This window comes from Schistocerca serialis, chromosome 3 (assembly GCF_023864345.2).
Source record: "Schistocerca serialis cubense isolate TAMUIC-IGC-003099 chromosome 3, iqSchSeri2.2, whole genome shotgun sequence".
Lineage (NCBI taxonomy): Eukaryota > Metazoa > Arthropoda > Insecta > Orthoptera > Acrididae > Schistocerca > Schistocerca serialis.
Window position 1 is genome coordinate 82357288 of NC_064640.1, and position 72089 is coordinate 82429376.

Here is a 72089-nt window from a genome sequence, read left to right on the forward strand (position 1 = left end):
CAGTGACTGACGAACACCGTTCTGGATGACCAGTTGAAACGTCCAAATTAGTTGAACAATGTTCTGTCATTCGTTTTTTACTTGCTGAGGGCTAGAATCCAGTTTATGGTGACGGTTGTACGAATCCTGCAAATTTTTACAAGTTGGTAGAGCAGTTCAAAAATGGTCGCGACTCAGTGACTGACGAACACCGTTCTGGATGACCAGTTGCAGTTTCAACTCCCTCACTTGAAAGTCTAATTGATGATATTATTCGTGAAGACCGTCGTGTGACTGTGGAAATGATAGTTTATAAGGTTCACGTTAGTATAGGTACAGTTCATAACATTATCTGCAACAAGGTGAGGTACAGCAAAACGTGTGCAAGATGGGTCCCAAAGGAGTTGACGCTGCTACAGAAGGAAACAAGGTTAGTGTGCACAGAGCTAAAGGAACGTTATGAAAGAGAAGGTGAGCACTTCCTCAACAAAATTTTAACTTGCGATGAAACTTGGGTTCACTATTATGAGCCAGAATCAAAAAGACAAAGCATGAAGTGGGAGCACAAGAAAAAATTCAAAACCCAAGTATCATCAGGAAAAGTCATGTTGACGGTGTTTTGGGATGCTGAAGCTCCAGTTATTTGTTCTTATCTCGAAGAGCAGTGTAAAATGAACAGTCAATACTAATCGGATTTGCTTTTGAAAAAGGTGAAGCCAACCATGAGAGAGAAGCGTCGTGGATCTCAGAGGTGAGGTCTGATTCTCCAGCAAGACAATGCACGTCCTCATATTGCTCAACTGACCCGTGAAACCATTGACAAAATGGGCTGGGAAGTACTGCCTCATCCTTCTTACAGTCCTGATTTAGCATTTAGTGATTTCCATTTGTTTGGTGCACTGAAGGAGGCATTACGCAGGAAGAGGTTCCAGGACAACGAGGACATGAAAAAGTTTGTGGGAAATTAGTTCAAACATCAAGATAAAGAGTTCTTTGCAGCTGGGATTAAAAAAGAAACTCGTAACCCGTTTGAGCAAGTGCATAAATGTTCAAGGGGTTTATGTTGAAAAGTAGAAAAAGTATTGTTTTGTAAGAAGAAATGCTTTTTTCTCCAGACCAATTTGTCTCTTTAATTATTGAATGACCCTCGTAATATTTGCTAAGAGCGTTTAACTGAGGCTAAACGCGGCCGAAATATCAGTGCAAGAAATTTTATTTGCGCTGCTGCATGCCCGAAATTTAATGGATTATAATGGTCAGTAGTTTAATAATAAAATAATATGTCTCTGTCAGGTATTATTTAAAGTCTGACGTATGCATTATTTCTAAAAGTCTCCCATCAATACATTGTTATTAGCGTATTCACAATTCAGCTACTAATTCTGATCTGTTTAAGATGTCAAATTTTACAGATACGATTTTGGTACTGACATTTATGATTTTGTTTTAGAAATTTAGGAAGATCTCATTGAAACCATAAAAAAGTATTTTTGGACATAGTAAATTTAATAATCACAATGTATGTTTATTATTCAAAAAAGTTTACTGTTTTGCAGATGTGAGTACGGCAGCGCTTTGTACATGGAAGAAATTTTGCACCAGGGATACTGTGACTGAGTTAAATTAGGACTTTAGATGGGGATGGGAGGAAGAGGTGGGGTTAATGGTCACCATTCCAAGACAGAAGATGGATGCTGGGTTGAGAGCAACTAATATAAAATATTGGGATGGTCAATACATAAGAAAAGAAAGAAAAGTATTATTTTACACAATAAACACAATGAAAGCATTTTTGGATACTGCTTGGAATATATTATTGATCTCTTAAATATGTACATGCAGGGTATCGAAATCATAAACATCTTTCATGTCACATACAGTTAGTGAGAAAGTATAAAGCATAGTTCTAATATTTGCTGGGAGCGTTTAACTGAGGCTAAACGCAGCATAATATTAGTATTTAGGAATATAATAAATAATGGCTAAAAACTACTGATAATAATTATAACTATTTCTCATACTTACTTCATCGATATACTCCTGTGAACGATCATTATACATATGACCATTGGTTTGAGAACCCATTAAAAACTGATCTTCAGCTCTGTACATCTTAGGTGGCAGAGAGTCTGAATACATTGCTTCATTTGGTACTCCGTAGATCATAGGTGGCATTATGTTCTGAGCGTTACCGTTACTTTCATAGCTACTGATACGATATTCGTCATTTGGATATTCTGAGTCCTCAGAGATGTAATAGTCAGAATCACTTCCCACTATCTGAGATCTGACAGGCATTTGTTGTTGTTGTTGTTGTTCTTGCAGCTGCTGCTGTTGCTGCTGCTGCTCTTGGGCTCTCTCTGCTCGTATGATGTTTTTTAATTCTTCAAAACTACTGTAACGTGGAGATGGCTGGTGAGCAGACGCATAAACTGGTGAGGGGCTCATGTAGGGTGATCGATGAAGAAGCCTAACTACTTCGTCATAGGGACTGTACTTTTGTCGAGCTTCAGAAGGCTGACGATGTTGTGGATAATGAACAACTGTGCCATAGACATAATCTCTTCCTGTGGTATCCAGAATATCATTTCCTAGAGACCTTGTATGTCCATATGGTTCCCAAACGTTATAAGCAAATGGATCTTTGTACATTGGTACCTCATTTGTGAGTTCTGTGATGCGTGACTGGCGTTTTGAGAAACGCCACATTTCTCTCAGTTCTTCACAAGTTGGTTCTCTTCCTGAGGGGCCGTCCCAAGGACTCATAGAGGACAAATGTGGATATTTGTAGGTAGCGAATTTATGCCAGAGTCTTTCCCTTCTTGGAATGGACATGCTAAAAACTGCACCAGAAACACACACAAGTATACCGATGATGGTGCAGGAATGCATTTTAGCCCTGCAACATTAAAATATCAGTATCAGATTTATTTGAAAAAGAAAAAGAGTCTACAACAAGAAAATAAATTATTGCCAGATATATGCAGCCTTTAAAAAAAAATTCATTACATATTGCACTTACAACTTACAGGTAGAAACAGAACAATTGTGAAACACAACAGTACAAAAATGAAATAAAATTTCCTTAACATTGGTTTTATAATATTCTAGTAGTATTTTTAATAAGTATACAGTTTTTAATTAAAATTAAAAATGCAATTGGTGCCGCATGTATGCTGCTTTACGAAAAAGGCTGACACAGAGTAAAACAGGAAAATGTTAAGAAATTGCAAGAACATGTATGAAACGGTGCAAGAAGTGCATTCCCATGCATGACATGAAGCACAACTGGACTTTTCTTTCTATTTCAACAATAACATAACAGTGACAGCTTTTAATAAAAAGATACAAAGTAATTTATTCCTACAGATAATAAGATTTCAGAAATAAATTTGGTGAAAAATGATAATCTTGTAATCCATCGCCATCTTGGAAAAAATGCAAAATTTTACGCCCTTTTTTTAGTTTTTGCCAAATAGCTTTCAAACTAAGCGTATGATATGAAACTTCATTCCAAATATTTTTGAAGTGCAGTGAGTACTTTTGAAGTAGATTAAATCTGATGAAAGGTGGGTTATATTTGATCTTTCTGTCTACAACAGCTTCGGCGACAGGACTACGAAAAATTTGAAGACAATATCAAAATACGATATAAGCTCGAATTTCTTGCTAGGCTTTATCTATTAACTTAAAAAATCGATCTTACAATCATAATTTATGAGATAGCTTTCAGATTCAAGTCATTCCGATTTGAGCATCAAGTTATTATTTCAGTACGTCAAATAGATCTTCAGATACAGCTTCTTGCGCTCATTCTTCAGTATGTGAAAGTTAAGTACATTTGTTTGTCCCGTATAACAAAATAACAGACAGTGCAAAAATGTTGTTAGTCAGCCTCTTTTTTGTATTGTGTGAACCACAATGTCGCCGGAGTTAAGGCTTTTGTATGACGTGGAGCGACGCAAGAGTGAGAGGAAACAGGTCGGTCTGAAGAGGACATCACGTTCTTTCGAACAAGTGTCCGGTCCTTCGTATCTAATGAAGTGTTAAATGTATGCTTCAAAACCATCAACGTTTATTGCAATGTTTAAATGAAATTACAATGCGCAATAGTTATAAAAGCTCAAATATGCAATAAATGTTCGAAATATATATTCATCGAAGTCCGCAGGTTAGATAAAAAAATTAACACGCCGTTTAGGTAATAAGAGTTTTAACTTTCCACAACAGGATTCCTAGAGAAGAAACTAGAAGTTATAGATTCGACCCGATAGTCACGTGAAGAATGACGTCATGATTCTGTGGAAAGAAATAACTTACTTTCTATGGAAAAAAGGGGGAAATGTCGATGTACATGACAGGAACGTTCAAGGTGATTGCATAATTGATATGAAAACGGTTAACACTGGTTTCCTTACCTAGAAATATCGAGATGAGGAAAACCTGAAAAAACTAAAGTTTATATGAAGAATGTGGGGTATAAGGTTATCTCGCAGTCACAATATGAATAGCGAAATTTAAAGCTTGAAGAAGAATGACTACGAATCATTGACATCGTGCCGGGGAAGGCCCTAATAATGATTTCCAGGAGAACTAAGAACTCTGTTGTACAGTCTCTTATTTCTTCAGCAGGTGATCGCTAATGTACAAAGGATAGACCTAAGCTCTGTGCATGGTAAAGCAAAGACGCTTCTAATCCTGAAGTTACACACATTGACTTCTTCTGAGAAAGGCTTTGGTTTGAGACATTTGGTAGGAACTTCTATTGGAGGTTGTTACGAATTGCGTGTAACTGGCAACTATCAGTAAGAGTCGTTCCTGATGGAAGACTACCTCAGTCTAGGAAGCTGCAGACATTCTGAAAAGAGCATTTGCCTCTCCAGATACAGCGTGAAAACCTTTTGTTACACGTCACAGATTGTCTGACCAAATGCTGCCCGCTAATCATATACACGAACGTATCTGCGTAAAAAGCTATCTACTACGTTTGCCTCAGAGTTGTAAGTAACCAATACCCAACGAATATATCCTGAGATGACTGTTGATGGAATAAGTACATTATCAACTCGTAACACACAGCGGCTACATTCCTGCAGTTACCACACGTCATGTTTTTACTGTTATCGATTAATCTGTGTTACGGGTCCTGATCTCTCCCATTGCGATTATCACACCTTCGGTCCCGTGAGAAAGGCCTTGAATGGACGACGAATCCTGTCGGACGAGGATATGAAGCAGGCAATTACGACCTTCCTCACGCGGCAAGACACAGTGTTTTAGCAAACGGGTATCTTCAACCTGGTGCTTCGGTAGTATGATTGCCTCAATGCTCACGGCGATTTTGCCTGATTGGTATACCGATTCTGGACTGTAGGGCCTTCGTACGAAAACGTCTTGTTCCCCTCTTATACATGACAGAGCTCCTTCTATGAATCAACATACCTTTCATATTGTATTTTTGGATTGTGATAGTCGCTAATTGTGGTGAGCACAGGTAGACAGCTGCCGATAGCACTGTAGAAGCATTCCCAAACAAGGGAGCCTGTAGCTCGAGCGTGTATGATATTCGACGTATTAATAGCTCTAAGCGGGTGTGGGATATCGTACAGCGTGAGAATCATAGACGACACAAGAGGTAATAGCAAGAGTAAGAGGTGTATTTCAAGCGTGAAAGATACAATGCTTCATTAATTATTTACATCATTAGACGTTAACTATTTATCTGATGGACCAAGGGGACAGTCGGCAGCATATCAACAATTGTTCTAATACTTTAAAAATGTAGTTAACATATTCATATACAAAACGGTTGAAGACGTTATCATCGCTCATATGGAGACGAATGACCACCAAAAGTAGCTCTGTTACAGGCTGAAGTTTGAATCCACCTCTAGGGGTGGTTGTAGTCGGTGGTTCTGTCAGCACAGAAAATAATATTGATGACACTCACTAATCATTAGGTGTTGTTTTTCTTCACAAATGTGCGAACAAGATTTTCTGGCGTCTCGACATTCAGTGGTTTCACAGAGGAAGCATCTAGACAGGTCGAGGGAGTAGTCATAACGTCTTGATTATCGCCTCGAAAAACCATGAAACATGCTGATGGTGTTAGTCCTTTTCTACATTTCAATGCGATGTAGTTTTTCCAACGATGTATGACTTGGCGGAGACCTTGGTTGTAGAATTCTGCATTTTGGTTGCCCAGGAAACCAATGTTATTTATAATCCACCTTGATCGCAAAAAAATGTTGATTCAGATGACCGGTTTCGGTTCCTCTAGAACCATCTTCAGATCTGTAACGATAATGATACTAATTTACTATTTCGCAAATGCAAAACTTTTTCATCGTATCCAATCTACATCAAATATACCAGAACGTACCTCCAATTTCGGTTACAGGAGTAACCCGTCCATACACAGCAAACTACACATGCTGTGTCACATAAAAGTGGTTGGCAGAATGCACGTCATTTATATAAATTATAAAACTATTACCGGCAGGTGGCGTCAGGTACATTTGTTATATTGCATATGCACATACTGTATTAAGTAGATTTTTATAATTTACTTTTATCTCTAAAAATACTTAATTAAAATCAGTAGATGTCAAGGTTAAAATCTGTGCTTGTCAATATTAAAATACACAGTAAAATTATCATTTTTATACGATCTACAAACAAAGGGCGATTTGTACATCCATGGCGCTGGTGCAGACTTGTTTTTCTCCATGGTGTGCTTTCGTGGTTTCCGCCATTTCGGTGTTGTGGTGCGATCCGCCCAATCGTCTGACGTCCATCGCCGTGGGCAAGAGGGCCGCGCAAGAGGACCCCGTCAACGACGCCAGGCGCTGCACGCATCTTCCAGCTTCCTCACCATGCACCATCACTCATCCCTCGGCCTGGACCTCCACACGCAACAGTTGTTATCTCAGTAAGTCGTCATAAATATTAAAACAAGCGTTGTGATTTAACTCACTTTGCTAGTTGAGGATTGATTATAGCAGGCTGGAGTGGCCGAGCGGTTCTAGGCGCTTCAGTCTGGAACCGCGCGACCGCTACGTCGCAGGTTCGAATCGTGCCTCGGGCATGGATGTGTGTGATGTCCTTAGGTTAGTTAGGTTTAAGTAGTTCTAAGTTCTAGGGGACTGATGACCTCAGAAGTTAAGTCCCATAGTGCTCAGAGCCAGCCGGCCGAAGTGGCCGTGCGGTTAAAGGCGCTGCAGTCTGGAACCGCAAGACCGCTACGGTCGAAGGTTCGAATCCTGCCTCGGGCATGGATGTTTGTGATGTCCTTAGGTTAGTTAGGTTTAACTAGTTCTAAGTTCTAGGGGACTAATGACCTCAGCAGTTGAGTCCCATAGTGCTCAGAGCTATTTGAGCCATTTTTGAGCTCAGAGCCATTTGAATCATTTTTTTGAGGATTAAAGTCGGATCTTTCTTTTTGTGGGCGTATATTCCAATTTCTTCCAAAATGTTAATAAACAGTCCCTTATGAGCTCTGTGCAGGTTGTCTAAATTTTGTTCAATGTTCTTGACTGAGTGCTTTAAGGCAGTCATATGCGCCCCAAACGCTGTTTTGTTTTGACAGTAGAAATTTAGACATCCTACATAGAGCTCATAAGGAACGGTTTCTTAAGATTTTGGAAGAAATTGAAATATACACCCACAAAAAGAAAGATCCGGATTTAATCCTGAACGGACAAAGCGAGTTTAAGTATAGCGCCTATTTTTATGACGACTTACTGAGTTAACAACTGTTGCGTGTGGAGGTCCAGGCCGAGGGATGAGAGATGGTGCATGGTGGGGAAGCTGGAAGATGCGTGCAGCGCCTGGCGTCGTTGACGGGGTCCTTCTGTGCGGCCCTCTCGCCCACGGCGATGGACGTCAGACGACTGGGTGGATCGCGCCACAACACCGAAATGACGGAAACCACGAAAGCACACCATGGAGGAAAACAAGTCTGCACCAGCGCCATGGATATAAAAATCGCCCTTTGTTTTTAGACGGTATAATAATGATAATTTTATTGTGTATTTTAATATTGACAAGCACAGATTTTAACCTTGACATCTACAGATTTTAATTAAGTATTTTTAGAGATAAAAGTAAATTACAAAAATCTACTTAATACAGTATGTGCATGTGTAATGTAACAAAGTACCAGACGCCACCTGTCGGTAATAGCTTTATAATTAATATAAATGACGTGCATTCTGTCAACCAATTTTATGTGACGTTGCATGTGAAATTTGCTGTGTATGGACGGGTTACTCCTGTAACCGAAATTGGAGGTACGTTCTGGTACATTTGATGTTGATTGGATAGGATGAAAAATTTTTGCATTTGCGAAATAGTAAATTAGTAATTATCGTTACAGATCTGAAGATGGTTCTAGAGGAAACGGAACCGGTCATGTGAATAAACATTTTTTGCAATCAAGGTGGATTATAAATAACATTGGAAAAACCAGTGATTGCGGTTATTCCATCAGACATTATGTCGTGTTTCCTGCCCACAGTGAGTGTAGCTGGCGGCAGCGACCGCGGGTACATGGGGCTGTGTGTCACGCTCCCGGGTACTTTCGAGACTGCGGCAGAGCGCGGAGCTGCCCCCGGCTCTTAGAGGCTTAGGTGGCTCGCAACGGTTCGGGTCCCGGCTGTGGCAGAATTGTCTGCGTCATCGGCATGACGTAGAGTAGCACAGATTCGACGTCACATCACTGTCCAGCTGTTCGATGACGACAGACTGATTCGAGCGCCGTTAAATACTGTTCCACCGTGCTGATTTCCGCAGTTTAACAGCGGTTAGTGTACCACGTAGTCTCTTCGCCGGCTTCGACCGACTTAGCGGTGGTCTGGTTTCGTCATGACGTTCTTCTACTGGTTCCAAGACTCGCTTATAAATATATCCCTTTGCAATAAGGACAGTGAAACAAAATCGGATATTGCAGAGAAGAAGCAAGTGTGATAGTTTCCTGGGCATACTGAGCTTGGACATTGTCGTGGAACTGGAAAATCCACTTGAACAGGTTTAAGAGACACTTCGTTTTGACAGACTCCTGTAATCTCGGCAGTAGATTTGGGTAGCATGTTCCTGTGATGAATTGCCCCTTTTGAGCATAATCTAGACCGCCCAGTTACATTAATATAACCATAACCTATGTTCGACGCCAACATGAAATACCCCCTCACAGACGGCAAGTTACCACACTAGCAGTGGAGGGTATATAAAACCTGCCGGGTGACGCGGAAAACAGTGCAGTCACTGTCCTAATGCGGAAATGGAGCCATTTATTCGAGCGCCAAATGGGCCCAATCATTGGCTTTCGAGCCAAGGGTCGAAGCATTTCCGAAATACTTAAGTTTTTAAACTGTTCTTGTGTCACATGTAGTTAAAGTATGCCATGCGTGGCAAAGAGGCCCTAACCAAATAAAGCCACTGGTTTTTTTTTATCATTATTCAAGTAATAGATGACAGGGGCGAAAGGCAGCTGTGGAGATGTGTACGGGTGATTAAATGCGCATCTGTTGAGCAGCAGACCACCCAGGTTAACCAGGGATCTACCAACGGTGTTTCCTCAATGACCATCCAACCCACGTCGCCGCTTATGGGCCTCCACAGCAGTCATATGTTTCATGCACCCATGACGACTGCTGTTCATCAACGACGAAAGCTGGAATTTGTACGCCATTGGCGCAACTGAATGTCCACTGAAAGGTGACAGGTAGCCTTTTCAGACGAATCATGTATCATGCTCCATCGGACAAGTGGCAATTGTCATGCACAGCTCTGCAACGATTCTCAGATTGGTCCAGGCTGGGAAGGGGATGCTAGGATATGAGGAATGTTTCCATAGCATTCCATGGGTGACCGTCTCATTTTGGAAGGCCCAAGGGAACGACACAAGTATGCATCAATCCTTGAGGACAAAGTCCACCCCTGCATGCAGTTTGTTTCTCCTCAGCACAATGGCATCTACCAGCAGGACAATGCAACGTGTCACATAGCTCGCAGTGTACATGCGAGGTTCGAGGAGCACCAAGATGAGTTTAACGTACTCCACTGGCCACCAGACCTCCAGAATTTAAGCCCAATCGATAATTGGTGGGACCGTCTCGATCAGGCTGTTCGCACCTTACGGGCTCGGATATGCATATAACTAGCATTTCAACACAGACTTACAAAGTAGGTAGTGTAACTCCAGTCCTAATCCAAATCAAAATTCGGTTTTGCAAAGAGTACTCTACAGCATCGTCCCCTTACTTAGCTCTCATTTATCCAGTGCAAAGTCCCAAGCGACTGAATAAAAGCGCAGGCGACTCCTGTATATAAGAAGGGTGAAAGAATGAACCCGAAAAATTACAGACGAATATTTTTAACATCGGTTTGCTGCAGAATCCTTGAACATATTCTCAGTTCGAATATAATAAAGTTCCTTGAGAGGGAACACCTTCTGTCCACAAATAAACACGGTTTTAGAAAACATCCCTCTTGCGAAACTCAGCTTGACCTTTTTTTACATGAGATCCTGTGAGCCATTGATGAAGGACCAATAGGTGCATTCCATATTCCAAGATTTCCGTAAAGCATTTGACATGATGCCACACTGCTGACTGTTAACGAAGGTAGAAGCATACGAAATAGGTTTCCAGATATGTTAGTGGCTCGTGGTGGGTTAAGTAGCAGAACACAGTATGTTCACCTCGACGGCGACTGCTCATCATAGACAAGGGTATCGGCAGGAGTGCCCCAGGGAAGCGTGATAGGACCGCTGTTATTTTCTGTTCACATAAATGATCTGGCGGACAGGTAGGCAGCAGTCTGCTGCTGTTTTCTGATAATGCTGTGGTGTATGGGAAAGTGTCGTCGTTTGGTGAGTGCAGGAGGGTACAAGATGGCTTAGACAAAATTTATAGTTGGAGCGATGAATGGCAACTAGCACTGAATGTAGAAAAATATAAGTTCATGCAGATGAATAGGAAAAACGAACCCGTAATGTTCGGATACAACATCAGTAGAGCGCTGCTTGACCTAGTCATGTTGGTTAAATATCTAGGCGTAATGTTACAAAGCAGTATGAAATGGGATGAGCGTGTAACGATTGTAATAGGAGAGGCTAATGGTCGACTTAAGTTTATTGGCAGAATTTGAGGAATGTGTGCTTCATCTGTAAAGGAGGCCGCATATACCGTAGAACACTAGTGCCACACATTGTTGAGTACTGTTAGAGTGTTTGGGATCCGCACCAGGTCGGTTTAATGGAAGACATCGAAGCATTTCAGAGTTGCCAGTAGGTTCAAACAACAAGCAGTTATTACGGAAATGCTTCGGACACTCAAATGGGAATTGCTGGAGAAAGGGTGAGAGAGATTAGGGCTTGTACGGAAGGGTACAGAAGAGGAAAGGAAATGACTAGCAGTGGTACAAGGTACCCTCCACCACGAACCATCGTTGGCTTGCGGGGTATGTACGTAGACGTAGGTGCATATGTAACTCCACCTACATTCTGTACGTTAGGGAAGGTTATACAGTATGTTTCTCATTCGGAAATCGCATCTGAACTTTATGTATTTGTGAGAAGGACGTGTTATGCCTCGCGTAAGAATGCGAAGCGCCTACGAGAAAGTGTCGGAATTCTGCAGTGGCACGATCACGATCCATCTAGAATACGGTTTATCGTTCCCCGACATTGCTGGTCGCGTTGATCTCGATCCCACGGCTGACATGCGAATATGGGATTTATGAGTTCAGAATGGCGAAACTAAACGCCATGCAGAATGTCAGCGGACCGTACGACAAAAGCCCAAGAGGACAGACGTATTGTTCACTAGCATGTGCAGGATCGTAGAGCCGCGTCACGTCCTTTTATTTAGGAAATGGGTTTGTCTGAAAAAAAAGTATCTATATGGACAGGGCGACGACGTCCGGTAGTATCACGGACTATACGCACGGCGACCATTGTTGTGGCATCCCTTGACGGGACAGCAGAGAGAAGCGCGCCGACAGCGCCCCAACGAAAATACTGGACACCTGAGTGGCACCGCATCGTCTCTTCAGACAAGTTCTGCTTCTGCGTGTAGCATCACTATGAATGTTTCAAGATGGAGAGGCTCCGAGGAGTATGAAAGTTGTTGGTCTGCATTTACCATCGTCATTCGGGCCCAGCACTTGGCGCTATAATACGGGTTGTCTTTGGATGCACAACACAGTTATCTCTGGTTCGTATAACTGGGAATTTAGGAGACAGGTGTTATGTTTCTGACGTGTTAAGGCTGGTGTCTGTGCCCTATTTTAGAAGTCTACATGGCGTTATAATTCAACAAATAAGGTCATGTTTCACGTTCCGTCCTGAACTGCCTCACTATCGAGGGTGTTTGAGTATTGCTCTGGCCAGTATGTTCTCCAGGTCTCCCACCCATGGAAAACAAATGATTAGGGGTTCTCAACAGACTGGGACGCCACCGCTCGCCAATCACTACGAACGCCACCGCTCGTCAATCACTACGACTGACGCATGGAATGACGTACATATATCACTCATCCATTTGGTGCCCAGTCGGCCGTCACTGTTGGCAGAAATGGCAGCTTTGTGTACTAACTGATGCACCCCGTATAGCCGCAAATCATCTACAAATTTAATCGTGTATTCTTCCTACTATACTGTAAACACACAATATGAAATATTTCATTATTTGTTATTCTTCCTCATGTTGCAGTTCTGAAGGTTAGCAAATTAAATCAGTTACCTCGATATTTCCAATTTCACATTACTGATTTGTTTGAATTTTATTGTGTTTTTAATGTTGGCGTCACCCTTACTCCTTGACATATGCACTGAAGCGCCAAAGAAACTGGTATAGACATACGTATTCAAATACAGAGATATGTAAACAGACAGAATACGGCACTGCGGTCAGCAACGCCTATATAAGACAACAAGTGTCTGGCGCAGTAATTAGATCGGTTACTGCTGCTACAATGGCAGCTTATCAAGATTTAAGTGAGTTTGAACGTGGTGTTATAGCCGGCGCACGAGCGATGGGACACAGCATCTTCGAGGTAACGTTGAAGTATTTTCCCGTACGACCGTTGCACGAGTGTACCGAGAATATCAGGAATCCGGTAATACATCAAATCTCCAACATCGCTGCGACAGGAAAAAGATCCTGCGAGAACGGGACCAACGACGACTGAAGAGAATCGATCAACGTGACAGAAGTGCAACCCTTTCGCAAATTGCTACGGATTTCAATGGTAGGCCATCAACAAGTGTCAGAATGCGAACCATATAACGAAACATCATCGATATTGACTTTCAGAGCCGAAGGCCCACGCGTGTGCCATTGATGACTGTACAACAGAAAGCTTTACGCCTCGCCTGGGCCCATCAACACCGACACTGGGCTGTTGATTACGGGAAACATGTTGCCTGGTCGGACGTGTCTCGTTTCGAATTTCATCGAGTGAATGGACGTGTACGGGTATGGAGAAAACCTCATGAATCCATGGACCCTTCATGTCAGCAGGGGACTGTTCAAGCTGGTGGAGGGTTTGTAATGGTGTGGGGCTGTGCAGTTGGAGTGATACAGGATCCCTGGTATGTCTAGATACGACTCTGACAGGTGAAACGTATGTAAGCATCCCGTATGATCACCTGCATCCATTCATGTGCATTGTGCATTCCGACGGACTAGGGCAATTGCAGCAGGACAGTGCAACCTCCCACACGTCGAGAATTGCTACAAAGAGGCTTTAAGAACGTTCTTCAGAGTTTAAACATTTCCGCTGGCCACCAAACTCCCCAGACATGAACATTATTGGGCATATCTGGGATGCCTTGCAACGTGCTCTTCAGAAGAGATCTCCACCCCCTCGTACTCTTACGGATTTATGGACAGCCCTGCAGGATTCATGGTGTCAGTTTCCTCCAGCACTGCTTCAGGCATTATTCGAGTCCATGCCACATCGTGTTGCGGCCCTTCTGTGTGATCGCCGGGGCCCTACACGATATTAGGCAGGTGTACCAGTTTCTTTGGTTCTTCAGTGTATGTAAAATGATCAACATGTGATTGTCTTATAATTTTTCGATGCGATAATGTTATTCAAAACTTTGTATCTCAAGATCTATTTAATACTACGAAATAGTGGGTGGTTATATTTAGTTAATTAACTCTACTTTGAAAGTTATATAGTAGAATTATACTATAGTACCCGTCACTTACAAACTTCTGGGTGAAAATTATCAGATAGTTCTTCCTATTTAGGAAAAATTTGCCAAAACTCGAACTATTAAACTCTTGGAGACAGAGAAAGAGGGGATGAGTTCACCTTTTATGAAATTCAGTCTACTCAAAAAAAGTGTTCAGCAAGTTATTTATCATCCGCTTAATTTTGTAAATGTTTGGCTCAAAACCGAAAAAAATTGCGGTTTCATGTTGCTGGGATATTAATTATGCTAAACATTGTAGATAAGCCTCTGGGAAACAATCAGGATGCCTTCCCTTGCAACATATTAAAATTTACTCAAACCTAATTGATTTATCACTTCTCTTGTACTTCACACACGTATTTATAAGTAATTAGGAATTTCAATTCTCAAGAATTGATATAAAATTGATTATTGTGCATTTGGCATCAGACAGCTTTAGACACATCAATTGAGCTATTCAGAAAGCTTCTCAGGTAAGCTATTTCATCAGCACAAGAAATCAGTGAAACTGGAAGTAGGCATTACTTAGACATTATTGTTCACATTTCTGACATATTGTAGTAACATTACGTGAAGAATGGAATTTAATGTAAGAGATACTATTTAAGACTAGAAAGTACATAAATAAATTAACTATGTGCCGCAATTAGCTTTGGAGAATGTCCATATTCGCTGCGTGCAAGTATGCACGCTACAGTGTTCTGTGCTATGTTACCTCTGTGAGTACCTGTAATCACCTGCGACACAAATAGATTTAGTTCAGTTAGAAATCTGATTGCAAAACATTCATTAATTACTTGAAAATGTGTTGCTACGTATGGGCTATTTGTTTCGATCCCAAAATGCTTGAGTTGAATGCACGACAAAAAGTGTTGCAGTAGAATAAAATACAATACGAAATGGTTATTCAGATATCGTTTCGTTTATTCCAACTTACCAACTGAAGAGTGAGAAATGTTTTGACGTTCTGTTAACAGTGTTTAATATGAGAGTTTAGGCCAAGCAGACATATGTAGCGAGGATATAATTTATTTTTACACCAAGCACATAAAATCAAAGAAATTCCTACACATGATATATTCGACGCAGAACACACTATAAAACAGAATTCAGCAGGATTTCAAATTGTCGTGGGTGATTCTCTAAATATCCTGATTTGTATCAGGAATATTTCAGTATACTGGTATGTCCTGGAGAAGAGAACTAATTGTGTACTAGTGATTACAGCTTGATTACATTGTTTGTCAAGTAGACATTGACATCACAGTCATTCATGAGAACTAGATACGAAAACGTTCTCACAATGTTCTTCCAACATCAAAAGCCATATACGTCGAACGTCTGTACCTGTTCCGTCGAGCCCTTTTGGATAACCAGATGAGCAAATTCCTTGTCCTCAGATACGATGCTCTAGAGTCCAAATAGTTCTAGCACACTGACCATCCCAAGAATCTGAACAAAAATACAAATTTTTCTCCATCACTGGGAAAAAGACATCTTCGAAATATCTTTTGTTCTGGACAGACGTTTGTTTATCAGATTTCGATATTGTCATACGGACATTTAGGGCTTCAGAAAGAGATTCTCGAATTCTCAGTCCAAACAAACCTTTAGTTTCTCTAAAATCTATGAAAAGGTTTATAGCTAGTGTGAAAATACAGTTTTGAGAGTCATACCTGAGGAAAAGACACTTAATCATCTGATAATCCCTAAAGGCTTGACAGCACAGGTATAGCCGTTGGACATATACAGCTTCTGATGTTGGAAGAACTTTGTGAGAAGACTTTCAGGTCTATTGATTGATTAAGATGTCAGTCCCTACTTGAGAAACAATATAATCAAGCTGCAGTCACTAGTACATAATCAATTCTCTTCGCTAAGACCTACCAGTGTACTCAAATATGCTTTACACAAATCAGGATATTTAGAGGATTCCTGTAACAATTTGAAATCCTGATGGATTTTGTTTGACATTCTGTTCTCCATCGTGAATATTACGTGAAGGAATTGCATTCATTTTCCTGATTGGTGTAAGAAAAACGTTATGTTTCAAGCATTTTTACAGATTATCATTATTTTAATGTTTTCGTATCATGATAAGGAGTTATTTACTATTTCCAATTAACAAATACACTTACATTGAGTGGTAAACTAAAAACAATAGAAAAAATTGATGTTAAACGAAAAATAGCAATTCAAAATATAAAATGAATAATTAGAATAATAATAAATGTTTACATAATGCAATTAGTTACATCGAAATTACTCTCACAGCTCTCTGAGTACAGCTTTTTTTCTAAAAATGGCATTTAAGAAACCAGATTTATTACACATGGATGAACGTGGCTTGAAAGCTACTTTAACTGAAGTTGTAACAAAAGTTTTCAGTTTTCAAAAATGATAGTGGGTTATTTTGCAGAAATTCAAATTATTACAAATGTTAATAGTATAAGATGTGTGACTGCCATAATAAAACATGGGACAAGCAATAATCAGTCGTTATATGCAGACAGGGGTGCCCCATCCATCGGATGGAATTCCCAGGAGAACACGTGACTGCAAAAACAAGTCCAGAGATGGAATGCTGCTTGATAACCAAAGTCCACGATAAAGAAAAAAAAATTTCTAGTGGATACAGGGGCTCATGTATTGGTCGCCAGTCTATATCTCATGGCCTGAAAGATATTGAGGTCTCCAAGGTATAGGTTCTGTGTAGTGGTGATAATGATGTGAGGTCATTGGAAACAACACTGCTCAGTTGTGGAGGTGCTGCCATGTGTTGGGGAAGGATACGGTATGATTGTGGGACTCGACCTCAAATATCACGCAAAATTGATGTTTTGCATTGTGTAATTGAACCTTCAGGGCAACAGCTGTAAGTATTGTGACGTCATGAGGTTCACCAGTTATAAAGATAGTACTAAATAATGTGCAGACACAGGCACTAAAGATCAATTTACATGATACAATGCCACAAGGTACATGTTGTAGACCCATTAGAAACTACGGAAAAATTTGGTAAGTCACACTGTTTCGTACGCAGAAGTTTAGTACGTATCAGTAATGTGGACGGTGATTTTATGGTTCCAGTCAGTTTCGATAATTTTGATATGAATGAAGCGAGTCTGATAAAGGAATTGTTGATTGCTAATTTCGATATTTTAGATGAAGACGGCATAGATAAGACAAATAAGGACCGCTGCTGCAAGAGAACCATCGACCCACCTGAATTACGAGAAAAGTGAAATATTTACAAGGGAACGATAGGAAAGCGATTAACTTCGTTACTGCAGCTCACAGATTTATGTCACCCGGGTGGACCCGCAACGTCAGTCACGCAGTTCAGGACACCAACGGGGAATAACGTTCAGTGTATAAGAAACTATACAGAATTCCAAAATGTATACAACTGATAATGGAAAAACTTATCAGCTAACAGTTAGCAGATGGTATTATTAAATATGGTGATAGCCCATGGAGAGCGACTGCCATTTTGGCCCACAGAGAAGTCGCCAGATGGCAATAGGAAATACATATTTTTCTGTGACTACTGATAGCTGGGTGCAGGAAACATCACCGATGCATATCCTATATCAAACATAATGTGGAACCTGGTGACCTTGGTTCAGAGTATCTATCCGCCAATGGATTAAAGAGTGGATACCATCAATTGGAGGTGCCACTAGAAGACTGGCTGAAGACAGATTTCATTCCCCTGAGGCTATTTTCAGTACCATCGCAAGCCATTCGGACTCAAGTTTCCACCTGTCACTTTTCAAAGATTATTGGCTGGAGTGAATAGAGAACTGAAGCTGAAACAATGTATACTTTAGCTTGATTTCATCATAGCGTTTTTAAAAGGCGTGAACAACATGTACAATGACTGGAGGAAGTGTTCAAAAGACTGATGACAGTGTGGCTAATGCTGAGCATTGATAAATATCATTTTGCAGTAATGGAGGTCAGTTATCTTGGCCATATGATTAATCAGGAAGGTGTGTGAAAAGATTCATGCTTAATCTCGGCGTTTTGGAACATCTCACCACTACAGACAGCTAAACAGTTACAATCGTTTTGGGTCTGTGTAACTCTGTAGCTGTTATCGTAATTTTGTAAAGAACTTTACTGTAGTTGCTGAACGTTTGAACTGCTTGTTATGTAAAGTAGCAAAAGTTGAATGGTCTACCAAATGTCCAACAGTGTTTTATACTTTTAAGCAAGCGTTTACATTAGGTCCAGTTTTGATGTTTCCAAACTTTTGAAGAAGAATTTATTCTGTCCTGTAATGCGAGCAGTATGGTGATTGTTTGTATCCTTAATCAGATTATAGATAATGTCGAACGCTGACAGCACTCAGTGGAGCGTGTGGTCAAGGAAAAATGATATATTCAACTTGAAATACATATAATTATCATTAGTAATGCGAGGCAGACGCGCCTGACTCCAGCAACTTTGGCCATAGTCAGCTCTCAGGCTGCTGTTTCTGCCCCAGGTGAACAGATGCATGCATAGGCACCCTGTGATGCTGATGTCAGGCTGAACAACGGACGTTGGTCTGAGAGTAGGCCACAGCTTTGACGTCAGCAGCATTCTCCTGCTTCAGCTGCACAGCTATTCCTTTGTGGACCGCCCGCATTTGGCAACTCAGACCATGCTCACATCCTCCATGAGGTGGGTGGAGACTGCCATGCATGGGACACAACCTGCTGCCCCCTGACAGCAGTCTGACGATAGCAGGCACGGACAGCAGGTGGTGGCTGGCCCGATCCGGTCTCGAACACATAGTGGCAGCTCGTGATGCATGGTCTTCTTGTTGTCTAGCTACGATCTGGCGTGGTGGTGGTGTTACTGCTGCTGGACTTCAAATGAATCTGCCTAAGAATTCCCACCCATTTATATGGCTGAGACATATGTGACTTCTGTGTGGTGCAAGGTTCCACTGATCTGTCTTACAATCCAACCCACATGTCGCCTCACTCCACTAACCGGCCTGTGGTTGCTATTGCAACATTTCATGGTGGCTTTCTTATAACTTTTTTACTAATCTCTCTAAAGACTGGGTAGCAACACTACACCAACAAAGAAAAGCCTGTAGCATGAATGTCCCAACAGCTGAACAAAGCAGAATGAAATTATTCCGCGAATGAGAAGAAAAGTTTGGCTGTTATCTACGATATTTCTTACTTCCACTGCTATTTAATGACTAAAAGTTTTAAGTAGTGATGGATCATGCGACGTTAAAATGGCTACTGGAGCTGAAGATTCCTTCCCGCAGACTGACAAGGTGGTCCCTACAAGTGATTAACTTTAATTACAAAGTAGTGCAAGAGCTAGGGAAGGGATATACCAACATAAATTGTTTGAGTAGGAAAACTGCAGCTCTAGAAGCACTGGGCACGTACATTGCTGAGTGGCAAATGGCCCAGGCAGATGACACTGACTGCGACATATTTAAGTCACAACTACAATTCGTCATGCATGATGGCTTATTGTGCATAATGACAAACTGTGGACAACGAGTGGTAGTACTTGCAGTGTTCCTGGACGAAGTTTAGAAACAAGCACATGACCATCTGTTGCCAGGCCACGGAGGGCAGAAAGCAACTGATAGATAGGTTGCCGAGAAATCTTTAGGGAGGATCAGGAAACGAGATGTCGAACAATACGTCAGGGACTGTGTACAGTGTGCACCAAGGACTAATCTTAGCTACTGGCCAATTCCATTACAAAGTGTAGCAGAAGTATCTCAACCCTTCTGGATGGTAGGATGGATATTTTAGATCTATTTGTTAGGAAAACAGTAAGGAGTAGGTATATGCTGGACCACTTCTCACGATATATTGGAATAACTGATCAACAAACGAGTACAGTTGCCCAACCAATGGCGAACAATTGGTTGCTCACCTTTGGCACTGCAGATATTGTAATCACAGATCAAGACGCTAATTTTATACCGGATGTGATGAAGCAATGATAACGGTTCCCTTCTCTCAGATGGCATAACGGAATGGGGGTCCTAGATGAATGTCGTAGTCTTTGTGACGCTGCACCAGAAGGAGAGTGGCAACTGTATCATAGATTCAGCCTCTAGAGCCTGGAGTACTGTTCTCCAGGCAACTGGACGTTGTACTGACAAACCAACGGTGGGTACTTTTTGTCTGATTTTCAATTCATGGGAAGTTAGCGATGAATTGCATAGATTGTAGGATGCGGTTGTGGAGCTGCATCAAGAGGCACAGAAGGAGACAGTATTAACTAAAGTGCAAGGGGAATACCGAGGACTGCAGTTCTCGTATGCAAACTAAGGGAAAAGCTGACACTAGTGATCGGTACGAAGAACCCTGGTACGTAAGAAAAGAGGTTGTTTAGATGCTGCTGGAAAGTTATTCAAAATTGACACAGCCAAAAACGAAGACCTCTGGAATTTGAGCAACACAATAGCCCAGAGCCAGAATGTGGTCCCCAAAGTGTTCCTCTAGGGCATCAAACACTCTCCTGCTTCGATGGGGTTGAGCTCCAACTTGCATGAACCACATTTTGCAGAAATCAGGGTCACTTTGTATAATGGGGATGAAATCATGTTCCAAAACGTTTACGTACCGTTCGGTAGTCACCGTACTATCAAGGAATATCGCATTGATTACACCGTGACTGGCCATTGCACACCACATAGTCACCTGTTGAGGGTGAAGACACTTCTCGACCGCGAAATGCGGATTCTCAGTCTCCCAAATGCACCAATATTGATTATTGACGAACCCATCCAAATGAAAGTGGACTTCGACGCTAAACCAAACCATACAGCGCATACTAGTTCTCATCATGCCCTGCGGCCAACCGTGCAGTTTGAACGTCCTAACGTAAACCGTTCAGAAGTTATGACGATTTCATTTCATATAGTTCAAAAAAATGTTCAAATGTGTGTGAAATCTTATGGGACTTAACCGCTAAGGTCATCAGTCCCTAAGCTTATACACTACTTAACGTAAATTATCCAAAGGACAAACACACCCATGCCCAAGGGAGGACTCGAACCTCCGCCGGGACCAGCCGCACAGTCCATGACTGCAGCGCCGTAGTCATATAGTTCAATAACGGTCACCCTGTAGAATCGGGCTGACTGTGCTGTGGAGCCAAATGAGAGAGTGAAGGGAAATTAGTTTGGTACACTGCAACACCATTCTTCAGTGTGTTCTGAATGCCCCAGTGTTATTAAGAGATTTCATATAAGTTCAAGATTATGGAACGTAAGAGTTTCTTTGTCAGGTAATGTCATAAACCAATGATTTATATAGAGAGAAGAGAACACAGAAAGAGAAGATGTAGCAGCAAGTGATGACTGACCCTGCTGTTAGTTCGTATAATAATCTGTTGTAAGATGTGCTGAAGAAAGGAGGTGGTATTAGGGTGATATAAAATTTGTTTTGTAAATCTAATCCAAGAATATTTACGCTTCTACAAAATCTGATCTCAGCTATTACATTTTCCTAACATTTCTAACATCTGTTGAAAGTATAAAGCACTCATAGAACACAATGTGATAATAGGATTTATGGGGAGAACTTCTACAGGTTAGCTTTGTCATAATATTCCAAAACTCAAACGCTGTTATATGAACATAAAATTTTCAAAAATTTGTAGTACAAATTGCCGAAAGAAGGTACATGTAGGCTAAGTTCATATTCTTGACATTGAAGGAAAAAGGAAGCGCCTAAAACCTATTAAATCGTCATTAAATATATTTCACTATGTGTTGATAATTTCAACGATGAAATGTTAATGGTGGGTGTGCTGGAGCCAGGAACTAGTCATACTTATCGCTGACGGCATAAAGTGGATCCAAACAAATTGAGCAGGAGCCTAAAATGGAATACAATCTGTAAATTGTTTAGCCATCCGTCTAATTTTATATCTGGGTAAGAGTCATCTGAATCGAAATTTATACTCTGAGGTCAGAGAAGCCATGTTTGTTTTAGTGAAGTGTCTTAAACGAGCAGGCACTTGGGGGGCATGGCCAGTTGCCAATGTCAGTCAGCAGTGTAGGGCATTATGACAAAGTGCATTACAGTTGTGACATCAATGCTCGATGTTAAGTTGGCAACACTTGACCATATACCAGTGGACATGTTCAGATGACAACATATTGAACGGTAAACGTTCATCAACATAAAACGAGTGATATCTAAAGTAAAAGTTCGTTATTTCGCTTTTATATGAGAAACAAACTGAAAATGAAGTATGCCACAAGAAGTACTGGCGCTTTAGATACTTTTTTTAACTGTCACATAATGAAAATAGCGGGTTAAAGTCTCAATGGGAGTATTACAAGCCTTTCAGAATCTCAATAAGGAATGAAATCTGCTCAGTGGAAATACAATGGGCAACATGCACTGATCCGATAAAGGAACTGCCCCAAAGTATACACCGAGGGAGGTGGCGCAGTCTTTAGCATACTGGACTCGCATTCAGAACGACGACGGTTCGAACACGCGTCCGGCCAATCCTGATTTAGGTTTTCCGTGATTTCCCTAAATCGCTTCAGGCAAATGCCGGGATGGTTACTTTGACAGGGCACGGCCGACTTCCTTCCCCATCCTTCCCAAACCGATGACTTCGTTGTTTGGCCCCTTCCCCCAAATCAACCAATCACCCGACCAAAGTATATTCCTACGTGCATTTTGATATTTAAAAAAACAACAGCGCGCACTGTCAAGTCGAGAATGTTGCGTGTTGAAATGGTGGACACCAAACAGTTGTCCTTAACTCTCCACTCTCACAGTACACGAAAGGCTAGATCCAACGTCTACAAATACATAAAAAAATTTAATTGTGGATTAAACTATTCCCTCGAAACCCTTCAGGCAGAAATGTCAGATAACTTTACATTTTACTTGGAACCGAATCAGGTGCAGGATCTATTTATGAAGACTATTCGAAGTAAGCAACTCTGAAATAGAATAAATATCTCGTCGTAATTTGGGCTAGGGACAAGAAAATAATCGAGTTAGTTAACACAATGCTATGAGATGAAGATAATATCCGAAGAGGGAAATATCGCATACGATTCATTATATGAAACATTCTCACTCTCAAGTGGTTACTGAGTTGTTGTCTTCCAGATGCATAAGAAAGTTATTATTAACCGAGAGGTTACTCGCTTGGATGTTCTACTACTGAGTCTGAATACCGATTTTATCTACAGGGAGAATGTGGTAAGACATGACAATCCTTTCCTTTCCTGAACGATTCAAAATATGGAAACTACGTTTTCTGACAATTATAGTACGCAGAGGGGTAGATAACTTTGTTATATGTTATTACTCTTAAGCATTATATCATCAGAGATATTGAAGTAAATTTTTTGTATTGGACGAAATAATACTCGTTAGTACGGTGGTGGGTTTAGCTTTACTCGGGGGGGGGGGGGGGGGGAAGGGGGGTGTCCTGACGATACTACGACATTCAAAACATTGGATGTAGAAGGAGGTACTTTTCTCTTATCACGGGCTACCCCCTGGGCAATTTTACCACTGACTCTGAGGGAAGTGCGTCGGGAGTTTCCCTAGTCAGAAGTATTCGATGAACGAAATTTACTGCGAAAAGGACTTGTCGATAGTCCCGAAATAGAAACTGCCTTTGTGAGAAGGAGTTGGCACACGCCTTCAAAAAGTTTCCTTTCGAAGGCCGTAAAGGCCGTACGGGGCACCGCCGTGAGCATTGAGGTAATCCTCGCACGGATACAGCTGGTTGAAGACGTCCGTTTGATATGTGCATTTTGATATTAAAAAAAGCAACAGCCCTTACTGTCAAGTCGAGAACGTGGACTTTTATGAGGAGTTGCAACAGTTGTTGCAAGGCTGACTCGGTAGAGACGATGCTTCTCTCTTCGGCGATGACTGATGACTGGACTGAGCGACACTGCGCTCAGACGTAAGTGAGAGCATGGAAACTTATGGGCATGACTACACAACGGTCTTCATTCGTCGCTGCCTCTGCCAGTGACTACGTTTACTTTTGCATCCGTCTCGCTGTACGGGCCTTGCCTTGGCGCCTCGCTCTTCGGACGACACCACAATAATGATGTTTTTTACGGATAAGTATACTTTTTTCACGAAATTCGATATTTATTAAAACACGAGAACAGGGTATAATGGTTGTTAACATTGGCTTTCAAACATTTCGCGAAAGATTCTGAGAAATATGCTGAAACTGAGAAGCAAGGTGGCCAGTACAAACACCTCTACCGACGAAGCTGGGCATAAGAAGTGTTTGCACAGCAACAGCGGATTCCGGCCGTCTTCCCTCCCAATTTTAGCACATTTTTCAGATAATTCTGCGGAACGTTTCAACGCCAACATTAATAAACGTTACATAACTGTACTCGTCTTTTAAGGAACTGTCCATTGTCGTTAAACAAAGTATATCATTTCATTAGAAAGCAAATTTAGTTCAAAGTCTCGGTTAATAAAAGTGTTTACAGTATTAACCGTTTAACAAAATTACATTCTCCTCCACATAGTTACAGTTGAGAAAACACACTTTCAATACGTTGAATGGTTCTCAAATTTAAGAGGTGTTACATATTACGCGACTTACCCTGTAAATAGCGACACAATACCTTAACAGTTAGTATATGTTACAAATCAGAAGTTGAAAGATACGTATTGCAGTAATACCACTCGTTTACTTCGAATATGTGGCTTCTAATGTTTCCTTATTATACCAGAGTAACGAAAGTAGTGCGAAAGAGGGTGCTGAATAGCAACGCAGCCCGCCCGGTTGGCCGTACGGTCTAACGCACGGGTTTCCGGATTGGGAAATAGCGCCTGGTCCCCGGCACGAATTCACCTGGTGGACTTGTGTATAGGTCCGGTGAGCCGGCAAGTCTGTGGATTGTTTTAAGGCGGTTTTCCGTCTGCCTCGGCGAATGCGCGCTGGTTCCCCTTCTTCCGCCTGAGCTACACTATGTCGGCGATTGCTGCGCAAGCAAGTTCTCCACGCAGGCGTACACCACCACGCAAAGATAGAGGTTACACTCGTCTGGTGTGAGATGTTCTCTGATGCGGGGAGGGGGAGTGGGGGGGGGGGGGGGTTCCACTGGGGGCCGAATCGCACAATAACCCTGAAAGAGTGGTTCGGTATGGGGCGGCGGAGGGGTGAAGTGGACTGCGGTAGTCGTCGTGGGGTTGTGGACCACTGCGGCTGCGGCGGGGACGGAGCCTCTCCGTCGTTTCTAGGCCCCCAGTTAACATACAATACAATAGCAACGCAGGTGTGTCACATATACAAGTGTACCAAATATTCGTATGATGAAGGCAACACACTTGTAGCAAGGTTGTAGTAAAATATTAGTTTCCTTCTGGGCCATCAATCGAACTGTGTGATGGAAAAGTGATTGCACAATAATAGCTATAGAAGGCACTTACTTCATTGGCCTCACCACCAAACTATTATACTTCACATTTGATAGTAATCAAATACTGATTTATGAATGACGTCTGTGGGGCTTCTTTACTTGCTTCATCGAACAGTATTGATACTAATGCTCTTACTGTTATGTGAACGGAAGAAAGAATAAATAACACAAATTTGTTGAATGACATATATGTGCTGACTGATGACGACTTCGTTTCTTGGTAAACCAGTTGTACCTGTAATTAATGCATTTTATTGAAAAAATTAGACTAATATGGTTTATGTCTCTAAATATTGAGATATAAACTTATCAAAAGATCAAAGTCAATTACCATATATCATAATTCAGTATACAATTATAAAATACTGGAAAAAATGCCTCACATGTGGTTAGCATTACCATAGGGAACTTTTTTGCACTGCTGTTTACACAACAACATAAAGAGAAATGAAAGATTTCGTGGAGCAGCATACATTTTTCTAAGTCATATAGAACTGTTCGCTACATCCATTTACAGTTCCCCATAGACAGGGGTTTCCTATATGAAAAGCAAACAAAATGTGACTCGTGCCAGAAGAAAACAAAAATTATGTACTCCCCATGCAAAGTGGAGTACTGACGGACGCATGCAACATTATCAAGGCTCACCCAAGACAACGTTTACAAATTTCGTGAAAGGAGTAATTTCCCTGCGTCAGGCCATTTTTTTGTTTGACACAAATAGTTTATTTCATTGGCAAATTGCTATGTTGTTTCACTGGGTAGCGTATTATTAAGCAACATCACCCAAAATTACGTTATATATTTCCATTTGTCAGCATGTTATCATCCACAGAGAAGCGTGGAATACGTAGATCAACAGGTAATGGACTCCCGTATTGCCGCTGAACTGAGTGATGTACATTAAAAGTGTGGGGTGCTGTATGCATATTGAAAAAATGAAGCCATATGCGGGTTTAGCAACCGTACCAGCACACACAGTAGAATAAAATGGTGCAGAAAATATTTCTAAATAAAACACATGTGGCGTAGTCAACGTCGTAAACCCAAACGGCATAAAAAAGCTCGTAGATTTTGGTGCGCTCTGGTTTTAAGACGTTCAGAATGACATGCGATTTTTTTAATTTCAAGATATACGCTTACCTATTTTAATGTAAGATACTGTGTTTACTAGTGCGGTGACTAGAGTCACATTTGGGTTGTATTTTTTTGCGATAGATGCAGAATATTGTATCTGGAAATGCACAATGCTGTTCCCTTCGACGGGAGTATGGAGTGCCGTTACATAATCTATTCTGCACTGTTGTCTGAGTCGTAACATACTGGGAAATGGAAGTGTATGACGTAATTTTTATGTAATGTAGTTCGATTATTGCTTAGGGGGAAAATTAGCTAAGTCTCAAGGAAATAAAGTGATTGCTTCGAATAAGAAACACCTGAGGCAAGAAAATTACTTCTTAAAAGAACTTCGGTTGTGGATCCAAGCGTTACAAAAGGCAATGAACATGCACAAACATCACAATGGTCGTGTTGCTACTTGATGATGTATCATGCGTGTAATCTGCCAAATACCATTATTTTGATGTTCATCAATAGAGTTAGGGCATCACTGCGCCTTCTCTTTCTGCAAATTGTCTTCTTTTTGGTGACTTACTAGTTATCCAAGCGACGAACGTTTGCTTTGCTCCTTCTTCATGATTGTTGTCTTTTGTGATGGAGACTTATAGGAATCTTACAAACACAGTATAACTAATGCAAAATTTAATTGAGGTGGCTTTCAAGTCGATGTGAAACCTCTTCCAGAGTTTTCTTTTCGGTTTTTAAGCTGTCAAGTGAAGTCTGTACAGATGCTGGAACGTCATTGAGTTTCGTTGTTTTCTCACAACTGCTGCAGCCTATGAACTGTTCTTATCAGTTTCAGTAAGGATGCTCTCGGCTGATAGCATTGCTACTGTGCAAAGATGCAGGGTGTTTAGAGGCAGACTCACCTCTGGGGGCTGAGCAGTGCACCAGTGCACCGCTTTGGGCCTGACGCAAGCTAGCAACATCCACACCACGCTGCGGGTCTATCAGGCGGCATGAGCCGCTCCCACGAAGGCAGTATGTGGCCTGCTCATCTCCATACATTTTATGCGCTGTCGCTCTAACAGACTTCCACAGAGGGGAGAAATTTTAAGAATTTACAACTACATCGATAATACTGCAGCGTTTTTCGAAGTGAATCATATGAGAATTCGTGGCAAATGTGCTAATCAACAATTATTCTTTGGTCTCTTTATGCAGTAATTGCAACAATGTAAGCCAAACAAATTATAGCACTAAACTCCGCTTGTTTACGAAAACATAAATTCTTCTTACGTTACCTCTCTCACCCACACATGTTATGGACGCCGCCAGTAGGTACTTCTTTTACCTTATTTTACTAATATCTGAAAATACTAACTTTTTGTGATAACGTTTTAGAACGAACTTCTCTTGCCCACATATGTTTTGGAAGCCACCAGTAGGCACTTCTTTTACCTTATTTTACTATTTTCTGAAAATACTAACTTTTTGTGATAACGTTTAGAACGAACTTCTCTCGGCCACATATGTTTTGGACGCCACCAGTAGGTCCTTACATGATTAATTTCTGAAAATACTAGCTTTTTGTGATAACATTTTGGAATGAACATTAGACCTAACATTTTTCATTAACTGCGATATTTTTCCTTCATTAAGAGTTATTTAGATTTAGTAGGATCTTATAGCTTATCATCTGCAACAACATGATGTTTTTAGTGAAAATCTCTTTTTCCGCTATAATTACTTTTCGCGAAAGTAGCTCATACTTATATTTTGCTTCAGATTTATTGTCATCACGCTCATGATCCTGTCGGGAAGATGGAGGTGGAAAGTCACAATACGTGATGGTTTTAATAACAGTCCTCACAAGGTAACCGATAACTCACAAAATCTTGTACACTTGATCCTCACTACAGTTTTATCTTTTTCTACCTGAGTAAGTAAATGATTTCCTCAGCATTCAAATGAATTAATGTAATATTTTTACCTGCTCTATTCAAGAATAATTACAGACTGATGAAAATAAGAACTTGAAAAAGAAGAAAAGCTGGACGGTTCCTCGGCTGAGCTGGCCATGTTCTTACTCTTACTCTCCTGGCCCCACAAACGGCAGTCGGTTTCTGCCCTCGTCAAGCAGTCTCCTCTACAGCGCTCTGTCCTTGGCGTTTTCTTCCCTTGCTCCAACTCTGAAGATCCTTGGCCACCTGGTCTCTCCATCATATTTTCGGTCTGCTTTAAGGTCTTTGCCATTCAGATTCCTTCTCCGGCACTTCGCAGGTTCGAATCCTGCCTCGGGCATGAATGTGTGTGATGTCCTTAGGTTAGTTGGGTTTAAGTAGTTGTAATTCCAGGGGACTGATGACCTCAGATGTTAAGTCCCATAGTGCTTAGAGCCATTTCTGAAGCGACACTTCGTTCAACCTCGATCTCTCTTGTCTTCTATAGACGTGCCCAGCCCGTCTCAGCCTCCTTGTCTTGACTTCCGCAACAATATCTGGATCATTATACATCTCGTTGAGCTCCCTGTTTTTTCATCTTCGTCACTCTCCTCCCTCATAAATTATTCCAAATATCTTCCGCAAGGCTCTGTTTTAGAAAACCTGTATCTTTCTCTCTGACCATAACTTAATTAACATTAAAACCTGCTAAACTGCTGGTCTCAGTCCGGTGGAGGCTAAATGCATTGACGGCTAGTGTAAAATGTATACTAGCTACCTTCCATATCAGAACATGACGCACACAAATTCACTTACTTGCATACTGCTAGCGTTTTCGAATAATCTGCAGCTGAGGACGAATACATAAGGTGTTAATTTTTTTGTTTTTTGACTGACTACCCTTTATCGATAGGGCAGCTGCAGAGTTGCAATTGGCGATTGGCGCATGCATGCTGAGTACCTTCATTTATTGTCTAACCTCAGAATCAAGGGTGGAATCATTCGTCTGTGTATATGTGTATTCGATCTTACTCAAAATAGAATGATAAAGTTCGCGAGCACGCTAAAAATTCTCGGCCTCATTCGAAGAGGGGCGTTGAGATTGGTTGTCAGTGTGTAAAAGACACGAAAGTGGTCGAAATTTAATGGCAGATTATTTATTAGTGAGGTTTATCGAGAAAGTAATGGAATGGTAAGAAAATGGAACAGATGACGGTGACGCTAATGCTCATGATGAAGTGCGAAATTGGAGACCATCTGTCACTGCTGAAGACCTAGTACAAGAATTTTATCTGAAAGTTAAGGAAAACAGATGTTTTACTGCTTAATTATTATGTCAATGAGGCTCCTCGAGTATAAAAATGTTTTCTTTGTGGAATAGTTCCACAATGTATACTGTCGTAAGCTGTGCTCAAGCTTGGTACTAAAATGCTGTCTAAGGTGCACAAAATCAAAGGAGTAGGCAGTACTTTCAATTTCCTTGAGCAGACAGTAAAAAAGTGATGAAGTTTGAAGCCGAAATGTTGCTAGAGACGAAACTTGGGTGCCTGACGTAAAACCTCAACGAAATACCAGTCAATGGAATTGAGGCAATCAACATCAGCAAAGAGGGCTCAGGAAAACAATTTCAGGGAAAAAGATTGTGCTCTCTGTGTTTTGGTGCAGGCAGGGTTGGCGGGACAAGAGAAGCGCCACTCCACATTCCATTGTTGCCAGGTGTATCCAAGACGGCGGTGATGACGTCATCCAAGATGGCGGATGTTGGGGGGAAGATAGGTGAATTGCACCACCTCCACTAACCTAACGTCCCTCCCTTCCCTCCCCCAGAAAAATGGCAGGAAGTTCAAATTCGAACACGATAATGCATCACACCACAGTTATCTCTACTAGCCTAAGAAAATCGCAGGAGATAGGTCACTTGGGCTACATCCACTAACCTAAGTTATCCGACCGCAGCCTCTTCCTAGGAACTGGCGCCAAATTTGAATTTTGGAGGTAAAGATAGGTCAATTGGGCTATCTCTACTAACATAAGAAAATCACGGGAAGATAGGAGACTGGCCCTGCGGTTCTAGGCGCTGCAGTGCGGAACTGTGGGACTGCTATGGTCGCAGGTTCCAATCCTGCCTCGAGCACGGATGTGTGTGATGTCCTTAGGTTAGTTAGGTTTAAGTAGTTCTAAGTTCTAGGGGACTAGCCAGCCGCAGTGGTCTAGCGGTTCTGGCGCTGCAGTCCGGAACCGCGGGACTGCTACGGTCGCAGGTTCGAATCCTGCCTCGGGCATGGGTGTGTGTGATGTCCTTAGGTTAGTTAGGTTTAAGTAGTTCTAAGTTCTAGGGGACTTATGACCTAAGATGTTGAGTCCCATAGTGCATAGAGCCATTTGAACCATTTTTTCTAGGGGACTGATGACCTCAGATGTTAAGTCCCATAGTGCTCAGAGCCATTTGAACCATTTTTTTGAAGATAGGAGACTTGGACTACCTCCACTAACCTAAGCCACCTGACCGCCACCTCATCCTAGGAACTGGCGCCAAGTTTAAATTTTGGCGGTAAAGAAAGGTCAATTGGGGTTACTCTACCAACCTAAGAAAACTGCAGGAAACAATGCTCATCTCCACCAACCTAAGTCACCCGACTGCCACCTCTTCCTAGAGATTGGTGAGAAAAGGACATAGCCTGCACTGGGCTGGTGGAGAGAGGCAGGAATGTACTTTATTTATTTTGTAACAATTTATTTAGGGATGGAGTATATTTATCACAGTGGTACACAACACACGCCCTAACATGCCACACAGCACACAGACCTGCAAACTATCCCTAAATAACTCATGTATAATGCTCTGAACATATGCCTGCTAATTGTAAACTGTCAAAATAACGCATTGCACAGCAAACGACTCATAAATAATGCAATACATTTATGTCCATAGAGCCAAACAACTCGTAAATTGTCAAAATAATAATCCATGTAAAAGACTTTGCAAACATGCTTGCTAATCATCAACTCTCGAAATCATGCACCAGTCTTTATTTAAACAATTAGAGGCAGCACCACCATCCAGTGTGTTCCCCAGACAGTCCAGACTCCAACTGACCTAGTACACAGTACCACCACTGGAGGGCACTGTTATCCATTCTGTAATGTAATCCAAGATGACAGCTGTGACCTCAGCTGATGATGCAAGTACCGTTATCCAAGATGGCGGCAAACAATGTGTTCACCATGAAGTCTGGATCTAGCACACAGTACCACCAGCAGTGAGTGCTGTCGTCCATTTGGTGTTGTAATCCAAGATGGTGGGATGGAAGGGGGGTGGTGGAAAGCAACTCTGCCTGTGCTGGATATAAAGTTTTATTTTGTAGGCAGTGTCTCCATCAAGAGATCTAGATCCAACTGACCTAGTACACAATACGGCCACCAGAGGTTGACATCATCCCTTCTGTGACTTAATCCATGATGGTGGTCTGGAGGGGGAAAATGGCGCGAAAATGACTCAGCCTGCTTGGCTACTGGAGAGAGTGAGGAAGGGGTGTACTTTATTTACTTTTTTATATAGGAAACGATTTTGAGAGATAGTATATTTATCACACTGATACAAAACACACACTCTGACATGCTTGGAGTCATGCCACACATACCACAGATCTGTAACTACCTCTAAATAGCGCTCTGCAGACAAGCAAACAACTTCTAACTTACCCAAATAATTTCAGTACAGACATGCAGACTCCTCCTAAATAATGCAGCATACAGATGTGCAGACACGAAATCAACTCATAAACTGTCCAAATAGTGCATAGCACAGCCTACAGACCTGCTCACAAAATAATCCAACAGACACGCAATCAACACACACAAGCACCATCTGCCACCCCCTCTCTAGTAGACCACACAGGATCCTACCTGCAGACCTGCGAAGTGACGTGGCCGTCAGCTGTCAAACTGCACACAGGTCCCCTCAAGCATGTTGCGGCGACATCCCTTTCATACTTGATACCTGAGAAATTCATCTAAAAATACGTGTTCACCCAGGCAGTGTTGCTGACGTGACTGGGTGGGAGCGCAGACACTCAATGGGCGCACGCGCCATCACAGCGTCACCCACTGCCGGACGCAGGTGAAAGTTGCCTCTATTTTCGGGTATACAGTCAGTGTTATACTGAAGTCACAGAACTCGAAGGTGTTCAAAATAGTTCAAATACCTCTGAGCACTATGGGACTTAACTTTTTTAAGGTGATCAGTCCCCTAGGACTTAGAACTACTTAAACCTAACTAACCTAAGGACATCACACACATCCATGCCCGAGGCAGGATTCGAACCTGCGCTCGTAGCGGTCGCGCGGTTCCAGACTGTAGCGCCTAGAACCGCTAGGTCACTCCGGCCGGTCTCGAAGGTGTGCTCACGCAGTTCCCATATGCAAGACACCTCCGGGCAGCAGGTGTCTTTACCATTGATGACAGAATAGCACAGAGCACATTGTTCCTAGCGCGACATGAGAGATGTGTCTAACTGAACCTAACTGCCTGGCGTGACTGACACAACGCCGGAAAGTGCGCGCATGTAGCTACAAGCCTTCTCAAGCACATCTAACAAGGTTCTCAATCTTATACTGATGTGACATGACTATGTAAAAAATAAGAACCAACTAGACCTCGCAGAAATTGTATAGTATCCCAGAAACAGTTAATGCTCGCTTTTTTGATGTCTGAACTTGTATGCACGGAAATTAGCCCTAACAGAACCTGTTTACGAAAATAGCGCAGAATAACTTCGAATGCATTCTTCCTCGAGAACATAACATGATGCCCCATCCATCACATGTTACCCTTCTTGCTTTTAACACATACAAACGTCCCCTTCACTATGAAGAGCCTCCTATATCCCAGCACAAAGGATGTGAATGAATCGAACATTATAATTGGCTCTTATCGAATTTACCTGCCGAATTACTGATGTCGCCTGTATCGAAGCACCGTCCGCCATTTTTCCTTCTCCAGACGATACTTTCAGTGGATATTTTAAACAGATCTCCATATTGCAGTGGCAATTAAATCTTACAAACTACAATGCATATAGCCAAATATGGAAAGACTCTTATGCATTTACACTGCTCTTCCACCGAGGACATGAGCTTCAATATTAGAACGTGAAATTGACCTGCGACCCATCAATATCTCACCGCGTACCCTACATAACATCAAATACGGAAAGATTCCTACTCAATTACACTGCTCTCCCACCGAGAAGAGGAGCTTGAATATTAGTGTGTAAAACCCATTTCCAAGCCTGCAATATATCACTGCATAACGTGCCGATGTAGTAAACATACAATTGGTATCCTCTGCCAAACAAAATTATCCCTTTTACATCATTTGTACATATACCACGAAGATGGACAATACCGAATATACTCCCCACAGCACTAGTTAATTTCCCGCAGCTGATGATCACATGTCATCCGCCTACAATGCGCCACCAGAGCACCCTCAGCGGACCAACGTTGCTGTCAGAGATGTTCTACCGTTTCGAGCTCGTTTCCCCTCGGCACAAACACGTTACTGTTTCTGCTCCGAACCTGCTTCCTTGCTTGCTCCCTTTTCTACGCATATATCCGGACTTGGGGATTACAAGGACACATGTATTTTCGCATTGGTTCACCATAATATTATACCATTGTCGTGGTACTTCTCGATATCGAGCACTTGACAGCATCCTACCGATCGCTAGCGCAACATAATTCCCAAGATGTAGATTGGAAATTATTTCTCTACAAATACGAAACTTTAGCTAGGTGGGACGTGCTGTAAACCATTGACTAACTAGAAACTTGCCACGTCTGCGAAGACATTTACTCGTCAACTCGAAACAAATAGAGGAAACTGGTATTTCCACTCTGGAACACCAACGTTGGGGATCTAATAGATTCCAAATCATCCCTATAATTTACAAGGTAACTAAAGTGTTTCACATGTCTAGAGAGCCGGCAAACGTGTCTTCCATGCGCTAGATACACACACCACAAACGATCTACTCTCAACTAAATAAAGGCGCGAAATGTGCAGAAGCAGCCAATTGAACGATATGTATGGGAGGGAATAACGATCCAGCGCAAATTGTACTCCATGTTCAATCTTCACTGATTTCCATGCAATCACGAAAGCTATCCAACACCTTCTAAGTATTAGTTCGCTATTCTGTCGTCTAGAGGACAACAGGGTTAGTTCATCTACATTCCTACACTCCAACAGGCATATCCAGTCTGACAGCTCCTACCGTTAATGGGAAACGTGAATCACCCCTGCACAGGTCACTGGCGTTGCAGGCCGAGCATGAATAGATAGAATGTTTATCCTAAGAAATCGGCCACATATATATTTTACCCCTGTACTTGAAACTAAATGTTACGATTGCAGTCTCAGTTGAACAACATTCAACAATTAGCGAAGTATCAGAAATACACTCTGTTGACGGCTATGGCTGTGGAAACGGAAATATCAGCACCACTCTTGAGTCTTGACATACTCTTCCCATGCTGTCACAGTACTCCACGTCAAATCCGTAACTTCCTTATGACTGAACATAGTCATTTCCTTTCCACATATCGGGACACAAATACATAGTTCATTAGCCTGATGCACAAATGCGAGCATATCATGCTCCCCTACTACTAAGTATAATACACGTCAATAACTGATAGCTGGCGATACGATATAACACTGAGAAAAAAATCAACCATGGGTGGACATGTCTCATAAGATTTCTTGCGAGTGCCACCACGGTGTCCTAGAAAGAGAGATGTAATCGGCCAGATGTTAAAAAAACCGATTCCATCAATTACTGTATGTTACTGTCACAAGCGGTAATGGTTCTACATGTGCACAAAACTATCCATGTTAAAAGCTATACTGACTTTATAAATCGAGGTACGGCATTACCTCTGAATGAGGCGGTTTTTTTATCTGGACAAATAACGAGACAGTGATCGCTGGAGTGTACATTATCAGACCAGCACTCCACTTACACATAGCCCACGTTGCAACCTCGCTAGAAAATCACTCAATTTTGAAAGTGATTCGGCTAAGGGACATGATATGTAAGAGGTATTTGCGCCTCTCTCACAGTGCCCCAGCTTGACATTTCTATATTACTTGTAACGTATTCTGACTCGATACCACTTCAGAGGTTCTGCGACATATCCACTAAGCTATAGGCGATGACTGATTGAGGAGGAACACAAACAGTAGTAGTACATGATGTGCTGATTGAGGTCGTAAGAAAATGTACACTAGTTTGTCAGATCTCTAGTGTCATACTATCTGCTAGAAATGATGTCCATTATCTGGAACCAAATCTTTCCATTAAACAACATACCTGCATCGGATCACACCCACAAGTATATCATATTTCTGGCACTCCCATATCTCGAAACGAGTCACCTTTCTTGAATATATCTGCCACAGAAAAATTCCAACCTGGTTTTAGTTAGCCCCCTACACATCTTGCAACTGCTCCCATTTCTACAGATTTGCGCATGTGATCGTTCCAAATTAAGTCGGAACTGAGCAGAAGTCGGAAAATGACATATCCGCCACCTTCTGCAAGCCGTGTAGAAACAGAACGACCTGAGTTAGTGCAACAGGAGCGTGTTTTGACCATTCGGTGGAAATGCGCGTATTGTGGTGCCCCTATACACTAGATACAGACACTACAACCCGAAGAAGATCCGTGTCCATTCACATCTATCTCCCCAACATGCTATCATCGTTATTCTGTACCATCCAACAGAGAGAAGTGACGAACTATAAAAGCTCCAGTAACCTCATCCTTAGACTCACCTAGATGTCATTGCTAGTGCGATGATGCATAGCTGCGATATAGGTCCGGTGCAGTGAGGGAGTTGTTGAAATGCTTCCCAAACTAGCATTCCTAACAGGACACACCATCCGTTATCGAATTTACCTATAAAACTGCTGCTGTTGCCGATGCAGGACGATTTTATTAAATATACAACTTTTGATCCATTGCAAAGTGCAGTTTAAGGTTTCATCACCTGCACTATAGAAAGATGGCCGTATCCCACAGATGTACAGTAAGTCTCAAGAGGCGCTCCCTGTGACCGTGTGTCGTTGTTTGAAACATTGTTTTCTAACACGCTTTGTACACTGTCGTACATTTTGTTTTTCTGTCACGGCTTCGATGTCTATGTCAGGTCCTAAACTGACATTAAGACGCTCTGATCCACGGCCTCACGCAGAAAAGTAGACATCGCACAATGTAAATCATTATTGTTACTGCGGCTACCATAGCACGCCACAAACGTTCGACGATTTTAAATAAAAGAGAGTTACAACATAAGCAAACTTTAAGAGTTTCACGGCGTTGGCGTAGGTTTCCAAACTAGATTTAATCTCATCTGTCATTGTCACGGAGTAGCTGATGGCTCTACGTTCCGTTTCGACTGATTCATCATATTGTAATCATGTAACCGATCAGAGTTTCGGTGCTATCCACCCCAGACGGTGCTGTCCATCCAGCAAAATTCTTTCCTCAACTCAAACGAGCGACATCAGTCAATCATTATGTGGTAGCCAACAGCATGCCAGTGCACGGATGGAATGGAAAAGACACCATCCATATACTCTAAAAATAAGCATCACAGCTGATAGCGCGAACAGTTTTACAGTAATTTCAACTCTGACGAATGATGTGACAGCATGTTTCTCAATTTCAGTATCACAGCTAAATCGCCTCTTCTCCACTTTTCGAGTATTATTGCAAACATGGATAGATGACTGTGCAGTACTTCCATTCATTTTTAATTCTCGAACACATAAATCATCAGAGTATACCAGAGCGCGCTCCACATATTTCTAACACCTCGAGCATAGTACTTAATTTACGATCTATCTCTCTGCGTATGGGAGTCACAGAGTATTCTCGCTGTCTTAAGGTAAAATTAGAGAGTGAAAGACCCTCCTCAAACTGTCATTGACCATCCCGCCCAGCAGCACCGTTACCGAATTAATCTGCAACCGACCAGAAGAAGACCGCTACACTCTACGTCTCGTGAATGAATGGAGCTTTCCAAGTCCTCACCCATCCAAATGCATGAGATTTCTCGAGATCCCCCCATATCGTGGAGCTTAGCACTCCTTATCGATGTATAGTAACAATTTCAAAGTGTCGTGATGTAATAGTAGACGCTTAAGAAGAACAAAAAACGAATGATTTTTCTGCGCGGTGGAGCTCCAGACGGACGGAGTTCGACGCATTTTTAAGTAAATCTACCAAGCTATCAACTCTAAATTATTGTTCTAGAGTCTAGGATCGGTAAGTGGAAGATACTGGTAAGAGAGAACGTAAACACACACACTCCTAAGGCTACAACGTTCTTCACTTAAAACGGGCTATAACATTAGATCGCCTGTGCTTCGGATCTATCAGTCCTATGGAATGTAGTGCTGTTAATATTCCAATGTCAGAAATACACTTCAAGCGCATGGCATACATCCTTCTTTTCGGTTCCTCTACGATAAACTATGTTATCGAACCGTAAAACGAAAAACTACTTCCGTAAAATATTTGCTCTGCGTGATACGAGCACAATATAGCTTTCCAGAGATGTATAGTGTCCACTGTTCACATGCGATCACGGTTCAGAAATTATATGATGACTGCATCAGTCCTATATAAAATGATCGTTAATAGGGGGAGATACCTCCTACAAGGAAATAGATAAACACGTATCAGCAGCATCCGAGATGTGAAAATTACAAGTAATTTCGTCACTACCTCTGTAAACAGCACATCTGTCAGGAAAATGTGTACCTGGGGATTCCAGCGCCTCACAAGCACCTACCGTTAGCTTAGTTACGACGCTGAAGCCTCGATTTTACACCCAAGATGCGACAGAGTTGATGGAGTACATCGCATAAATCAAAGTTCGTTTAGAGAAAGGTGTCAAGTTTCATCACACATGAGATGAAAGTCCTCTAATGACCGACAGGTTTACCATTGACGAACGCAAGTAGACAGTGCTTTAAACTACATACAGAACACGTGGCTGTATACGAGTAGAGCGCAGGCTATGTCATGTGACTACGTATGCCATGCGCTTGAAGTGTATTTCTGACATTGGAATATTAACAGCGCTACATTCCATAGGACTGATAGGTCCGAAACACAGGCGATCTAATGTTATAGCCCGTTTTAAGTGAAGAACGTTGTAGCCTTAGGAGTGTGTGTGTTTACGTTCTCTCTTACCAGTATCTTCCACTTACCGATCCTAGACTCTAGAACAATAATTTAGAGTTGATAGCTTGGTAGATTTACTTAAAAATGCGTCGAACTCCATCCGTCTGGAGCTCCACCGCGCAGAAAAATCATTCGTTTTTTGTTCTTCTTAAGCGTCTACTGTTACATCACGACACTTTGAAATTGTTACTATACATCGATAAGGAGTGCTAAGCTCCACGATATGGGGGGATCTCGAGAAATCTCATGCATTTGGATGGGTGAGGACTTGGAAAGCTCCATTCATTCACGAGACGTGGGGTGTAGCGGTCTTCTTCTGGTCGGTTGCAGATTAATTCGGTAACGGTGCTGCTGGGCGGGATGGTCAATGACAGTTTGAGGAGGGTCTTTCACTCTCTAATTTTACCTTAAGACAGCGAGAATACTCTGTGACTCCCATACGCAGAGAGATAGATCGTAAATTAAGTACTATGCTCGAGGTGTTAGAAATATGTGGAGCGCGCTCTGGTATACTCTGATGATTTATGTGTTCGAGAATTAAAAATGAATGGAAGTACTGCACAGTCATCTACCCATGTTTGCAATAATACTCGAAAAGTGGAGAAGGGGCGGTTTAGCTATGACACTGAAATTGAGAAACATCCTGTCACATCATTCGTCAGTGTTGAAATTACTGTAAAACTGTTCGCGCTATCAGCTGTGATGCTTATTTTTAGAGTATATGGATGGTGTCTTTTCCATTCCATCCATCTACTGGCATGCTGTTGGCTACCACATAAAGATCGACCGATATGGCTGGTTGGGGAAAGAGTTTTGGTGGATTGACAGCACCGTCTGGGGTGGATAGCACCGAAACACTGATCGTTCACGTGATTACAATACGATGAATCAGTCGAAACGGAACGTAGAGTCATCAGCTACTCCGTGACAATGACAGATGAGTTTAAATCTAGTTTGGAAACCTACGCCAACGCCCTAAAACTCTTCCAGTTTGCTTATGTTGTAACTCTCTTTTATTTAAAATTGTCCAATGTTTGTGGCGTGCTATGGTAGCCACAGTAACAATATTGATTTACTTTGTGCGATGTCTACTTTTCTGCGTGAGGCCGTGGATCAGAGCGTCTTAATGTCAGTTTAGGACCTGACATAGACATCGAAGCCGTGACAGAAAAACAAAATGTATGACAGTGTACAAAGTGTGTTAGAAAACAATGTTTCAAACAACGACACACGGTCACAGGGAGCGTCTCTTGAGACTTACAGTACATCTGTGGGATACGGCCATCTTTCTATAGTACAGGTGATGAATCCTCAAACTGCACTTTGCAATGGATCAAAAGCTGTATATTTAATAGAATCGTCCTGCATCGTCAACAGCAGCAGTTTGATCGTTAAATTCGATAACGGATGGTGTGTCCTGTTAGGAATGCTAGTTTGGGAAGCATTTCAACAACTCTCTCTCTGCACCTGACCCATATCGCAGCTATGCATCATCACACTAGCAATGACATCTAGGTGAGTCTTATATCGGATGAGGTTAGTGGAGCTTTTATAGTTCGTCACTTCTCTCTGTTCGATGGTGCATTATAACGATGATAGCATGTTGGGGAGATAGATGTGAATGGACACGGATCTTCTTCGGGTTGTAGTGTCTGTATCTAGTGTATAGGGGCACTACAATGCGCGCATTTCCACCGAATGGTCAAAACACGCTCCTGTTGCACTAACTCAGGTCGTTCTGTTTCTACAGGGCTTACAGAAGGTGGCAGATATGTCTTTCTCCGATTTCTGCTCAGTTCCGACTTAAATTGGAACGATCACATGCGTAAAGCTGTAGAAATGGGAGCGGTTGCAAGATGTGTAGGGGGCTAATTAAAACCAGGTTGGAATTTTTCTGTAGCAGATTTATTCAAGAAAGGTGACTCGTTTCGAGATATGGGAGTGCCAAAAATATGATATACTTGTGGGTGTGATCCGATGCAGGTATGTGGTTTAATGGAAAGATTTGATTCCAGATAATGGACATCATTTCTAGCAGATAGTATGACACTAGAGATCTGACGAACTAGTGTACATTTTCTTACGACCTCAATCAGCACATCATGTACTACTACTGTTTGTGTTCCTTCTCAGTCAGTCATCGCCTATAGCTTAGTGGATATGTCGCAGAACCTCTGAAGTGGTATCGAGTCAGAATACGTTACAAGTAATATAGAAATATCTAGCTGGGGCACTGTGAGGGAGGCGCAAATACTGCTTACATATCACGTCCCTTATCCGAATCACTTTCAAAATTCAGCGATTTTTTTAACAACGTTGCATGGTCTGCTATGTGTAAGTGGAGTGCTGGTCTGATAATATACACTCCATCGATCACTGTCTCGTTATTTGTCCAGATAGAAAAACCGCCTCATTCGGAGGTAATGTCGTACCTCGATTTACGAAGCCAGTATAGCTTTTAACATGGATAGTTTTGTGCACATGTAGAACCATGACCGCTTGTGACAGTGACATACAGTAACTGTTAGGATCGGGTTTCTTTAACACTTGACCGATTACATCTCTCTTTCTAGGACACGGTGATGCCATTCACAAGAAAAATTTATGAGACATGTCCACCCATGGTTGATTTTCTCTTAGTAATCTTTTATATCGCCAGCTATCAGTTATTGACGAGTATTATACTTAGTAGTAGGGGGTTTGTGATATGTTCGCATTTGAGCATCAGGCTTATAAAGTATGTGTTTGTGTTCTGACATATGCAAAGGAAATGAGTATGTCCAGTCGTAAGGAAGGTATGGATTTGACGTGGAGTACTGTGACAGCATGGGAAGAGTATGTCAAGACTCAAGAGTGATACTGATATTTCTATTTCCAGAGCCACAGCTATCAACAGAGTGTATTTCTGATACTTCGCTCATTGTCGAATGTCGTTCAACTGAGAGTGCGATCGTAACATTCAGTTGTAAGTACAAAAGGTAAAATATGTATGTGACCGATTTCTTAGGATAAACATTCTACCGGTGCGTGCTCTGCCTGCAGCGCAGGTGACCTGTGCGGGGGTGAATCACGTTTCCCGTTAACGGTAGGAGCTGTCAGACCGGATATGCATGTTGGAGTGTAGGAATGTAGATGAACTAACCCTGTTGTCCTCTAGACGACAGAATAGCGAACTAATACTTAGAATGTGTTGGACAGCTTTCGTGATTGCGTGGAAATCTGTGAAGATAGAACACGGAGTAGAATTTGCGCTGGATCGTTATTCCCTCACATGTAAATTGTTCAGTGGACAGCTTCTGCACATTTCGCGCCTTTATTTAGTTGAGAGAAGATCGATTGTGGTGTGTGTATCTAGCGTGTGGAAGACACGTTTGCCAGTTCTCTAGACATGAGAAACACTGTAGTTGACCTTGTAAATCATAGGGATGATTTGGAATCTATTACATCCCCAACATTGGTGTTCGAGAGTGGAAATGTCAGTTTCCTCTATTTGTTTCGAATTGCCAAGTAAATGTTTTCGCAGACGTGACAAGTTTCTAGTTAGTCAGTGGTGTACAGCATGTCCCACCTAGCTAAGGTTTCGTATTTGTAGAGAAATAATTTCCAGTCTATATCCTGTGAATTATGTTGCGCTAGCGATCGCTAGTATGCTTGATATCGAGAAGTACCGCGAAAACGGTATAATATTAGGGCGAACCATACGAAAATACATGTGTCCTTGTAATCCCCAAGTCTGGAGATGTGTGTAGAAAAGCGAGCAAGCAAGGAAGCAGGTTCGGAGCAGAAACAGTATCGTATTTGTGCCGAGGCGTAAGGAGACCTGATTTATAGAACGTCTCTGAGAGCGACTTCAGTCCGCTGAGGGTGCTCTGGTCGTGTGTTGGGAGTGGCTGACATGTGATCGTCGGCTGTGGGAAAATATCTAGTGCTTTGAGGAGTATATACGGTACTTTCCATCTCCGCAGTATATGTACAAATGATGTAAAAGGGATAATTTTGTTTGGGAGAGGATACGAATTTTATGTTTACTACATCGACATGGTACGTAGTGACACATTGCTGGGTTGGAGATGGGTTTCGCGTACTATTATTCAGGCTCCTGTCCTTGGTGGTTCAAAAGGTTCAAATGGCTCTGAGCACTATGGGACTTAACTTCCGAGGTCATCAGTCCCCTGGAACTTAGAACTACTTAAACCTAACTAACCTAAGGACATCACATACATTCTTGGCCGAGGCAGGATTCGAACCTGCGACCGCAGCGGTCGCGCGTTTCCAGACTGCAGCGCCTAGAACCGCGCGGCCACTCCGGCTGGCTTGTCCTTGGTGGGAAAGCAGTGTAAATGAGTAAGAGTCTTTCCATATTTGACGATATGTATGGTAGTTTGTAAGATTAAATTGCCACTGCAGTATGGCGATCTGCGTAAAATAACCAGTGAACATCTCATCTGCAGACGGAAAAAAGGCGGTCGGTGCTTCGAGACCGGCGGCATCAGTAATTCAGCGGGTAAATTCGATAACAGCCAATCATAATGCTCCATTCATTCACATCCTTTTTGCTGGGATATAGGAGCCTCTACATAGCGGAGAGGACGTTTGTGTGTCTTGAAATCAGGAAGAGTAACACATGGTGGAAGGGGTACCACGTTAGGTCCATGAGGAACTCAGCATTAGATGTTATTCTGCGCTATTTTCGTAGACAGGTTATGGTAAGAATTTTCGTGCATACAAGGTGGGACATTATTAAATCAAGTGTTAACTATTTCTGGGACACTATACAATTTCTGCGAAATCTAGTCGGTTCTTATTTTTTACATAGTCATGTGACATTAGTATAAGATTGAGAACCTTGTTAGATGCGCTTGCGAAAGTTTGTACCTACATGCGCGCACTTTGCGGTGTTGTGTCTGTCATTCTAGGCAGTTAAGTTTGGTTAGACATATCTCTCATGTCGCGCTAGGAACGATGTGCCCTGTGCTTCTCTGACATCAATGGTAATGACACATGCTGCCCGGAGGTGTCTCGCATATGGGAGCTGCGTGAACACGCCTTGGAATTCTGTGACTTCAGTATAACACTGACTGTATACCCGAAAGTAGAGGCAACTGCATCCAGCAGTGGGCCACGCTGTGACGGCGCGTGCACCCCTGGAGTGTCTGCGCTCCCACCCAGTCGCGTCAGCAACAGTGCTTGGGTGAACAAGTAGTTCTAGATGAATTTCTCAGGTATCAAGTATGAAAGGGATGTCGCCGCCTCATGCTTGAGGGGACCTGTGTGCAGTTTGACAGCTGACGGGCACAGGTAGGCTTCTGTGTGGTCTACTAGACAGGGGGTGGTGGATGGTGCTTGTGTGTGTTGATTGCGTGTCTGTTGGATTACTTTTCAAGCAAGTCTGTAGGCAGTGCTGTGCACTATTTGCACAGTTTAAGAGTTGATTTCGTCTCTTCACATCTGTGTACTGCATTATTTAGGAGGAGTCTGCATGTCTGTGCTGAATTTATTTGGGTAAGTTAGGAGTTGTTTGCGTATCTGCAGAGCGTTTTTTAGGGGTAGTTTATAGATTTGTGGGCTGTGTGGCGTGACTCCAAGCATGTCAGGGCATGTGTTTTGTATCAGTGTGATAAATATACTATCTCTCAAAATCGTTCCCTAAATAAATTGTTCCAAAATAAACTACACTCCTTCCTTACTCTCTCCAATAGCCCAGTGCGGGCTGAGTCATTTTCGCGCCATTTTACTCCTCCAGACCACCGCCTTGTATTATATCAGAGGTGGGATGACTGTATTATGTACTAGGTCAGTTGGGGTCTAGATGTCGTGGTGGAGACACTGCTTGCAAAACAAAAACTTATGTCCAGGACAAGCAGTGTCCTTTTCCCACCATCCCCCCCCCCTCCCCTCCCCCCACCATTTTGCGTTACGTCACGAGACGGATGATAGCACCCTCCGGTGGTGGTACTGTGTATTATGTGCAGACCTCATGGTGAACACACTGTTTGCCGCCATCTTGGGTAGTGGTACTTGCATCATCAGCTGAGGTCATGGCTGCCATCTTGGATTACGTCACGGAACAGACGACAGCGCCCTCTATTGTACTAGGTCAGTTGGAGTCTGGGCCATGTGGGGAACACACTGGATGGAGGTGTTTCCTCTAATTGTTTAAATAAAGACTGGAGCGTGATTTCGAGAGTTGATGATTAGCAAGCATATTTGCAGAGTCTCTTGCATGGATTATTATTTTCACAATTTACGAGCTGTTTGGCTCTGTGGACATAAATGTATTCTATTATTTACGATTGGTTTGCAGGTCTGTAACCTGTGCAATGCTTTATTTTGACAGTTTACAATTAGCAGGCATGTGTGCAGAGCATTATATATGAGTTATTTAGGAATAGTTTGCAGGTCTGTATGCTATGGGGCAGGCCAGAGTGTGTGTTCCGTACCACTGTGATAAATATACTCCATCCCTAAATAAATTGTTACTAAATAAATAAAGGACACTCCTTCCTCTTTCTAACAGCCCAGTGCAGGCTCATTCCTTTCGCCACCAGTCCCTAGGAAGAGGTGGCAGTTGGGTGACTAGGTTAGTGGAGGTGAGCTTTGTTTCCCTCAATTATCTTAGGTTGGGTGAGAAACCGCAAGTGACCTTTCTTTAACGGCAAAATTCAAACTTGGCGGCAGTTCCTAGGCAGAGGTGGAGGTCGGATAACTTAGGTTAGTGGAGGTGGCCCAAGTAACCTATTTTCCCGCGATTTTCGTAGGTTAGTAGATATAACTGTGGTGTGATGCATTATCCTGTTGGAATTTGAACTTCCTGCCATTTTTCTGGGGGAGGGGAGGGGGTTACGTTAGTTGAGGTAGTCCAATTGACCTATCTTCCTGCCAAAATTTCCCATCTTGGATGATGCACAGCTGCCATCTTGGATGATGTCATGTGCTGTTGTCAAGTCTACATGCCGCCATCTTGGATGATGTCATCGCCGCCATCTTGGATACATCTGGCAACAAAGGAATGTGGGCTGGCATCGCCCTTGTCCCACTAGTGGTAGGATGTTACTAGTGCGTTTATTGCTCCATACAGATATAATCAATTCTGAGACGTATTGTGTGACCTTAACTGTGGCATACAATCTACAGTATAGTGGACACTGTATCTCAACAAATAATTTTGCTGGGAGCAAATTGGTCAGTTGCTGTGTAACTTCGATGTAGCATCGATTGATAACCACGTATTACGCGGTCGTGTCCAAGTCAATGACGATAACGTTAAAAAGGACTTTCAGAAGTGTTTGAAAAGCAGACTTTATAAGAATGGATTTCAGAAGTGTGTTGTTCATTGCTATAAATGCTTTAATATCAGCAGAAATTTTATCAAAATTAGCTTAAGGTATAAGGTTTTGTGTAAAATAAAAGCGTTTTAGAAAATTCACTTCTGTTTTTTAATGTAAAAACGATTCTTACTTAAAAAAAACCTACAGGAATGCTGATGAATCACTGTGAGACTAACGGCTTAGATGTGTCGCCCTCGAGGCTACATCTCGAACACGCACATTATGGATCAAACCTAAGCGAACAATTATAAACGAAGGCGGTGTATTTCATCTGATAAACTTTAGTTGGCCAACAGATATGGGAAACTTGTATTGGTTCTGGTACGCTTGAATGGGCTTATGAACTAGGAGCTACTGATATAATTTGGTGCTGTATTTCATCGTCTGCCACTTCCAGCGGTGTAAATTTCTGCACAAGTGAGTATTGTGCTATGTCTAGCTGTGCGAGGTGTGGCATGCATGGCCATTTACGCCTAGTATCTGACCAAGGCAAGATAGAATGTGACTGCGTGAAGAATTCCGAGTTGTGTGCAGTTACTGTAAATGCAGTAAGTGAAAAATTTCTGGCCTCATGTTCTAAGGCGTACCTCTCCTCTTCGCACATCTTGTTGCCTCTTTTTTGTAACCACTGTATGCTTGGGTTCTCTTCTTTGAATCAGCTTCTCTGAAAGCCAGCAAAACTCACAAAAGTGCCCTTCCGGGAAGCTTGTGTTTTGTTTGCCGATTTATTTAATCAATGTGGGGTAAATATGAAAAATGTATGTTAATCAACTTAGCTCAATATGAAGCCACCATTTCTTGATGTAGTTTTCAATGTCTACGGAATTAAAAATAATCGATTTAAATTATTTTCAACAAATGACAACATGATCTCCAGGAAGCAGCTGAAAGCGCAGACATGTTGCGCCTGTCGTTTCGTGGACAGTGGTTTGAGGAACACCAAACACTCATTGGATGCATTCTGGTACGACAACACACGTGGTGTATGCAAACGGACACAAACAAACGGCGAACAGATAGGATGAACATTATGGTTTTGTTCTCACAGCGTCCTCTCTATCCACGTGGGTTGATAACGAAGGCGGTGGGCACCAGCTTCCTCTTCCTGCAAAGCAATAAAAATTATTACTAATATGTGTGTTTGGGTACTCATCAATCACAACTGATGTCATATAACAAGAACTGTTTTCTATTTCCTGTCTTAAGCATACACATAGCCTAGACTAAATATCAAGTCACCCAAAACACAAGTTGGACATAGTCATACGCTCAACAGGCAAAACACAATACCATTAACCACAGAAAACTACAAAAACGAAGTGAATATCATAGTACAAATAGTCACAGAAGATGGGTGCAAAGATAATCTAGTTATAAATCTGTTCAACAAAATAAAAGCACAAAACACAATATACACCCAACCGTGATCAACGCAAGGGCAGAAGCCCACATTAATAAATATACAAGATAAGGGAACAGAAATAACGCAGTGTGTAGAAGAGAAAAAATAAGAAATCATTGTCACAGTGAAGTAATACTTCAAATGCACACGTTGAATACCTAAAATTTTACAAGACTGAGCATTAAAGTAGCTCACAAAGCAAACAAATTAAAAAATATTCGCCTCAAGTACTAGAAAGATGATGTCTTTCACAAATCGAATTTTTGCCAATTAAAGAGCAATACGTGTGATGGAAGATATGTAGGGCAACCTTGTAGAGCATTTGATACGGAAGTACATGTAGAACCATAGAACTATGGAACAAATCACTCAACTTCTGTAGAGTACTTCCACCTACGACAGCATAATACTACAGTAGAAGATACAGACATACAGATCATAATCCGAAGCAGTAGTATTACTATGTTCTCTTGACAACAGGTGAAATAGTACCTCCTTAACAATAAGATGATTTGGCAAAATACATACTTTTTAAATTAACTGAACGTATTCTTGCCGCCAACCTTTTACAACACTGCTCTAATTTGGTATGGGACTCACATTAGAACAGTAGATACACTCGTACTAGAAAAGAACAGGCATTAGGCACAGATTAGAAAACACACACACACACACACACACACACACACACACAAATACTAAAGTATTCGAGATGTTAGCGACACCCATAAAACACACGAAAACAAATGAACGTAGAACACAGTATTGAGCGCAGAACAAAGAGAACTACAGTAAAATTTGTGTGAGTACATTTATAACTCGAAGTTATATGAAAAAAGTGAAGTGTGCATGAAAAATAAGAGGAGTTAAAGGTAAAGTGGGCGTCTAACAGTCAAACAAAGTGAGTAGTAAAAGAGATATTGAGCGGTTTTCGACTGCAGCCTTTGCTAACAACGAGAGAATAAAGCACCTGTCATCAAACATATAACAGAAACAATAAACACCGAAAGTAGCGTGTACATAACATCACATGTGTTAGTAAAGCTGTTTTTATTTCTTTATTAGTTAAAACGTAAAATAGCATTACTTGTACAACATGTTTACAAAATAAACACAGAGACCACTTTGCTAATACAGCGAAATGCGCCTGTTGGAAAACATTCTTAATCTGCAGTCTCTTTAACGTGGCAAAAGTCAATTAATGGTGGTTACTACTAACCTCTGTACACAAAACCGTCTTCATACTTTATTTGACGTTTAATGGGGACAATATTTGCACATTATTAGTTGTCCTGGTGATTGCGCTATGTAGTAAGTAGTTATTAGCTACCCACTCCCCTTAACCCCGAAGGCAACAATAACGGAGCTAATAGCGTGTGGGATCTCCTTTCACTGGTATTACGTTTAATGTTCGAGGAAAGCTTTGTATTCCATTTTAATTCAAATGAACGTAACTTTTTTTCATATTCTTGCTCAAAATTGGTTAATACCTGATACTACAATTTTGGGTAACTTCGAGTGGCACACTACCAGCGCTCTAGTTCATCACAAACATGCTTGGGCGGTGGTTTATTCGAGGCTCTCCTAAAAAATTGTCATGTCTTCCTGTGATTCAAGGTGCAGTGGTGTTTACTTTATGTAAACGTGCATTGCAAAACTTATGCAAAACAGATGAAAATTCCACACAGATATCACAGTCTGGCACGAATGCTGCCGCTTTGTACGTCATCGAACAAGGATAATGCTCCTAATGTGTCTTCCCTTCTAATTCTATACTTTCTGAATCACTGTCCAGTTGGTGATAGACTTTTTTTTATTGTAGCACATATTGAGGTTTCTTCCCATTTCATTCGCAGATGGAACCGTGGGAAGAAAGATGTGGTCTATATGGGACAGATGCGAGGAGTTGAATAATATTGATAGTTTCTGCATTGAAATGTGGTTCTTAAAGTTTTCTGTGCAGGCTCTTGCGAGATACACGACTTGGCTTTTCGAAGCATCTGTCAGTTGAAATTTATAAACATTTCTGTTACACTCCCTTGACGTTCGTGCCGCTCTTCATTTCACTGGTTGTTTAAAAAAAAAGGTGTTATGTACTCCTCCAGGCAGTACTATTCATCACAACAACAAGAAAAGTTCCGACAATGGTATGTCTTGAAACCAATACATGTTCAGATATGGACCATTGAAGATTTGCAGTTCGCAGGTTGCATTTCATTTACAGAGGAGGCAGTGTTCACCAGAGATAGCACGGTAAATTACCACAACACACACGTGTGGGTTGACGCAAATCGTCGAGCAATCGCGGAGGTGTGAAATGAGGACCGCTTCAGTATCAATGAACGGACAGGAATTGTGAGTGACTGACTAATAGGGCAATACACTTTACCAAACATTTTAACAGGTGCTGTGAGTCACTGATTTCTGTGGGATGAATTACCAGCGCTATTGGAGAAAATTCTCCTTGCACAAAGACGACGACTGCGGTTTGTGGACGACAGGGCACAACCCCATTTTCTACAGAACATGCAATGGTGCACCATCGCAAAGTTCCATAGGTGATGGACTTGTTGAGGAGGCCCAGCAGCATGGCCTCTACGTTCACTGAACCCGAATTTGTTAGAATTTAGGCTACGAGGACATATAAAGGCATTGGTGTGTGCCCTACCCACGTTTTTGAAAAAAAAAATTATTATTACTAATAATAAACGGTGCGTTAACTTGGTTTTTCTGTGTTATTATTTGATCCTTTCACCATTAACGTCTATTGTAGGGTATTAACAAATACCCTGGCCTACTATTAATATTCGTACTAGTTAAGGATGATCCTGATAGTGTAAATTTATTAAGTAGTGTATAATAAAGCAGAAGATACTGTGCACTTCGGTCTGTGTTCATAGAGAGCATGCATGCACTATAACGAGGGCAGCAGTGAGCAGTTTTGTGTGTAGTGGGGCAACACGGGTACTGGCGCATTTTATTATTAAGGTTTGAATTATTCAGGGGTAAACTTTTGTTCTGCTAAGTGGATTATGACCCCCTGGGGTTGATGACCCCCTGAGGATAATCATCCTCTCGAGAATCCTCCCCACCACTGTCCCTTTCCTTCATCCTCCCCAATTCCTCTGGAGCATTCAAGTCTCCCCCTTTCCCCCTCAATGATACAAGTACACTTTCAGGCCTGACTTATTCGAATAGCCCACCCTCCTGTTCTATCAACTTGATTGACTAATTAATTAAATCGATAAATTAATTAACCCTTCCCCCCTGGTAAATCCCCCAACCCTTCGCCTCCCCTCCTCCACATGGAAGTTGGCGGGTCTGTGCTGGAGAGGAAGGGTCTCACAACAGGCAGTTCAGTTGCACAGTAAAGGATATGTTGTTTATTTATAAAATCTGTAGGCGTTGGATCTCTCTTGCTCATCATTCTCTGGTGTATTGGGAGATGCAGGTCTTGTAAAATTAATCGAAAGGAAGAATTTGAATAGATCGTTATTTTTAATTCGGATCACACAAGGAATACTGTCATGAAATGCTTATCACACATAATTACACTGTTAAAAACATTTTCATTATGAAGCACACGATGTCGGCTGGGCCACACCTCATGTATTCCCATGCATGCAGGTCCTGTGACCACTGTTGACTGCCGTGCTAATCCCCAAAACAAAAGCTTCAGTTGGTGGCAACCCTTTGATATTATTACCTGAGAAATTCCTGTCGAAACGCATGCTCTCCCTCTCACTCACCCTCTCTCTCTCTCAAGTGGGTGTTTCCTGTTTGTGTGAAACAACTTATGCAAACACAAACAGACCAAGATGTCCCCCCCCCCCCCACCCCTCTTCCCCTCCATTCTCCTGCCCACCCCCTCACTGCTCATGCAGACCTGCGTTGGTAGTTGGTACATTCCTTTCTTCTCACACTTCCACTGCTATGGAAACCTGTGGTAGACGGAACAAAGACATTCGGGAAGAAGTAGGTAGTGTCTGTTGTGTGCCAGATTAACCCCACTTTTCTCCTGAACAAAGTACTGGATACCTGATAACCCCCACCTTTCTCTTCCAGTTGTAGATATCCTGAAAATATTTCCCACTCTATCAGCGACTGACTTGACTGACTAATTAATTAAATCGATACCCATTGTGTGCAGCCAGTTTCTTCCTTTTATCCCTTTGATTGATACTAGAACACGTATATTTGGTGGGATTTGATCCCAAAACTGCCCAGTTTCCAAACCCTACTCTTTCCCCTTCCAGATTTTCTGTTTCCTTTGCCTAGTTTTGGTGGATACTGTCACAGTTAGGTCATTTGGTAGGAAGTCCATTACGTTGGAGGTAGCTGAAAATTTCAAATTTCAGCGCAGTTGCAGCAATTTTCGTCAGGAGCTGGACAGACGCATGCTCACAATACCAGTATCGGAAACAATAAATTGATCAGGAGGAAGAAGATCCTAATGCGTGATGGAATAGAGACAGGAAATACCACTGCAAGACAGAGTCCACTGTAATGTATTGAGAAGCACTAAACATGACACGCGTAAACCATGATCCAGTAGTCCACAGCAGGATTTGTCATGGCTAGATGTCGGAGATCACTGAAACACTTGCAAATCCTATGTGCTCATGTCCCAATGTCCATACGCAGTGTGCCAAGCCCCTCATACACCACCAGCCGTAACGCTCAGGGGTCAGTGAAAATTCTCCTCATGAACACAGCAGCAGTTGTGGGCGCACATGTATCGCTAATGACATCAATGTTAAAAATTATACATGCCATATAAATCGAGGTATGGTATTGCTTTTGAATGAATATAAATGGTGATCGTGGGACCTTTATTAACAGAACGAAAGTATGGGTACACATTACTAGCAGTGTAAACTCGTAATAAAATAATCCTTATCACCAAATTTAGGGTAAGGAACTTGGTATTAAGGCTGATATTTGCAACTCCCTCTTACTGCTGCTAGGTATTTCCCACACCAATAAACAATACTTGTAACACATTCTACCTTGATACCATGTCGACAGTGTAACAGAGTTTCTGCAACATGTTACATGGGGCTATAGGCAAGGGAATGGTAAATCATGTGCAATGTGAGGAATCACTTAAAAAATGCAGCGCTAGATTGAAGTCATAAGAAATGTACAAAATACTATGACCAATGACACAGACATACAGAAAACAGAGCGAATGCACTGAAACTGTAGAATATGTGGTTGAAGGTAACTGGATGCATTGGAGTAAAGTGCTATGCTATACCGCCAGGCCAGAAAAATGATGCATTTGTGCTAGGTGTGGACAACTGTACTACATTCAAAAGCAATTTAAAAGGATGTGGCAAGAACTGATGTCATGATTCCATGGGCAGAAGTTACATAAAATCGATAAAATTACGAAAATTGACGGAAATTACGTATAAATACAGGAAAAATAGGCCAAATTGTGGGGAAATTGAGGGGCAACGAGGGAGTACTAGCATATACTGTGCCTCGTGCAGCAAAATTCTTGTGCATGGGAACAAGTATGTGATCACTATCCAAGGTGTGACCCCCAATGTTATCGACAACCTCCTTATAGATTTTTATAAAGTGTCTTTAGTTAAAGAGCGTTGTATTACCAGCTGGGGGACTGCAATATGCACTACATATCGCATGTTTGGCCCTGTGCAAGGCTGTCTAGGGGTTTCAAACCCTAACAGACAGTATTTCCAATGTGCATCTGTGTGCTCTCCACCAATCATGACCATGCAGTGTCAGCCAAAAAATACCTTACAGAACAGTTGCTGTATAATATTTTAACAACATTCTACTGTATGTCTGTTGAGGTAATATTGATACATGCAAGTTGACTTCTGTCTTTCAGACCTCACTGGTAAAGAGAAATATCTACCTCTAAATTGTCATCGATCTGAATTAAAGGATGTTATAAAGTAGATGGAGTGATCGGCTGAGAGTGGTTGTAACGATGTATGATTTGGTGGTAGGCTCATGATGCATTCTAGAGAGGGACAGTTGTTGCTGCTGGTCACTTATCACACATATAACCATTTTTCCGTTGTTCTCTCAGAGTGAATCAGTTATGTGGTATAATTTGCGATCGACTCACATACAGTTGCGTCTTCAGTATGTCACTTAGATTGCTATCCATCTCCAATCTTTAACAGCAAATATCCCCATACAGCAGCCAGTAGGGGGCTTCCAGTGCAAGTGTGATGAGTCATGTCCATCGATGGAAAACCTATTGCAACACCCTTCTCTAGAAGAACAAAGATGTATGCAATGTACTCCATTTCTGTGCCACATATCGGAAATATATCGAGTCTTCAGTTTCATAACTGCATGATTGTAAGTCAGTGACACGTGTTTGTGAGCTACTGCAAACCCTATGTATACATTTACTTGACAGCTGTCCTTTTTATGGACTTGGTGCAGCATGGCATGTAATTTCACATATCAAACACCATTGCTATGCGTTTGTCTGTTTTGTTGTAAGAGGCATTTTCCATTGCTGATAATCATTTTATAGGCTGATGTGAACATGGTATAATTTCTCAACCATAATCAGAAGTGAGCAATGGGCAGTATTCACCTCCTGAAAACTATTGAGCATATATGATAAGGAATCTATCTTTTTCTTTAGTGTAGAAGGAAGTAGTTTTATTATCTTAAAATTTGTCACTGTAGTGAGTGGGATAGAAAACTTGTAGGGTGGATGTATGTCAGATGTTGGACATATGTGTCCTGCATTATAGTATTAAGAGTGTTGCATCAAGATGAGTAATATTTTGGAAACCACATGGCTTTAACATTGTTGTTGTTGTTTTGGTCTTCAGTCCAGAGACTGGTTTGATGCAGCTCTCTATGCTACTCTATCCTGTGCAAGCTTCTTCATCTCTCAGTACCTACTGCAACCTACATCCTTCTGAATCTGTTTAGTGTATTCATCTCTTGGTCTCCCTCTACGATTTTTACCCTCCACGCTGCCCTTCAATACTAAATTTGTGATCCCTTGATGCCTCAGAATATGCCCTACCGACGGATCCCTTCTTCTAGTCAAGTTGTGCCACACATTTCTCTTTTCTCCAATTCTGTTCAATACCTCCTCATTGGTTATGTGATCTACCAATCTAATCTTCAGCATTCATCTGTAGCACCACATTTCGAAAGCTTCTATTCTCTTCTTGTCCAAACTATTTATCGTGCACGTTTCACTTCCGTACATGGCTATACTCCATACAAATTCTTTCCGAAACGACTTCCTGACACTTAAATCTATACTCGATGTTAAAAAATTTCTCTTCTTCAGAAACGCTTTCCTTGCCATTGCCAGTCTACAGTTTATATCCTCTCTACTTCGACCATCATCAGTTACTTTGCTCCCCAAATAGCAAAACTCATTTGCTACTTTAAGCCTCTCATTTCCTAATCCAATTCCCGCAGCATCACCCGATTTAATGCGACTACATTCCATTATCCTCGTTTTGCTTTTGTTGATGTTCATCTTATATCCTCCTTTCAAGACACTGTCCATTCCGTTCAGCTGCTCTTCCAGGTCCTTTGCTGTCTCTGACAGATCACAATGTCATCGGCGAACCTCAAAGTTTTTATTTCTTCTCCATGGATTTTAATTCCTACTCCGAATTTTTCTTTTGTTTCCTTTACTGCTTGCTCAATAAACAGATTGAATAACATCGGGGATAGGCTACAAAAATGTCTCACTCCTTTCCCAACCATTGCTTTCCTTTCATGCCCCTCGACCCCTTATAACTGCCATCTGTTTTCTGTACAAGTTGTAAATAGCCTTTCGCTGCCAGCTTCAGAATTTGAAAGAGAGTGTTCCAGTCAACACTGTCAAAAGCTTTCTCTAAGTCTACAAATGCTAGAAACGTAAGTTTGCCTTTCCTTAATCTATTTTCTAAGATAAGTCGTCGGGTCAATATTGCCTCACGTGTTCCAACATTTCCCCGAGGTCGGCTTCTACCAGTTTTTCCATTCGTCTGTAAGGAATTCGCGTTAGTATTTTGCAGCCGTGGCTTATTAAACTGATAGTTCGGTAATTTTCACATCTGTCAACACCTGCTTTCTTTGGGATTGGAATTATTATATTCTTCTTGAACACTTTCTGAGGGTATTTCGCCTGTCTCATACATCTTGCTCACTAGATGGTAGAGTTTTGTTAGGCCTGGCTCTCCCAAGGCTGTCATTAGTTCTAATGGGATGTTGTCTACTCCCGCGGCCCTGTTTCGACTTAGGTCTTTCAGTACTCTGTCAAACTCTTCACACAGTATCATATCTCCTATTTCATCTTTACATTCTCTTCCATTTCTATAATATTGTCCTCAAGAACATCGCCCTTGTATAGACCCTCTATATACTCCTTCCACCTTTCTCCTTTCCCTTCTTTGCTTATTACTGGAATTCCATCTGAGCTCTTGATATTCATGCAAGTCGTTCTCTTTTCTCCAAAGATCTCTTTAATTTTCCTGTAGGCAGTATCTATCTTACCCCTAGTGATATGCGCCTCTACATCCTTACATTTGTCCTATAGCCATCCGTGCTTAGCCATTTTGCACTTCCTGTGGATCTCATTTTTGAGACGTTTGTATTCTTTTTCGCCTGCCTCATTTACTGCATTTCTGTATTTTCTCCTTTCGTCAATTAAATTCAATATCTCTTCTGTTACTCAAGGATTTCTATTCAGCCTCGTCTTTTTACCTACTTGATCCTCTGCTACCTTCACTATTTCGTCTCTCAAAGCTACCCATTCTTCTTCTACTGTATTTCTTTCCCCCATTCTTGTCAATCGTTCCATAATGCTCTCCCTGAAGCTCTCTACAACCTCCTGTTCTTTCAGTTTATCCAGGTCCCGTCTCCTCAATTTACCACCTTTTTGCAGTTTCTTCAGTTTTAATCTACAGTTCATAACCAATAGATTGTGGTCAGAGTCCACATCTGCCCCTGGAAACGTCTTACAATTTAAAACCTGGTTCCTGAATCTCTGTCTTACCATTATACAATCTATATAATACCTTCCAGTATCTCCAGGCTTCTTCCATGTATACAACGTTCTTTCATGATTCTTGAACCAAGTGTTAGCTATGATTAAGTTATGTTCTGTGCAAAGTTCTATCAGGCAGCTTCCTCTTTCATTCCTTACTCCTATTCCATATTCACCTACTACGTTTACTTGTCTTCCTTTTCCTACTGTCGAGTTCCAGTCACCCATGACTATTAAATTTTCGTCTCCCTTCACTATCTGAATAATTTCTTTTATCTTATCATACATTTCATCAATCTCTTCGTCATCTGCGGAGCTAGTTGGCATATAAACATGTACTACTGTGGTAGGCGTAGGATCCGTATCTATCTTGGCCACAATAATGCGTTCACTATGCTGTTTGTAGTAGCTTACCCGCATTCCTATTTTTTTTATTCATCATTAAACCTACTCCTGCATTACCCCTATTTGATTTTGTATTTATAACCCTGTATTCACCTGACCAGAAGTCTTGTCCCTCCTGCCACCGAACTTCACTAATTCCCGCTATATCTAACTTTAACCTATCCATTTCCCTTTTTAAATTTTCTAACCTACCTGCCCGATTAAGGGATCTGACATTCCACGCTCCGATCCGTAGAACCCCAGTTTTCTTTCTCTTGATAACAACGTCCTCCTGAGTAGTTGCCGCCTGGAGATCCGAATGGGGGACTATTTTAGCTCCGGAATATTTTACCCAAGAGGACGCCATCAACATTTATCCATACCGTAAAGCTGCATGCCCTCCGAAAAAAATACGGCCGTAGTTTCCCCTTGCTTTCATCCGTTCGCAGTACCAGCACAGCAAGGCCGTTTTGGTTAGTGTTACAAGGCCAGATCAGTCAATCATCCAGATTCCAGACTGTTGCCCCTACAACTACTGAAAAAACTGCTACCCCTCTTCAGGAACCACATGTTTGCCTGACCTCTCAACAGATACCCCTCCGTTGTGGTTGCACCTACGGTACGGCTATCTGTATCGCTAAGGCACGCAAGCCTCCCCACCAACGGCAGGGTCCATGGTTCATGGGGGGGAGGGCTTTAACAGTTCTGCACTTAAATGTGACCCCAGACACTATAACAAACTTTGGAGTTGATAGCACAGTTGATTTATGTAAAATACTTGAAACTCCGTTCGTCTAGAGCTCCATCATGCATAAACCACACGTTTCTTCTTAATAGTGAGTTATATCAATACAGAATTCTTATATCTGCTATACACCGATAAGGGGTGCTAACCTGCTGAACATGCTCACATCTGGAGAGATCTTGTACACTTGCATGGGCGCTGTGAGTAAGATTGGTGCGGATATTGTACCCTCCTTACCCTCCTACTTCTGGTCAGCTGCAAATTAAATCGAAGACAGTGCTGTAGGTAGGGTTAGTCAAAGACAATGCGGGGAGATCTTTCAATCTCCAACTTTATCCTAACAAAGCGATTTTATTCCATATAGGGAAAGATGGAGAATCGTAATCTTATATTATGCACTATGATTGAAGTGCTAGAAATATGTAGATAACCTAACTGCATCTGTATAGGCCACTGTCTGATATATTATGGTGTATATGTTCGAGAATTCACCATGAATAGACGTACTGCACAGTCATTTATCTACATTCGGCACCTAGTGTATTGTACACTCAAAGTAGTGGAGCGATGTTTTAGTGATGATACTGAAATTGGGAAGCATGCTGCTATTTCATTGGTTGGCATTGAAATTACAGAAAAACTGATCACACTACAAACTGTGGTGCATATTACAGTACATTGTCCCATATCGATGGTGTCTTTTCCATTCCATCCGCCCAATGCTACATTGTTGATTACCACATAATGATTGACTGACACTACTTGTTTGAGATACAGAGTGTCCTGGTGGGAGCAACACCTTCTGAGGACGGCCAGCACTGAAACAGTGATAGCACATATGGCTGCAATATAAGGAATCAATGGTCTGGCCTCTTCGAAACAGAAAAAAATGGTTCAAATGGCTCTGAGCACTATGGGACTTAACATCTGTGGTCATCAGTCCCCTAGAACTCAGAGCTACTTAAACCTAACTAACCTAAGGACATCACACACATCCATGCCCGAGGCAGGATTCGAACCTGCGACCGTAGCAGTCGCGCGGTTCCGGACTGAGCGCCTTAACCGCGAGACCACCGCGGCCGGCTTCGAAACAGAACACCTGGACATGTGCTACCCCATCACTGTGAAAGATGAGATTAAATGTAGAGGTCATCATCTTCAGGCAGCTTTTTGGAAACGCTCCACAATGTTACACACTCTTCCAGTTTCCATATATTGTGATGCCTTCCACATTTTTGTCAAAAAGAAACGCTGCCTCTGTCTTTTATTTCAAACATCCTGTGTGTTGTGGGAGCAGCATAGTTTACACCAAGTGATGTCCAGCTTTCTGTGAGAACCAATGGATCAAAATGTGTGAATGTCAGTTTAGCACCTGACACAGACCTCGAAGTCGTGGAGGAAAAACAAAATGTATGGTGGTATACAAAGCTGTAATCATACATTGCTTGGGTGTGTTACAGCAAAAGAACAACGTACCAAACTGCTTATGAGCGAACAACACAGGGACCCTCTCTTATGATTGATAGTCTGTGGGATATGGTGCTCCTACAGTACGGGTAACAAAACTTTACACTGGTCTGTGGAAGGGACTTCGATCACTGGCCAAGGCTGTATATTTAATAGAATTGCAATATACATCAGAATTTAGATGGTATTTGTTTTCGACATATTGGACGACAGGGATATGGTAGTATCTTATCCAGTTCTCTACTGAGTGATGTTAGTGCAGTTTTTATAGTTGATGGTTTTTCTCTGTTGGATGGTACAAAATAATGAGGATAAACAGAATGTTTGGATGGCAGACACGAATGCACTCTGAGGGGTGCTGATCTCCTATGGACTGCAGTACCTGTATGTAGTTAGGAGACACACCACAATGCAGTAGCAAAATACTTGTCCTTCTACCAGCTCCCATATAATGTGGAGTCTTCCCAATTTTCCTGATCAGAAACACCACTGTTATTGCTCACTGCCTTCCGTAATACCTCGTGTTGCAGGAGCGAGCTTCGTTTGCCGCTGCTGCTGGTGGTGGTGGTGGTTAGTGTTTAACGTCCCGTCGACAACGAGGTCACTAGAGACGGAGCGCAAGCTCGGGTTAGGGAAGGATTGGGAAGGAAATCGGCCGTGCCCTTTCAAAGGAACCATCCCGGCATTTGCCTGAACCGAGTTAGGGAAATCACAGAAAACCTAAATCAGGATGCCCGGAGACGGGATTGAACCGTCGTCCTCCCGAATGCGAGTCCAGTGTGCTATGCCGCTGGCCTTGCACATTGTACAGGGTTGGTGGAGCTATGGAAATGTGTTCCCATTTGCAATGAGTGGTCGAAACATGATCCTGTTGCATTAACTCAGCTCATCCTGGTACTCCACGGGATGCAGACGGTCTTAGTTACAGTGCTCTCTGAGCTGCGATCAGTTCTGATATAAATGGGAACGATAATATGGACAAAGCTGCAGGGAGGGCGGGGCAGAGACTGAGGAATAGTTACAAGATGGATGCAAAGGGAGTGTTTAAAACCACGCTGGGGTTTTGCTGTTTGCAATCCTTAGCACACAGGTTCGAAAAAGGTGGCTCATTTAGAGATATGAGAGTGCCATGAATAGAATTCACCAGTGGCTCTAATTATTAAAACTCTTCTCTATAGGATCTAACGCAAGTATGTGCTCGAATGGAGAGACTTGGTTAAAAATCACAGGCAGCATTTCTACTTGAAAGCATAGCACTAAAGATCTGAAAAGCCAGTGTATTGGTCATTGGATTTTGTGCATTTCTTATGACTTCACTCATACCCTTCGTTTTTAAGTGATTACTCACATAGCACACGATCTTCTGTGTGTGATCAATCTCAATCAGCCATCATCCTTCCTTGCCTATAATCCCCTGGATGTATTGCAGAACCTCTGTCACATTATCTATGTGGTATCGAGATAGAATATGTTAGAAATACTATTTGTTAGCGTGTGAAATACCTAGTAGCTGCAAGAGGGAGTTACAAATATCGGCTTCATTCCTCCTTCCTTAGCCGAATCACTTTATAAATTCGGTGATAAGGGTGATTTTATTACGAGTTTACACTGCTGGTGACGTTCACCCACATTTTCAGTCTGTTAATACACACCCTACGATCATCATCTACATTCAGTGTCTCGGTATTTGTGTGGAAGACCACTTCATTCGGAAGAAGTACCATACTAGCATCTTTAGTTTTTAACATGGATATCGTTAGTGATACTTGTGCGTGTCTGTAGAACCAGGACCACCTTTTATGCAGGGTGGCAATAACGTGGACGTTGCAGTCGTGTTTTTAATATTTAGTCGCTTATGAGATGATTACGTCTCTCTTCCTAAGGCACACTGGTACAACTCGCAAGAAAAACAATTGAGTCATGTCCATCCATCGCGGATCTTCACTCAGTATTGTTTGTGGCCACCAGTAATTAGTTACTGCCGAAATATCATACTTAGTAGGGGATGTGTGATAGATTCGCTGTGATCGGCAGGCTTATAAAGTTTGTGTTCGGGTGTACAATTACTGTGGTCATTGTTCCGACATGTGCAAAGAAAATGACTATGTCTGGTCGCAAGGGAGGTATGGATTTGACGTGGAAGACTGTGATTTTAATGCACCAGTAGCCGTAAGGGGGATGACGGACTTAAAGTGGAAAAATATGTCCAGTCATAAGAGGGATGTGGATATTGATATTTCCAGAGCCATAGCTTTCAGAAGGAGGTATTTCCAATACTTCACACATTTTCGATATTCATCAGATTGGGGCTTCAGTCGTAATTATTTAACAGTAATTACAGTGATAAATATGCGGCTGCTTTTCTAGAACGACACGATTTGGCATATGAGGTATGTGACAGATGTAGCCTGTGGCCAGAATGAATGGGCATTTCCAACTTAAGGCTCTCGCGATCGGCCCGTACAAAGAAAAGCTCTGGCCGGACAGCTAGTCGGTTCTTGCCTAAAGCTGCAGGGGCAAATTCTGGTGGCAGCGCCCTCTGGATAGCTGCGTTGGGCTATTTCCATGATCTCGTGTGTTGCATCTATTCTCCATGGAAAATTGACCGATTCAATATCGATCACAGTCAACTGTTGGCACTGGAATATTGATAACATCCGAATTCCTACCACTCCAATCATCCCCTGATGCCCTCCATGGCCAGGGGTAGAGAACTCTGGCATATAAATGAGTCCACAAATGCGGCTGCGGTCGCGGCGACAGTTTTCAGCGACCTCTGAGCATTACAGCTGGCGATGTATGAGGGGATTGGCGCATTATCTGTAGACATTTGGACATGAGCAAATGGGATGTGCAAGTGTTTTACTGATCTCTGACATCCAGCCATGGAAACTTCTGCTGTGAGCTAGATCGTGGTTTAAGTGTGTCATGTTTGGGGCTTCTCAATACATTGCAGTGGACTCATTCTTGCAGTGGTGCTTGCTCTATCCAGTCAGAGTAGACCCCTTCCTCCACATCCTTCCAGATGTAGTGGAGAGAACTAATTCGGAAACTCTGTAGTGCTTTAAAAACCCAATCGCGATGACATTTCCCGAATGATCCCGATATCCAACATCTAGCCATGACAACAAGAACAACAACAACAACTACTACTACTACTACTACTACTACTACTACTACTATGAATGGAATCATGGTTAAAGTATGTCGTGTTTAGTGCTTCTCAATACGTCGCAGTGGACTCTGTGCTTCAGAGCTATTTGTTGCTGTTGTCTCTATCCTATCACGCAGTAGGCACTTCTTCTCCTTCCGAATATAGTGGAGAGAGCCAGTTTAGGAATTATGTAGTGTTTTAAAATCCCAATCGCAACCTGAAATTCCTGATTGGTCAGTTTATTGTTTCCGATAGTGGTATTGCAAGCACGCACCTGTCCAGCCTCTCCTGCAAATTGTTTACGGGCATAGCATGCAACTGAGCTGAAATTTGAAATTTTCAGCTACCTCCAACGTAATGGACGTCTTACCAAATGACCTAATGGTGCCAGTATCCACCAATAGGAGACAAGGGAAAAAGCACAGATGGGGAAGAGCAGGTTTAGAATGGGCAGTTGCGGGATCAAATTCCACCAAATGTGTTAATCCTAGTATCTACCAGTAGGACTGAAGGAAGAAACTGGCCACATAAAGGGTATCGATTTAATTAATTAGTCAATCAGTCTGACAGAGTGAGGGAATATGTGCAAAATATCTACAGCTGGAGCTGTTTTCCTAGTATCGACTATTTTGTTCAGGAAAAGGTGGGATTAGCGTGGCACATGACAAGTGCTCCATACTTCTTCTCGAATGTCTTTGTTCCATCTCATACAGATTTCCAAAGCAGTGGAAGTGTCAAAACAGAGGGATGTACCGATTACTTACTCCTGGTCTGCATGAGCGCTGAGAAGGGGTGGGGAGGGGGTGGAAGGAAAGAGGGGTAGGGCGGACAGCTTTGTCTGCCTGTTCTTGCATACATTGGTTCACACAAATAGGAAGCATCCACCTGAGATAGAGAAAGGGAGCGAGTGAAGGAGAGAATGTGTTTTGGCAGAAATTTCTCAGGTATCAATATCAAAGGGTTGCCGTCACTTGAAGTTTTCCTTTGGGAGATTAGTGCAGCAGCCAACAGCATTCACAGGGCCTGCTCATGTGGGAATACACAAGGCACCTGGCTTGTGGTGCAGCCCAGTAGCGATCGAAAATTTTTTAACAGTGTAATTAAGTACGATCTGTGTTTCATGAAGGTATTTCTTGCATGATCGTAATAAAAAAAAACGATTGATTATATTACTTCTTTTTGATTAGTTTTACAAGATCTCCATCTTTCAGTACAGCAGAGAATGATGGGCAAGAGAGATCCCAGACCTGCAAATTGAATTTTATAAATAAACAGTATAGCTTTCGCTATGTAATTGAATTTCCTGTTGTGAGATCGTTCCTCTTCAGTATAGACCTGCACATTTCCGGGTGGTGGAAGGGAAAGGGAGAGCTGGAGGATTTACCAGAGGGGATGGGTTAATTAATTTATGGATTTAATTAATTAGTGAATCATAGAGTGGGAGAGGGCTATTCGAATAACTCAGGGCTGGAAGTGTACTCGTATTGGTGAGGGGAAGGCAGAGGGTTGGAGGTTTCCAGAGAGGTGGGGGTGGAGAAGTGGACAGTGAGGAGTGGGAGGTTTCTTGGATCATCAGATTATCCCAAGAAGGTCATAAATCCACCTCAGGGTTCGTAATCCACTTAGCAGGACAATAGTGTAAGGGGAGGGGGTGGGGGTTACAAATCAGTCGAGTTTGCGCCTGAATATATTCAACCCATACTAACAAAATGCGTCACCATCCCTGTTGTCCCATTACTCATGTGATGATACACAGCATTCACTTGCTGTATGAGGCTGTGGCTATACGTATGCGTTGACTTCGCGGTGCCATGGACAGCTCGGAGTAAAAGGGCTGCTGATGTTGTCAATGCAAAACAAATGAATCACTTTTATATTAAAGAGAACCTTGATGTATGGTGTTGATGTCTGGTTAAACTACTTTGAGTTCTAATTACTGGGATCTGTTATTGTTAGACCTGAAGACTTTAAATACAGAGAAATGGAAATGAGAGTTCGAAGTTTATGTACTTGCTCGAAGTAGTCGTTATGATTTAACATTTCAGTATCACACAGCAAGAATTGAAGTCGACAAAAAATGCATGTTCATACAATGTGGTGGATTGGAGTAGCTAGGCCGCCAGGACAACTTCTAGAGGCGACCATTCATTACTAAGATTTATACCAGATAATTGGCGGAGCTCACAACGTGAAGAGATACAAAGCACAGACAGCAGCTGACGTACACGACTGCAAGAAACTCATCTTGTTCACAGTAGGGGGTAGCAAATATGAACAATCATTTTTGTGGAACATTTTTAATTACACACAAATATACAAAATACTCAGTTTCACAGTTCTGTCCAAACAATTTTATTTATATGCTTTGAATTCAGTCTGAACATATTCAAGCCTTTGCATTGACATTCCTTCTGTAAATTCAGCTTCCATTGATTTTATAGTTAAAGGCTCAACACGTACACACTTTGGTACAGGGAGACTACAGGCACTGATGAATTGCTCCACTTGTTCTATATCTACACTGTCGTGCAAATACTCAAGAAATTCCCAGTACATCCCTCTTTGATACGGATGGCAATGGTACAGTCTATCTGTTGCAATTGATAATCCATAATACACGTCCATCAGTTTAACAACACTTGAGTGATTTGGATGTATGTTCATACCCCATGTGGTTAATTCCAGCATTGCCACACGATGCATATCTACTGTAGACAGGTTACAACCAAATATGTGAATGTGAACAGGAGCAAGAAATGTGTCATATTCATATGTCAGCTTCCTCTCTATATATTCCATCATATTGCTTACGTATTTCCACTCTTACCATGATTACTGCACTGCAGCACCAACAAATTGTGCGTTTTCTACTTCTGTACCTACTTCAAACTGATTTTAAGGTGCCAGGCCTACAGTTACGTGTTTAGGGCCACTGGAAGTAATATTGTATGTCTGTTGTTATTGTGGTCTTCAGTCCAAAGACTAAATTCATACAGCTCTCCATACTATCTGTCCTGTGCAAGCCTCTTCATCTCTGATTAACTACTGCAACCTACATCCCTCTGGATCTGCTTACTGTATTCATCTCTTGGTCTCCTTCTACGATTTTTACCCCACACACTTCCTTCCAGTACTTAACTGATGATCCCTTGATGCTTCAGAACGTGTCCTACCAATCGATCACTCCTTTTGGTCAGGTTGTACCACAGATTTCTCTTCTCCCCCATTCAGTTCAACATCTCCTCATTAGTTACATGATCTACCCAGTTCATCCTCGGCATTCTTCTGTAGCACCACATTTCAAAGCTATTCTCTTCCTGTCTAAACTGTTTATCGTCCAGGTTTCACTTCCATACGCGGCTACACTCCACACAAATACTTTCAGAAAGGACTTCTCGACACTTAAATCTAAACGGGATGTCAAGAAATTTCTCTTCTTCAGAAACGCTTTTCTTGCCGTTGCCAGTCTACATTTTATATCCTCCCTACATCGACAGTCAACAGTTATTTTGCTTCCCAAATAGGAAAACTCATTTACTCCTTTAAGTGTCCCATTTCCCAGTCTAATTCCCTCAGCATGATCTGATTTAATTCGACTACATTCCGTTATCCTCGTTTTGCCTTTGTTGATGTTCATATCCTCCTTTCAAGATACTGTCCATTCCATTCAACAGCTCTTCTAAGTCCTTCACTGTCTCTGACAAAACAGCAATAATGTCCCTGGACTCTAATTCCCACTCCAAATTTTTCTTTTGTTTCCTTTACTACTTCTCAATATACAGATTGAATGACATCAGGAATAGACTACAACCCTGTCTTACTCCCTTCTCAACCACTGATTACCTTTCGTGCCCCCAGACTCTTATAACTTCCATCTTGTTTCTGCGTAAAATTTAAACAGCTTTTCGCTCCCTGTATTTTACTACTACCACCTTTAGAATTTGAAAGAGAGCATTCCAGTCAACACTGTGAAAAGCTTTCTCTAAGTCTACAGATGCTATAAACATAGGTTTGCCTTTCCTTAACATATATTCTGTAAGTCGTAGGGTCTGTATTGCCTCGCGTGTTCATACATTTCTCCGGAATCCAAACTGACCTTTCCCGATGTCGGCTTCTACGAGTTTTTCCATTTTTCTGTAAAGGATTCGTGTTAGCATTTTCCAGCCGGCACTTATTAAACTGATAGTTCGGTAATTTCCACACATGTGAGCAACTGATTCCTTTGAAACTGGGGTTATTATATTGTTCTTGTAGTCTGTGGGTATTTCGCCTGTCTCATACATCATATTGTATATGTTGGAGAACAACAGTGCTCTGGGGGGTCTTGACTGCTTCATAATCGGACGACACCACGTCAAACAAGTTGGGTATACATCCTATGGAGAGTGATGGCTGCTGTGGTCTAAGTGGGAACATCTGAGTGTCCTCATCCATCATTGTATTAGGGGTTTCTTGCTACTGCAGCGGCTGTGCCAACCGAATAGTTGAACGACACTAGGAGAGGATGACATCTTGTGGACAGTGACTGCTGCTGTTACGCGCGCAACGCCTACATGTCCACATCTGTAACAACATTATCAAAGCCCTAAGTATAACGATACACACACATGATAATAATAATAATAATAATAATAATAATAATTAGAGATGAGTTGACAAAATGCTTACTGATAGCCTTCTTCTTCCAAACTGATTGCTGCTTCTGTTGTTGCTGGTGGCACTTCATGTCAGACAACACATAATGATACACACAGTGAGATTATTATAAAAACATTGCCTGAAGTGTGGGAGAAGGGAGTGACTTTGCAGGCAACAGGCTGACAGCATGGTGATGAGCAGGGTCACAGGGTGCCTGGGGTGGGGAACATTCATGTCTGGGCATGGGGGGCGGGGAGGGGGAGGTGTCCTTGATGATAAGAAAGTGCTGCTGCTGATGTCAGAAATCCAGGGATGGCCATGGTGCATGTGTCTGGATTCAATGATGGCAGAATTCTGGGAACGGCCTTGGTGATAAGAAACGGCTGATTCTGATATCAGTAAAATATAACAAGCACAATTGCCTGAGAACCAAATGCAATGATGTCATGACTTTGAAGGTAAGAAAGTGTTGACGGATGCTGGATCAGCGAATTTGGGCAGGCTACACGAAGCCATATAATGGCATGTTTTTAATTGGTAGTCTGCTTTTCACTGCCGGATCTGTCAGCAGTTCTCAACGTCCCTGCATTGGAAATGTATGGAAAAAGAATGTATATCTAGCTCGCACGCCACTATATCGCGATCAGCTATGCACAATACCTTTGTAGGTGAAGAGCAAGTTCTGGCAGAGCCACGGCTGACGGAATCACTCGATGGGGGATACCATCGCAAAACTGACACAATGAGAAGGAGTGTATTTGTTTATTATAAGTTTGTTCTCAATGGGACAGATTGACAACAAATATTATAGATCCAGTCAGTTCGATAAGCAAGGGATCAGTCCATGAATGTGGCAAATGTTTGTATGACTTGTTTCCCTTCACATCAGTATCTTTTGACTTACGTTCAGTTAACCCTTTTTCTAGAAGCAGCCTATGTTCAGCAGTAAAAATGTAAGGGAATCAGATTTTGCACTACCCTGCTTTTGCAAGGTATAGCCGGAAACTTCTTGACCTCACACTATGTATTAGCTATTGGTCTCCCAAGACAGACGACTGCACTGCCTGAAAGCTAGATACTAAAAGAAAGATGCGACTGCGCTCTGCCTTCCAAGATCCTCCAGCAACCTTTTATTTCCTCTCTTAACCTGCCGTAAGGTTGCCCTGAAATTACTTTGCTGTACTCGGAGCCAACTCATTCTAACCGTTTTCGTGGATCTTCCTTAATACACATGCACCGTACTCATTCAATTATTTACACTAAATACGCAGGTCTGGGAGCACGCTACTAAATTTTGCTGTATTGTAGTCGAGTGCAAAGTCCTTGCTGGGACTGTCTTGCAGAGCACTGCATTCGCGTGTGAATCCGCGTGAGTAGCGTTCGTGTACATCACTCGCTATGCAAGCAGACACCGAAGCACACAACTGGCAGTTCAGTCACTCGGTATCACGTAGTGTTCACTCATGGAGTGACGGGCAATAGCCGTGTGTCCTTGCCAAGTAGGTGTTGTTAGGTTGTTTGGGGGAGGAGACCAGACAGCGAGGTCATCGGTCTCATCGGATTAGGGAAGGACGGGGAAGGAAAACGGCCGTGCCCTTTCAAAGGAGCCATCCCGGCATTTGCGTGGAGCGATTTAGGGAAATCAAGGAAAACCTAAGTCAGGATGGCCGGACGCGTGATTGAACCGTCGTCCTCCCGAATGCGAGTCCAGTGTGCTAGCCACTGCGCCACCTCGCTCGGTAAGCAGGTGAGGAAACAGATTCTACCTGTACAGTTTCGACACAAAGTAGTGGCACTAATGGGCCGGGCAAGCGTTAATACCCATTTAGAATTATAGTTTCTTCTTAGCTGTTGATTCTCCATGTTTTCTATGGAGAAGGTGTGTGCCTTTAGCATGAGATTCACCAAGTGTTACCACAGTATAACGAAAATTATAGTGATAACCAAATAATGGATGTTATTGAAGGTCTTGTTTCCGTAGTGGAACTGTATATTTCCGTGAAACAATAGCTGATGAGAAACTTCCTGGCAGATTAAAACTGTGTGCCGGACCGAGACTCGAACTCGGGACCTTTGCCTTTCGCGGGCAAGTGCTCTACCGACTGAGCTACCTAAGCACGACTCACGTCCCGTCCTCACAGCTTTAATTCCGCCAGTACCTCGTCTCCTACCTTCCAAACTTCACAGAAGCTCTCCTGGGAACCTTGCAGAACTATCACTCCTGGAAGAAAGGATGTGCGGAGACATGGCTTAGTCACAGCCTGGGGGGTGTTTCTAGAATGAAATTTTCACTCTACAGCGGAGTGTGCGCTGATATGAAACTTCCGGGCAGACTAAAACTGTGTGCCGGACCGAGACTCGAACTCGGGACCTTTGCCTTTCGCGGGCAAGTGCTCTACCGGCTGAGCTACCCAAGCACGACTCACGCCCCGTCCTCAAAGCTTTAATTCCGCCAGTACCTTGTCTCCTACCTTCCAAACTTCACAGAAGCTCTCCTGCGAACCTTGCAGAACTAGCACTCCTGGAAGAAAGGATATTACGGAGACATGACTTAGCCACAGCCTGGGGGGTGTTTCTAGAATGACATTTTCACTCTACAGCGGAGTGATCGCTGATATGAAACTTCCTGGCAGGAAAGGCAAAGGTCCCGAGTTCGAGTCTCGTTCCGGCACACAGTTTTAATCTGCCAGGAAGTTTCATATCAGCGCACACTCCGCTGTAGAGTGAAAATTTCATTGTAATAGCTGATGAATTAATACCGCTTTCAGCCAGCTGCTAAAATCGCACTGATATTTAGACGTATTTTGAAAAGAACAAGTTAAAAAGATTTACATTTAGGAATGTGACAAACTATAATTGTCAACTTTGATTATAATTAACAAGAGAACTTCAATTCAGTTACACTGTGGGCTTTCGTGAGTAAGTTGAGCAAATGAACAAGCAAAACTCGTTACAGTTGATACTATGATCAGAAAGAGAAAGGGAGTGTAAGATGTAGTGGTGAAAAGAGATGGGTATTATTCGAATAGATTTCTATATGGATAATAATTTGAATAAGTAGATCACTGAAACAAATTTATTCGCCAATAAATTATCTATTAATTAAATAACATATAGCATTAATGCCACCATATTTTCTTAGTTTACTTCTTGCACAGAATTAGAATTTGTTCCCTTGGCTCTGTGCAGTTCCCGTTTCGTAAATAACATATTAATGGCTTGATCAGAATTCTACCTTTCTGGCTCAGTGGCTTAAGTTCCAGATTACAAAACTTAGGCTTGGGGTTCTATCCCTGGTTGATCCTGCGATTTTCTTTGTTCTTATAGCTTCTTTCACTTATAACAACAACAATAACACCGAGTGAAGTTGCACCATATTTTGGAGTACACGATGAAATGTAGAACCCCCTCTGATTGAATGTATAAGTCTGTTCAGTGTGGGAGGAAGTCAAGGGCACACCACCATGCCTAGCAAAGGACCGCAGTACTGAAACTTTAAGTTGAGCCAGCTTTACTTGACTAACAGTGTAACGCATGAAACATAAGAATGCTTATAGGCAGACGACTCAGCTGATTGGGCTATAACGCACTAGGCAGCTGCTGTGTTGAGCAGCCAATTTAGTCAGCCAGCTGACAGTCAGTCGTACTGGTCAACCGAGTGAAATGGATGTGGAATATGTTATGCCGTTTCTTCTTATAAGAAACATACTTTACTATAATTATAACAATTATTTTTTCATAGCTTTACTTGGTTTATGCACAGCAGATTATAAGTTCAAGTAAAATTTAGTAATTCATCAATTTTTATGCAATCAATTTTACATGAAAATCTTACTAGTAAAAATTTACGAATATCAGAGAAAAGCCCCATAGCAGACAAGGGAGTACCGATGCTGAGTGTCATTTTCAGAGACGAGACACTTGGTACATCTGAAAATTTAATGCATCGTTATGGAGGAAGGTGTTTAACAAACAATAAAAGAACTTTTAAAAAGTGACTGACTCGGACTACATGGTTAATGAAATGTACTTTCGACTCTCTGACAAATAAATGGACCACAGAGTATTTTTTATCGCCAAATGAATGTTCGAGAAGAATTTGCAATTGCCATAATAAATGCATGCTGTGTTTTACAAAATATTGCCCCAAAAAGAAAGGGCTATAAATTTGAAGACATGTTGTACGTCTCACCAGAATTGGAAATTCCCTGAGGTCCTACAAGCTTTGAAAGGCATCATAAAATTTGTTTCAGGATCAAGCAAGGCCTGTCTGCATCGACAAGTGCATGGAGACTGTTGGTAGCCACATGCGTTCACCACGGGGCAGCCTGCTCACAACTGGCAGCATGGAGCCATGAAATCACAGTGGCCCAGTGTGTGAGTCATTCTTTTATTGGCAGCTGCAGACTGCCTGCCTAGTGCGTTACAGCCCTTACTCTGCCGACTTGGCCCCCTTCAACTGTCTCTGCACCTGACTATGTCTTTATCTCCCACCACTAACATGGCGCAAGAACTCTACATAATCAGCTAATGATGAGAATGCAGCTGACGAAAACTCCCAATCTTTAACACCTATTTTAGATTACTAACACTATCAGATATGTTTGTCTCCTTGATACAATTATAAAATTCGTAGTTGCTTTCCTACAAAATGAGTGAACCAAGCAAGAACCCTGTGGCTGCTAATGATTAACATCACCAGATGTTTAATCTGAAGTCTCCTAGAACGTTAATGAAATGGTCTTGACATCCGAAGTCATTCATTGTGTTTTAGGATTCACTATGAATAAGTTTTCCATTAGAAAATGTAAAGTTTTTCGATCCAACATCTAGCTCTGCAAAAATGTAGAACTTTGAGACTCAAAAATTTTGGAAGAGACACTGGATTCGAGTATATAAAAGAATTCGTAATATTGCAGCACATTTGCAATTTTTGTATCGTAAAAGGGTCAAGAGACGATAGGAAGACGTTTCTCGCCTTTCTATACCAACTGAAATTAATCCATCGAAGTCTTACTCACGATTTAAAACAGGTGATTCCCCTCTGTTGCTGTCCATGTTCAATGGAGGCTTGCAACAGACTGCAGACGTATAACAGCCAAAAATAT

The 72089-nt window shown here is 42.0% G+C and overlaps 1 protein-coding gene across 1 annotated transcript; it reads right to left on the minus strand.

Moving 5' to 3' along the window:
* Window positions 1-1968: 1968 nt before the first annotated feature.
* On the minus strand, window positions 1969-47254 carry LOC126470692 (uncharacterized). Its single transcript, XM_050098692.1, has 2 exons — window positions 47240-47254; window positions 1969-2878 (listed from the first exon to the last, which is right to left on the minus strand). Exon 2 carries the CDS (start codon window positions 2869-2871, stop codon window positions 1969-1971), a length of 903 nt encoding a protein of 300 aa, XP_049954649.1. The 5' UTR covers window positions 2872-2878; window positions 47240-47254.
* Between the last annotated feature and the right edge of the window lie 24835 nt (window positions 47255-72089).

Excerpts from the sequence above, each read along its gene's own strand:
- LOC126470692 (XM_050098692.1), bottom strand. The coding sequence starts at position 2,871 with ATGCATTCCTGCACCATCATCGGTATACTTGTGTGTGTTTCTGGTGCA.